Source organism: Loxodonta africana, chromosome 3 (genome assembly GCF_030014295.1).
Source record: "Loxodonta africana isolate mLoxAfr1 chromosome 3, mLoxAfr1.hap2, whole genome shotgun sequence".
NCBI classification, from domain to species: Eukaryota; Metazoa; Chordata; class Mammalia; order Proboscidea; family Elephantidae; genus Loxodonta; species Loxodonta africana.
In genome coordinates this window covers 85,422,393-85,494,481 of record NC_087344.1, presented here as the reverse complement: position 1 = coordinate 85,494,481, position 72,089 = coordinate 85,422,393, and positions in this window count along the sequence as shown.

The window sequence follows — 72,089 nt, the reverse complement described above, 5'->3', positions numbered from 1 at the left end:
GTTTTATTGACTATGCAAAGGCATTCAACTGTGTGGATCATAACAAATTATGGATAACATTGTGAAGAATGGGAATTCCAGAACACTTCATTGTTCTCATGAGGAACCTTTACATAGATCAAGAGGCAGTTGTTCAGACAGAACAAGGGGATACTGATTGGTTTAAAGTCAGGAAAGGTATGCATCAGGGTTGTATTCTTTCACCATACCTATTCAATCTGTACGCTGAGCAAATAATCTGAGAAGCTGGACTGTATGAAGAGGAACGGGGCATCAGGATTGAAGGAAGACTCATTAACAACTGGCGTTATGCAGATGACACAACCTTGCTTGCTGAAAGTGAAGAGGACTTGAAGCACTTACTAATGACGATCACAGACCACAGCCTTCAGTATGAATTGCTTCTCAACATAAAGAAAACAAAAATCCTCACAACTGGACCAATGAGCAACATCATGATAAGCGGAGAAAATATTGAAGTTGTCAAGGATTTCATTTTGCTTGAATCCACAGTCAACAGACATGGAAGCATCAGGCAGGAAATCAAAAGACACATAGCATTGAGTAAATCTGCTGCAAAGGACCTCTTTGAAGTGTTGAAGAGCAAAGATGTTACCTTGAAGACTACGGTGCGCCTGACCCAAAGCATGGTATTTTCAATCGCGCATATGCATGTGAAAGCTGGACAATGAATAAGAAGAAGAAGAATTGACACCTTTGAATTGTGGTGTTGGCGAAGAGTATTGAATATACCATGGACTGCCAAAAGAACAAACAAATCTGTCTTAGAAGAAGTACAAGCAGAATGGTCCTTAGAAGCAAGGATGGCGAGACTGTCTTACATATCTTGGACATGTTGTCAGGAGGGATCAGTCCCTGGAGAAGGACATCACGCTTGGCAGAGTACAGGGTCAGCGGAAAAGAGGAAGACCCTCAACGAGGTAGATTGACACAGTGGCTGCAACAATGAGCTCAAGCATAACAACGATTCTAAGGATGGCTCAGGACTGGGCAGTGTTTCGTTCTGTTGTGCATAGGGTCGCTATGAGTCAGAGCTGACTCAACTGCACCTAAGAACAACAACAATTAATTATCACAACTGGGAAAGGGACAGGGGAGAGGATTAAAAAGGGAAAGTGGAAAGGTAAAAATGGAGAAAAGAGAAGGAAAAAGGGAAGCAGGTTTGAATGAGGGAGAGAAGAGGACAGGAGGGCAGGTGTTGAAGGAGGGGGTGAGAAGGCCCCAGTTTGTCCCCTTCCTCCTGCAACCCCTGACTTAGTCATCTAATGCTGCTACAGAAATACGACAAGTGAATGGCTTTAACAAAGAGTTTATTCTCCCACAATTTAGGAGTCTAGAAGTCCAAATTCAGGATGCCAGCTCTACGGGAAGGCTTTTCTCTCTGGGGGAAGGTCCTTGTCATCAATCTTCCCGGGCCTAGGAGCTTCTCAGCGCGGGGACCCCAGGTCCAAAGGATATGCTATACTCCTGGCTCTTGTTCCTTGGTGGTATGAGGTCCCCCTGTCTCTCTGTTCACTTCTCTCTTTTATATCTCAAAAGAGATGGACTCAAGACATAATCCAATCTTACAGATTGAGTCCTGCCTCATTAACTGCCACTGATCACACCTCATTAACATTATAGAGATATGTTTACAAAACATGTGAAAATCACATCAGGTAACAAATGGTGGACAGCCACACAATACTGGGAATCATGGCCCAGCCGAGGTGACATATATTTTGGGGGGACACATTTCAATCCATGACTAGCCCCAAAGTCCTGCTGTTCCCCCAACACACTCTTCTCCAGCCACAGGCACAGTTTTCTCCCACTTGCATTCCCTCAGCTGTTGCTCTTCACCATGTGTGTGATGCCATTTCCCCTTTGTCCAACTCCACTTTGACCTTCAAGACTCTGTAAACTGCCCCCTCCTCCTGAGAGCCCTTGCTGACTGCCCCCAACCCCCAGTAGAATTGGCTCATCCTGTCCTGCATGCCTCTTCCCGCCCGTTCCCTCCACAGCGCTCCCCACACTGCTGCTCTATTGGCTTAGCTGTGCCCCACCAGGCTGTGAGCCCCATCTTTGTGACCCCCGGTCTCAGAACAGTGCTGGACTCCCCACAGATGCTCTGCGAATGTGCAAATGTTCAATGAATGACTGGCTGACTGTGAGAGGAGGTGTGAAGAAGCATGGGAACCTTCTTTAAGAGCCTGCCCTCAGCAAGTTTTCGTCTCCCTCTGTTCTCACTACATTTTCCCCTGAAAGTCTGCAATCCTTCCAGTCCCTCGACTGGCGAGGGAGTGAGGAGCAACAGAGCAAAGTCTGTGCTATACCCAGGATGCCTTCCCCACTCTTGTTTTCCTTCAGGGCTGTCTGCAGCCTCCCCGGCAACCCCAGGTCCCTGTAGACCTGCAGAAACTGTTTCCCCCTCCTACCCTGTACTCTCCGTACTCCCCCCCAAAACAAACATAGCTGCTGCCAGAGAGCCACAGGGGCCTGCAATGAAAAACAGGTGTCTCTGGGAGACCTGTCAGCCACAGCTGCATGGCGGCTTGGGGTCATCGCCTCTGGAGCAGGGAAGGAGGCTGGGGGCGGCAGGGCTCGCCCTGCGTGTTCAACTCCCAGGGCCCTGCCCCAGGTGCAGCAGCCACTTCTTGCCCAGTCACAGGAGACTGTGACTGACAGGAGGGCACTCCTTCCCCAGGCAGGGCCTCTGAGGGGGCTGGGACCGAGGGAGCTCTGATTGGGCCAGCCCTAGGAGGGTGTGAAGTCAAGCATGGCCCTTGTGCCTGCCCCACTGTCTCAGACTTGTTCTCTTGGGAAGAAAAGAACAGAGGTGTCAGAATCACCTAGCATTCAATTCCCACTCAGCTCTTTACAAAAATAAGCCCAATCATCTTACTTTTCCTCTTGGAGTCTGACTTTGCTCATCTGTAAAATGGGCCCAGTAGAGAGTCTCTCAACCGGTTGTAGGATGGGACTGGGTGAGGCAGCTGTAAATAACGTGTCTTGTAAGCCTCCATGCCTCTGGCTCCAGAATCCATCACTGATGAATTTGGGCAAGGTGTTTGCAACTTTCAGGGGCCTTTAAGAAGAGCCTTAGCTTCCACTCGTCTTCCCCAACTTCCCAAGGCACGGTTCTAGGGAGTTGCTTCTAGTGTCCTGAGCAGGTCGCCTCCCTCTCTTGCACGTCCCAACTTTTGCACATGATGGACTACCTTTCCCAATTGTCTCCTTCGTTTTAGGCACAACACATGCTTACTGAGCACCTACTGTGTGCCCAGCACTGCTGCAGGTACTAGAACACAAGCCCTGTCTGCCCTTCCTTCTGCCCTCAGGCGCCTCTGCTTTTTAGCCTTTATCTCACTGTACTGGTATGGGCTGTCTGTGTGTCTACCTCCTCTGTGACTGAGTTCCTGGAGGGCAGGGACCATGTCTAACTAGGTCTAGATCCAGAGCACTGACACATCACTCGCCATCAAGCCCCCAGCACCCAACTCAGAGCCAGCACAGTCAGGGCCCACCGGTACCTGTGGGATAATGAGTGAACAGCCCAGACAAGCTCAGCTCCCCTACTGCCCTTGCCGGAAGGTAACTCAATCCCCATGCTCCCACCAAGGCCAGTTTCCATTCTCCTGACTAGGGCTTCCTCAGCAGTAGCAATGGATGAGCTCTTTCTTGGGGGCGGGGGCGGGGGGCTCTAGACACCCTGTGGAAGTTTGAGGATGGAGGGGAGAGGAGAGGAGAGAGGCCCAGTGGGTGCTGGAGCAGTCTTCTATTTGTATTGGAAGCCGACTCCTTTCATACCAGCACTCACCCCTGATTTCGATTATCCAATTGCACACTGCTGCTAAAATCGCCTATGGGCAAATGAGTTGGCTCCTGTCCTCTTCCTTCATTAATTCCAACAGTCCATCACGTTGTGCCCAGCTCCCTCCCCATCCCCAAGGAGGCTCCTGTTCCCCTCCCAGGCAGGCACAACACAATCCATCCAGGTTACCAGGACCAGGCACCTGAAAGAAAAAAACTGAAGGGGAGGAAATTCCCTAAGAAAAACGTTTGTGTTCCTGAGCGGTTTCAGGTCAGGTCCCGCCCTCTTCCTGACGCTCTGGTGCCGGCCTCACGCCTGCATTCTTGTGGGGAGTGCTGGCCTTTGCAGGGCTGGGCGTTTGTGATCTTTGGCCCGCCCTGCAGGGGTCGAGGGGCTTTCAGCCTCGGTCTGCCAGATGCCAGGGTTTTTTTATTTTCCAAAGGTGGATGATTTTCTCCATTTCCAATTATCCAGACCCTGCCATATGGTGTGTTTGGGAACACTGAAAGCCTACGAGGAGTCTAGAAGCCTCAGAAGGGTCAGCAGTTTCAGCCCCTTTACTCAAGACAGGAGGCCATGCAGGGCTGGGGGAGGGGCTCAGGCAACTCTGGGTTCCAGCCTGGCTCTGCCATTTACTCAGCTGCTGAACTTGGGCAAATTAATTGGCCGTGCCTCAGTTTCCTCACCTATAAAATGGCAGCCATGATAGCCTTCCTAAGAGTTGATGTGAGGATTAAAAGAGAGAATCTTTGCTTGCCCAGGCACATAGGTTTTTTCCCCCTCTTTTCCTTAAGCTCTTTTGTTTACTTATTTATTGCTCTCTTCCTGATGCTTTCAATCAGGAGTGACCTGGCTGCTCTTCCCTTGAAGCCAGTTGATAGGGCAGCGTGGCCAGGAAGCGAAGGGAGGGAGAAGGGAAATGAGACCTCTACACTGCCCCAGACTGTGTTGATAGGAATTCACATTCCTGGGGTTCTGACCATCACATAGTTCCTGTCCTGGAGCTGTGCTGGGTTGCCAAGCTTAGAGTATCATCAAAAGGTCCCTCGTTTGTGCTCAGCTACTAACCAAAAGGTTGGCAGTTCGAATCTACTCAGTGATGCCACAAAAGAAAGGCCTAGCAATCTGCTCCCATAAAGATTGCAGCCAAGAAAACCCTATGGAGCAGTTCTACACTGTAACACATGGGGTCACCATGAGTTGGAATTGACTCAACACCAGTGGGTTTGGTTTTGGTTAGAGTATCATCCATTAAAAGGAGCCCTGGTGGTACAGTGGTTAAGCACTTGGCTGCTAATCGAAAGGTCGGTGATTCGAACCCACCAGCTGCTCTATGGGAGAAAGATGTGGCAGTCTGTTTTCGTAAAGATTACTGCCTTGGAAATCCTATGGACCAGTTCTACTCTGTCCTGTAAGGTCACTATTAGTTGGAATTGATTCAGTAGCAGTGGGTTTGGCTTTTTTTTTTTTTATCGTCTATTAAAGTCAGATAGAGAAGGATAGACAGCTGATCTAAGGACAAAAGGCAGAATAGATGCTAGGTGAGGACCAAAAGTTTCTTACTGGGTATCTGTCTGTAGGTGCAAAAAGCACACCGGCTTACTGCATTCCCCTGTGCAGTTTTGAGGAAAGAGCCCTCTCCCGTGCTCTGGGACACTCAGGAGGTTGTGGGTCTGTGTCTGGACAATGGGAGAGAAGTGGAGGCTACAAGGAATGGAAAGAGCTGGGGGCTAGCAGGGAGAAAGAAGCTTGGGGGGATGAAGTAATTCTCCCTAAATATCTGCTAGGGGAAGAGTGGCAAAGAGTATTGAATGTACCATGAACTGCCAAAAGAACAAACAACTCTGTCTTGGAAGAAGTACAACCAGAATGGTCCTTAGCAACAAGGATGGCGAGACTTTGTCTTACATACTTTGGACATGTTGTCAGGAGAGATCAGTTCTTGGAGGACATCATGGTTGGTAAAGTAGAGGGTCAACAAAAAAGAAGAAGCCCCTCAACAAGATGGATTTGACACAGTGGCTGCAACAATGGGCTCAAGCATGATAATGATTGTGAGGATGGCGCAGGACCGGGCAGTGTTTCGTTCAGTTATACACAGGGTCGCTATGAGTCGGAACCGACTTAACGGCACCTAACAACAACAGCATCTACTAGACTGTCCTGGAGCAAAGGAAAAAGACAGTTTCTGGAGGGGGTCCAGTTGGTGATTCCAACCCACCCAGAGGTGTCTTAGGAGAAAGACCTGACAATCTGCTTCCAAAAGCTCATAGCCTTGAAAACTCTATTGAGTGCAGTTCTACTCTAGAACACATGGGGTCACCATGAGTTGAAATTGACTCGTCGGCAATTGGTTTGGTTTTTTTTGGCTTGCAAGGGAGGCATCCCAGAGGACAGAGCTGTGGGGAAACAGAGTTATTCAAGCGAAGACTTTTCTTTTGCAGTGATGGGTCAGGCCCTTCAGGGAATTAGCCATAGAAGGTAAGTGTGCAGATGGTAGGCTGGCCCTTGTTGGGAAGGCACAGGGAAGGGAGGAGGATTCTGGGATTAAAAATGCTGAGTGGGAGCCCTCTGCTGCTTCCTACCTTCCTGTCTTCTCACCTGTCACATGCTAAAAAAAAAAAAAAAAAGAACCCTTGCCCTTGAGCTGATTCTGACTCACGGCAATCCTATGGGACAGAGTAGAACTACAGGGAGTGTGAAATGCTTTCTTGGCATGGTAGGCCCCGACAATAGCGAGTGCCCCCTGTAGTACATCGCTGAGCACATAGAGGGACCATCTCGGGGGCTGCCCAGCCTGAAGTGACCCGGACGAAGCCTAGTGTCCCACCTTCCCCAGCCTTTGGGAACCTACCTCTAAGCCCTCTCAGCATATGGTAAATACACTCCCAATGAGTTGGAACTCTACGGCTCCAGGAAATGTTGTTACAAATTGTTTTTCCACCAGAGCACATACTGGATTTTCCATGCCACCTCCAGCACATTTTCGGGAAATCCCAGGTGGTGATGATGGAGTCTGGGACCCTCCAGAAAGGCTAAAGCCCCGGCAAACTCAACAACGGCTGAGTTTTATTTATTCATAAGTACGTATACGCTTCAACCTTTGAATACTCGGTGGGGGGGATGCGGCGCGGGGAGGACAGCGAACACAGGAAACACACATCGCTTTGCTTTGGAGGGTAATTACTCTGAATTCAGTTAAACCAGCTTACTCTAGCTAACTAGATTAGTTTACATCTTGTGGTAGAAAAAGAAATACAAATTACTTAGATTGCAATAAACCATGTTTTTCTAACTAAATAGATTAGTTTATATCTTGTGGCAAGAAACAAGGAGAGCCGCTCAGAAGTGCCTGTTGCTTGCTCCTGCCCACTCACTTCTCTAGGAAAGTTTGTTTTCTGTGTGACCTCTAGCCTCTGACCCCCTGCCTCCCCCAGGCCCCTCCTCCAAGGGATGTAAAGAATTGGGGCTGGGAAAAGAAAAACAAAACCACATCCACCATGATGAGGCCAAAGTACTTTGGAGTTGTGTGACTGACACAGATTCCATTCACTTCAACAAATACTTGCTCCCTGAGGGCCTACTGTGTGCAGCACAGAGAATGGGGCACTGAGTGGGGGTGGGCTGGCTTCAGGGTTGTAAGACCCCTGCACTCACACAGGGCCCTTGCTTGGTTCAGTGCTCCACTCTTACCACTTTGAAGTTTCTAATAATTTATGCCACCACTTGTCTGTCAGTTTGTCATACTGTGGTGGCTTGTGTATTGCTATGATGCTGGAGGCTATGCCACTGGTATTTCAAATACCAGCATGGTCACCTATGGTGCACAGGTTTCAGCAGAGCCTCTAGGTTAAGATGGAAGAAAGGCCTGTCATCTACTTCCAGAAATTAGTCGATGAACACCCTGTGGATCACAACAGAGTATTGTCAGAGATAGTGCTGGAAGATGAGCCCCTTAAGTTGGAAGACACTACACAGTAGCCACAACAATGGAGTGACAAATGCCAATGATAATGAAGATATCACAGGACCAGGCAACGTTGTGTTCTATTATACATAAGGTTGCCATGAGTCAGAGCTGCCTCAATAGACTGAACAACAACAATAATTTAGGAACAAGGGGCTCCACATTGTCATTTTGCAGCAGGCTCACCAATTATGTAGCTCTGTTGGGGCAGCAAAGCAGAGGGGCCTGCCTTGTGGCTTCGTAGAGGCTTTGTAGAGCCCGTGTCCTCCTCCTGGGGCAGGGACATGTCTGACCCATGTCTGAATCTCCAGAGCCTCACCCATGTGTGAGTGAGGCTTATAGAGTGATTATTTGCCCATAGAGGACTGATTGTGCATTGTCCTGAGTGATTTTAGCAGCTTGGATGACTTGGGGGATTCTTTGGTCTTCGTTTTAGAAGATTTTTGAAGAAGAAAAGACTCTTGCTCCCTAATGGCTATATCTTTCTATCATAGGAATGCCCTGGGGAAAAAATTGGTAACGGGCACCAGCAGGAAACTTGCCTTGGTGGACGCGGTGTCTCTGCCAGTTCTATGCAGAGTGGGTCTCCAGTGGTCACTCCACTGGAGAAAATGAATGAACCAGAATGCCTCCCATTTGTCACACCCCCACTAAGGTGCCCCTTTACATGCATTGCCTCATTTCGTTGTCACTACCACCTCATGAAGCTGAAGCTGTTAAAAGGACTATAGATTCAACCTAAGGGTGCAGTAACCATATGTTAGACATTTGTATTTTCTTCTATATAAAAGTTGAGCTAAGTGGATGCTCTACTTCAAGCAGCTGTCAAGGGCTCAGGCTCCTTTTCCTTCTCTGCCTTCACAAGGTATTTGCCTTTGACCCGGGGTGGCTCAACATTCCTGCCATTTGCATTCTATACGTGGGCAAGGAGAAGGGCAAAAAACCTGTTGCTGTGACTTGTGGTGACCCATGTGTTACAGAGCAGAACTGTTCCATAGGGTTTTGTTGGCTGTAATCTTCTCAGAAGCAGATGCCAGGTCCTTCTTCCATAGCATCACTGGGTGGGTTCAAACTGCCAGCCTTTCAGTTAGTAGTGTAGCGCTTAACCATTTGCGCTACGCAGGGTAGTATATGGAATTAGACCTGTCCATCCTGCTCACATCTCGTTGGCCAGAAGTAAGTCACTTAGCCACACCTAACTGCAAGGGAGACTGGGAAATGTCATCTCTTCTGGAAAGCCATGTGCCTGGCTGAAAATTAGAGATTTTCTTAGTACTGAAAAGGGAGAGAATGGATAATGGAGGGAGAGAGAAGTCTATGAGACAGGTATTTTTACCTTCATTTTATGGGTGAGGAAACTGTATCAGAGAGATAAATGACTTGGCCTAGGCCATGCAGCATGCAGGTTTGCGGTTTTTTTAAGTTCCATGTTATTGCTTCAGAATTTGGGGCTACAGGAAGAATCCTGGACTCCCAGAGGGGCAGGGTGCTTTCACCCATGCCCAGTCCCACTATATGACTAAGGAACTGAGGGTTGCTAAGTCATTCTTGTACTTTTTGAGTGGAAGGATACTTACAGCTTCCCATGGCTGTTCTAGAACAGTGTTGGCTAATTACTACTATTTCAGCCCAGCAAGTGATAACCAGACAGTTCCAAACAGACAGAGCTGTGGGGACTGAGAAGAGGGGTCCCTGATCCAGGCTGGGGAGTCAGGAAAGGACACCCAAGGAGGTCACGTGTTCAGGAAGTCAATCTTGGATGGTGAATTGGAGTTATTTTCTAGCCCACTGACGTTGGGCAGGTTATGTAACCTCTCTAAACCTCAGTATCTATACCTGTAAGACAGGAGAAGTAACGGTACCTACTTCATACAGTTGAAGAAACTATAACGTGAGTCCATAACTGGTTAATAGAAGTTAATTATTATTAAGAGTAGATCAAGCAGAAGGAATAGCAGGAGCAAAGGCAAAGTGGTGATCAACAACCTTGGAAACTCCGGAGACTGGATGGGAACATGGGAAGTGGGAGGTGGCAGGATGAGACAGAGGGGTCAGAAAGTCCTTCCTTACATCCAGCCTCTGTCTGCCAGCCAAGACTTCTGCACTGCAGCCCTGTACTTATGCTAAGTCTGCCCCCTTCTGGGACACAGAAAAGGGCAACAAGGGGCTGGTGTTCCAGAATGCTGGAACTGGCTCGATAAATGGGGAGCTCAACAGGACCTACTGCTGCCTAGTGGGAGATTGATGGGACTTGTGTGTCTGGACTGAACTGGCTCCTCTGCTGCGTGAGTTGAAGAGGGCAGAGAGTTGCAGACCAGGTGGAGGAGGAGAAAGGGAATGAAAGAAAGGAAGGGGATAGAGGAGGAAGTGAGACAGAAAACAAGGAAGAGGGAGAAGCAAAGGAGGCAAAGAATAGCAACAGAACAGAGTGAGCACTCTATACACCAGGCTCACGACCACCTTGGAGGTAGGGGGTATGAGCCCCATTTTAGAGATAAGGAAACTGAGTCAGAAGGCTTAACTGATTTGCTTAAGTTCACCCAATTAGTGACTTGATTCCAATATTTCTTTCTTTTTTTCCTACTCTTTAAAAAAACTCATACTAGCGGGTAATATTATGTAGTATATAATCATTATAAAAAGCATAAACAAAAAATTATGAAATTCCACCACCTGGTGGGATAGCCCACTGTTAACTTTTTGATGTATATCTTTCCAGATGTTTCCCCATGCAAATCTATGTCTCTCTCCATGTGTGTACATACATGACTATATATTTTTTTTTTAAAAAAGGGGGTTATTACTGTGATGGTTAAGATTGTACGTCGACTTGGCTGGGCCAGAATTCTCAGTGTTTTGGCAGTTGTATAATGTGATCACTTCCTTGTTGAAATTTGATATGTGATCACTCCCATGATGGAATCTGCTGAATGGTACTGGCAGGGGCAGGGCCTGTGGTGGCTCACCACCCCCTCAGCCTTCATCTCTCTGCCCTCCGCCACCTACTTCCTTCCTGCTCGCCTTGCCAAGGGTTTTTGGCTTGCACTGGATCCTGCAGCTGCCCCTTATTCTTCTGACCTCCAGTTCTTGAGACTTGAGCTAGTAGCTTATCTGCCGGTCTTGGGATTCATCAACCTTCACAGCTTGTGAGCAAGAGCCGTGCTCTCCGACCTGCCAGTCTTGGGTTCACCAGCCCCTGCAGTTACGTGAATCAGGAGAAACCTCTATCATGATTCACGGACTTAGGACGTTCCAGCCTCTACAATCGTGTGAGCTGTTTCCTTGATACCAATCTCTCTCTATGTATATGTTTATATGCTTTACTGGTTTTGCTTCTCTAGAGAACCCAGCCTAAGACAGTTGCTATAGGTACTATTCAGAAACCTCACTCCATTGAATCAATGTCCATGGTGTCATTTCCAGTGGCCACAGAGCACATCCCCAAGTTTCCACAGTTCCGTAGGAGAGAACACTGATGGGGTTACTTTTAAATGAGAAAGGAGAAGAAATTCAGACAATCTGGCATGAGAGAAGAGGCACACACTCTGCCCAGTCCTCCCTCCTTTCTTCCCCACCCCACACAGGCCCAGGTATGTTTTACCCTGATTTACCTTACCAGGTGGTTCCTAAGACATCATGTCTATAATGAGTCCTGGAATTATTAAACCTTATTTCTAGAAGCACTAATGTTCAGTTCTTTCAATCAGTTATGACACAAAGGAAACAGATCAAATGAAACATTTGCTTTCTTTCTGGAACAAGGACTCCTTTCTCTGCTTTTCTTATGGGCTCCAGGGGCCGGGGATCCTCTTCCTGTACGGGGTTAAGGAGCAAGAACAAACACGAATGCACCACAGCACTTGCCTCTCCTTCCCTGACATGGCGTAATGCAAAAAGAACCAAGCCCGAAAGACAGTCAGGTTCAAATCCTGGCTTCCCTCCATGCTTACAGGGTGACCTCAAGCCCAGATTGACCTGTGAGCCTCTGTGTCCTCACCTTTCAAGTGATACAGGAGAAGTGAAAGGTGCGTAGTGGGTGCACAGCATATATGTGCTCAACAAATAATTTTCCAAATTATATTAGTTCCTATTCTCAGAGAGGCCCACCTGTTCTTGGTTTACTATCCTTTTTATTCAGTGGCCGGAGGGAGCTAGAAAATCAGAATCCGTTAGTAGTCTAGCCCAAGTAGTGAACAAATCTCCCATCATGAAGGAAAAGTGTTTCCAATAAGCATGAAAGTATACTTGCCAAGGGGGCCTGTAGCCCCAGTGCCCCAGCTGCTGGAGGTTATAGCATTCCCGTTCCTGCCTGAATATCTGCCATTTGGTGCCTGGAACACATTCGTTATTGGAGCCAGACTCCCCGTGCCACCTCCACCTCCTCCCCATGCTGATACTCACATGGGCTACCAGTCATGTGCAGGCAGGAGATTTCCAATCCTATTTCAGGGCACAGGCCATAAGTGCCCGTAAAGGGGCTAACACTGGGCAGGCACTGTGTTTTCCTAGGGCATATTGCGCCTGGTGCCAGAGGGGGACCAACAGCACAAGGGATTGGCGCTGGCTGGCCCCCCTCTGCTAAGCTCCTGGCTGCCCTCAAGTGCCAGGCCAAGGGACTTGTGTTTGCTTTTCCGTATTATTAAGCTGTCTTTTGCTTTTAAGGTTCCTGGACCTGTCATAATACAGGCCATCCTAGCCATGATGCTGGGCCCCTGTTCCTTTGAACTGCAGCGGCAGCTGTGGAGAAATCCCGCTTTCCCTGTGGTGTGGATGACAGCCGGCTGACAGCCCCCAGCCAGGCTGCTACCAAGCCAGGCTGCAGCATAGCCAGTCCAGACTTCGGGAATCAATCCCATCCCCGTGGGGAGGTTGGAGGGAGGCCTGCCGTGCTCAAACCCTATCAGGGGAGACTAGAACTGAGAGCAGGGGAGACAGGCAAGCTGAAGACTGGAATTAGTATTCCTGGGTTCTCAGAAAGGCATTAGCCCACCATGGCTAAGAACATGGAGCTTGGCACTAGCCGGCCTGGTGTGAATCCCAGCTCCAACATGTACTTGCTCTTGACCTTCAGCAACTATGCTAAGCCTAAGTTTGCTCTTCTGTAAAATGGGGAAAATAATAGTAGCCACCTCATAGTGTTATCAGAATTAAAGAATTTATGAGTTTTTTCCCTGTGTCATTTAATGCACTGAGGCTGTAGCTGGGACACGGTAAGTGTTACACAGATGTAGCAGCTATTAGGATTTTTCTTTCATGGGGCCTTAGTAAAAACCCTGGTGGTGTAGTGGTTAAGTGCTACAGCTGCTAACCAAGAGGTCGGCAGTTCGAATCCACCAGGTGCTCCTTGGAAACTCTATGGTGCAGTTCTACTCTGTCCTGTAGGGTCACTAGGAGTCGGAATCGACTCAGAGGCAGTGGGGGCCTTAGTGGCAGGCAGGGCATTGGTATGGAGGGAGCTCAGAGCTGGGAGTCAGGAAACCTGGCTTCAGCTCTCAGCTCTCCATGGACTGGTAGTATGACCTTGGACCAGTCTGTGCCACTCTCTGAGCCTTAATTTCAACATTTCTGGGCACAGAAAATTGAGAGACAGCAGTAGTGCTGTGAAGGCCTCTAAAGCCCAGGAGTAGCTTGGGGTGCCAGGTCAAAGTAGTAGGTGCAGGATCGGGGGCTGGGAAGATTTCAGGTAGGGTTTGGGAATCAGCAGGTTGTCCTTCTCAGAGTTAGAAGATTTCCTTACACCTCTTCCCTCTCCTTCTGCAGATGGTTCAATGTTGGAACCTGTGTAGTGAGTCCCCTCTCCCCTCCCCCCCCCCCGCCAAATATATACGCCTGTATGCTCTCAAACACACATGCCAGAGTGACAGATGGCTGGGGGAGAGGAGGGGAGAGAGAACAGGAGGAGGAGGAAGCGAGAGAGGGAGACAGAGATAGACATGTGGAGAGAGGGAAAAAGGAAGATGATTAGGTATGTAGAGCAACAAAGCCAGAGACGTGCAGGGTCAGCCCTAAAGGATGTAAAAGTGTAGGCTTCACATCTGAAGTGGAGGCACAGTCAAGGGATGCTGAAGGCAGGGGATGGCTGGGGAAGCCGTGTAAATGCAGGGCGTTAATTCGTTTCTGCTGCCTGGGGTCAGAGAAGTGGTGCCATTTCCTCCCTAGAGAACCTCCAACCAGAAACAGGCCCAAAGACGGAGGCTGGGTTGGGGGAGTCTTCGAACATCTCCCTATCCAGACATCTCACACCCCCTACCCTGTCCCCAGATGCCAACCCCCAGCTCAGGCATGCTCCTCTGGGAAGCTGATTCTCTTTGCTTTCCCTGCCGCAGCATTCCCCAAGTCTTGGATCCTTTAGAAAGTGAAAGAATGGAGTTTAAGACTTAGCAACCATTTGTTGAGAGCCTGCTGTCCTCTAGCCATGAGCGGGGCACTTAAATGTTGTCTCATTTAATTTGATCTTTTCAAGCACCCTCATGCCCCATGAATCACTGTTCTGGCAGTTTTATTTCTCCCTAGTAGCACAGTTATTTGTGCCCCTGTCCCCTCTCCTTCTCCTTGAGTCAGGCTCTGCCTCTTCTCTACCTTTGTGGCCTCCACAGTCCTGGCCTCTGGCTTCAGCATGTTGACATGTTCCTATTGAATTAAATCTCATGGATTTGAAGAGAGACTTACTGAGTTTAACTTGTGTAATTTGTAGCATTAGGGGTCAGCTATATAGGGTTGCTATGAGTCGGAATCAACTCAACGGCAGCGGGTTTTAGATTGGAAGGGAGGAAATTATATTTTAAAAGCAGAGTGTATAATATATGGCGGGCAATGCTTAACTGGAGTAGAAGAATGGTACTAACGGTGGGATTTCTGACATGGAGGTAGGTATGACAGGGAGATATTTGGGGGAATTCTGGCAGAGGGAAGGGCAGGAATGACTGTTGGAAATAATAAGTCCTCAGCTGGCTTTCTGACATGCTCCCTCCTGTCCTGAGCCAGGCTGTGCTGGAGCAGAGAGGTTGAGGAAGTGACACGGTCTCTTGGGAGCACGTGGTCATATCGTGAACAAGAGACTCTGAGGCTTTTACGGCAGCGTTTTGCAGCAGCACCTGCTGTAACTGTAAGGAACATGGTTTCCTGCAGGGCTTGGGGATTTTCTCCAATGAGAGTTTGCCAGGAGTAGGAAAGGACTCATCACGTAGGTGTCTTCACCTGTAGAATAAAATCTAAACATCTCCGCTTGATGTTCTAGGCCCCTGATATGGATCCTGCTGACCCCTCTGCCCTCATTTCCTCCTATTCCTCCCACTCCCCATGCTTCATACACTCCTTGCTGCCTCTCCACACTCCGTGCTTCCCCTTTCCCAGCCTGTGGTCACCCCGTTCTCATGTCCTTTAATGGCTTCTGTTAGGGATTGAATTGTGTCAACCCCAAGGTTATGTTAATTCCTAATCCTTGTACCTGTAAATATGATCCTGTTTGGAAATAGGGGTTTTCTTTTGTTACATTCATGAAGTCATACTCTAGTAGGGTGGATCCTAAACCTAATCACTTCTAAGAGGTGTCTTATAAAAAAAGCAGCACAGACAGAGTCGCACACAGGGGAACACGCCACAGATACATCTATAAGCCACAAAGGAACACCAAGTATTGCCGGCAGTCCCCAGAAACTAGGAGACACCCAGAGAAGGAATCAATGTGGCCGAGACCCTGATTTGGATTTTTAGCCCCCAGAACCATGAGAAAATAAATGTCTGTTCTTTAAAGCCATTCACTTGTGATGTTTTTGTTATGGCAGCACAAGGAAACTCAGACAGCCTCTGCCAGTCCTTCAAGGTCAGGCTCAGGACCCCCTTCTCCAGGAACTCTTCCCTTTCAGGGCCTCATCACAGCTACTTCTGCATGCCTCATGCTATTTGATGCTCCCGTTATGTTTTTGGAGATGGTGCCTATCTCCTTCTCTGAGTGTGAGCCCCTTGAGAGAGCTCTGAGTCACAGGTTCATCGCAAGGGGCCTGGCCCAGGGAGTGTGATCAGGGAGTATGGGTGAAGGGAGAGATGTCCTTCTGAGCAAGGAACCAGGCAGGGGCAAGAGAGAGAACCAAGGAGCAGGTGAATCTTGTAGCTTGATAAGCCTCTGGCACAGGGCTGGGAGGGGGGGTAGGGGGGGTTAATCAGGATTGCATGTGATCAATAAATATTTACTAGGTGTTACGTTTTTAGCCTAATGCAGGATTTAGCAGCCATTCTTATGGTAATGGGAGGCATGCGCGACCCTGGGGGACATGGGAAGGGAACTCCCTCCAACTGCCTTCAGACCATTTTCAGAGCCCCTCCATGCCAAGGAACCAGACTCCCTAACTGCCCTGGGCCAGGAGTCCCCCTGGAGGTGGAGCTTCAGCTTCAAACCATTTTCTGGGACTTTTGAGTCCTGACCCCATCCCATGTCTGTGTCTGGCTCTGTTCTGGGCCCTGGGGACACAGATATGAAGCAAATGCATATCCTTACTCCCAAGGACCCCCTGCCCTAAGAAGTGATTCTCAACCCTTTTCTTGCCTAGGACTTCTCAGCGGTCACCAGACCTGTGATGCTCTGCTGGGGAGAAGGAGAGGCACAGAGGAATCTCAGGGATGGGGCAGGGCATAGCGAGGGAGCAGAAGCCCCCGCTGTCCTAGAAGCTGAGGTGGACAAAGAAATCAGCAACACTACACACAATAGGTGCTGTGACTGGAAGAAACCCAGGTCAGCGGGAGGCAGGAGGAGGCTTCTCACTTAGCCTGAGGAAGCCTGCTCCAAGAGGTGAATCTTGAGCTATATTTTGAAACCAGTGAAGAAGGAAGTGATATTTTAGGTAGGGAAAACTGTATATGCGAACTACCCCCCGCCAAAACAAAAACCACACCAGTTGCTGTCAAGTTAATTCTGACCCATGGCAACCTCATGTGTTTCAGAGTAGAACTGCAATCCGTAGGGTTTTCCACGGCTGTGTCCTTTAGGAAGTAGATCTCCAGAACTTTTTTCTGAGGCACCACTGGTTGGATTTGAACTACCAACCTTTCAGTTAGTAGTCAGTGTTTAACCATTTGTATCACCCAGGGACTCCTATACCAAGGCCCAGAGACATAAACAAAATATAGTATATTTGAGAAACCTTGGTGAGTATATTGTGACTAGAGTTGTATTGCCCAATATGGTAGCCACCAGCCACAGGTGGCTGTTTAAATTTAAATTAAAATGAAGGAAAATGAAAAATTTAGTTCCTCGGTTGCGCAAGCCACATTTCAAGTGCTCTGCAGCCACATATGGCTAGTGTGCGCTGTCTTGGGCAGTGCAGATGTATTATAGAAAGCTGAATTGTCCACCACTGCCACTAGAGTATAGAGAGTGTCTGGAGATTAGCAGGGAAGAACCTGCAGAGTCATTGGAGTCAGGCTGCAAAGAGCCTTGGACAACCTGTTAAGGACCTTGTAACTCCTGCCTGTGGGAGGCCAGGTATCAGCTGTTCCCCAGATCTTCATCTGCTTAGCTGTCACCAAAGGCTGCTCATTCATTCCACAATGTTTTATGAGCTTTTACTCTGTGTTCCATAACCTTGGTTTACAAGAGAGGTATATAGATGAGAACTTGGCCACGGGAGCAGGATTGGAAACATCTATCTCGAGTATGACAGAATTTTGCAAGACCAATGACTTCTTCATTGCAAATACCCTTTTTCACCAACATAAACAGTGACTGTACACTTGGACCTTACCGGATGGAATATATAGGAATCAGATCGACTACATCTGTTGGAAGAGACAGTAGAAAAGCTCGATATCATCAGTCAGAACAAGGCCAGGGCCCGACCATGGAACTAACCATCAATTGCTCATATGCAAGATCAAGTTGAAAACTGAAGAAAATTAGAACAAGTCCAGAAGAGCCAAAGTACGGCCTTGAGTATATCCCACCTGAATTTAGAGACCATCTCAAGAATAGCTTTGGTGGATTGAACACTAATGACTGAAGACCAGACAAGTTGTGGGATGACATCAAGGACATCAAACATAAAGAAAGCAAGAAGTCATTAAAAAGAAGGAAAAGATCAAAATGGATGTCATAAAAGACTCTGAAAGTTGCTCTTGAAAGTCAAGTAGCTAAAGTGAAAGGAAGGAATGATGAAGTAAAAGAGCTGAACAGAAGATATCAAAGGGCAGCTGGAAAAGAAGTATTATAATGAAATGTGCAAAGACCTAGAGTTAGAAAACAAAAGAGAAGAACATGCTCAGCATTTCTCAAGCTGAAAGAGCTGAAGAAAAAATTCAAGACAAAGGAAGCATCAAAAGAAGATGGAAGGAATACACAGAGTCACCGTACCAGAAAGAATGGGTCCATGTTCAACCATTTCAGGAGGTAACATTTGAGCAGGAACCAATGCTACTGAAGGAAGAAGTCCAAGCTGCACTGAAGGCATTGGTGAAAAACAAGGCTCCAGGAATTGACAAAATACCCATTGAAATGTTTCAGCAAACAGATGCAGCACTGGAAGTACTCACCCACCTATGCCAAGAAATTTGTAAGGCAGCTACCAGGCCAACCGACTGGAAGAGACCTATATTTATGCCTATTCCCAAGAAAGGTGATCCCGCCAAATGTGTAAGTTATCAGGCAATATCATTAGTATCACACGCAGACAAAATTTAGCTGAAGATCATTCAAAAGCGGCTACAGCAGTATATCGACAGGGAAGCGCCAGAAATTCAAACAGGATTCAGAAGAGCACGCGGAACCAGGGATATCACTGCTGATGTCAGATGGTTCCTGGCTGAAAGCAGAGAATACCAGAAAGATGTTTACCTGTATTCTATTAACTATGCAAAGGCATTCGACTGTGTGAATCATAATAAATTATGGATAACATTGCAAAGAGTAGGAATTCCAGAACACTTAATTGTGCTCATGAGGAACCTGTACATAGATCAAGAGGCAGTTGTTCCAACAGAAAAAGGGGATACAGTGTGGTTTAAAGTCAGGAAAGGTGTGTGTCAGGGTTGTATCCTTTCACCATACCTATTCAATTTGTATGCTGAGCAAATAATCTGAGAAGCTAGACTATATGAAGAAGAGCGGGGCATTAGGATTGGAGGAAGACTCATTAACAACCTGAATTATGCAGATGACACAGCCTTGCTTGCTGAAAGTGAAGAGGACTTGAAGTGCTTACTGATGAAGATCGAAGACTATAACCTTCAGTATGGATTACACCTCAATATAAAGAAAACAAAATTCCTCACAACTGGACCAATTAAGCAACATCATGATAAACGGGGAAAAGACTGACGTTGTCAAGGATTTCATTTTACTTGGATCCACAATCAACACCCATGGAAGCAGCAGTCATGAAATCAAAGGATGCATTGCACTGGGCAAATCTGCTTCAAAAGACCTCTATAAAGTCTTGAAAAGCAAAGATGTCACCTTGAAACTAAGGTGAGCCTGACCCAAGCCATGGTGTTTTCAATCGCCTCCTGTGCATGTGAAAGCTGGACGATGAATAAAGAAGACCAAAGAAGAATTGATGTCTTTGACTTATAGTGTTGGTGAAGAATATTGAATATACCATGGACTTCTGAAAGAATGAACGAATATGTCTTGGAAGAAGTACAATCAGAATGTTCCTTGGAAGCAAAGATGGTGAGACTACGTCTGACATACTTTGGACATGTTGTCAGGAGGGATCTATCCCTGGAGAAGGACATCATGCTTGGTAAAGCACAGGGTCAGTGAAGAAGAGGAAGTCCCTCAAAGCAATGAATTGACACAGTGGCTGCAACAGTGGGCTTAAGTATAACAATGATTGTGAGGATGGCACAGGACCAGGCAGTGTTTTGTTCTGTTGTACATAGGGATGCTATGAATCAGAACCGACTTGACAGCACCTAACAACAACAATAACATCCAAGGATATGAGATTCCAGGGGTCCTATGAGCAAGCAGCAAGTGCAGCACCTACCCCCCCATAAACACCCCATAAGCTCTGGGTAAAGGCTGGTCAGGCCGACACAGGAAGCTGTGGCTTATGGGAGGTATGGTCGAAGTTGTCTGGCAGTTCATGAGCAACAAATATCAGTGCACCTGTGGGGATCTGGCCAAAGGTTGTGCTGGGGGAGTGGGGTGGAAGAGTAGGTGGAGGTGACCAGGAGGACCGAGGTTTATCATAGAAGAGTGTCTGCCAGTTTCTGGGGCACCCTATGCCTTCGTGACCCACAGGTCAGTTTCTTACTCCCTGCATACTCAGATCCAGGTCACCCTCCCCTGGGAAGCCTTCCCTGACTGGTCAAGGAACCCCAACTGCCCCTCGTCCTGAATTTTCACATTGTACTTGTCCCATGGGGTGCTGGCATTGTCGATCACCCTACCTAGACCGTGGGTTCTTTGAGATCCAGACATACCTGGTTCGTTGTACTCTTCCCTTGGTTTGAACCACTCTTCTCTTCCATGTTCACCTCCTACTCATCTTTCAGGGCTCAGTTCAGATACCTCCACTACAGAGAGGCCTTTTCCGATGGCTGTTAGTGACCCAACATGTGGATTGCGATTTTGTCTGTCTCCACCACTAGACTGTGAACTCCTTGAGTGCAAGGGCTGTGTCTTGTTCAGCTCTGTAAATACTGGAATGAGTGAGGAGTCAGGAGGATGGAGGTTGCTCTGTGGCAGCTATGCACAGAGACAAAGGACTTACAGGCAGAAAGAGCCAGGAGAGGACCTGGGAGGGGTTGCAGGAGGTAAGAGGAGCCTGTCCAGGTGATACCGTCCATCCTCCCTGCCACTGAGTAAGATCTCCACTCTGGTCCAACCTGAGCTGGATGTAGGAGAGGAGGCTTTGCTTCTCCTGGGCTCCATGTTGCCACTGCGAGATGGGCCCTTCTTCCTTCCCCTGCTGATTGACTGCCACAGAGAAGATAATGGTAGGTCCCTTTATTTCTTAGGCCTGCCTCTAGGCAAAAGGGCTCATTCAGAGTGCCACTTGGTGACTCTGGCAAATTGTTGCTGACAGCTCACAGAAGGCCAGGCCATCTGCCTTGCCCTTTTGCAGGGTAAAAGGGGCTGGGAGGAGAGATATTAGGTTTCCACTTCAGTCAATACTTTGATGTTCAAAGCTGTTTAATATTCATTAAACTAGTCCTTCAGTTGTAATTGCAGTCATTACCCTCCCTTTTATGATTGTAAATGTTATGGGACAGACGGGCACAGCTATCCTAATGATGGAGGGTTTTGATGATGGATAAAAGGTTGAATAGAACCCATCCAAATATGTCTCCTTACTCCTTGGAGTTCACTTCCACCCCTTCCTGCTTTCTTTCTCTCTTAAAAGATGGTTTTCAGTTGAGAAAGCAGGATAGCTCCAGTAAGGTCATGGTTTGTTAATTTTATAAAGATAAAAATGCTGTTCTGTTGTCTCAGACTGAACCCAAACTTTCACACATACCTGAGCCTCAGCCTCAGGTCAGGTACTGAGCCCTGACCCCAGCCACAGCCTGAGCACTGACCCTAACCACAGCTGGAGCCCTAATCCTGGTCATAGCCTGAGCCCTGTACTCGGCTTCAGCCTGAGCTTTGACCCTGGCTATACCCTGAACCTTGATCCAAGTCCCAGAATGAGCACTGACCCTGGTCACAGACTGAGCCCTGACCCTGGTCACAGACTGAGCCCTGACCCTGGTTATAACCTGAATCCTGATCCCAGTCTCAAAGTGAGCACTGACCCTGGTCATAGCCTGAGCCTTGACCCTAGTTATATTCTGAACCCTGATTCCAGTCCCTGAATGAGCACTAACCCTGGTCATACTCTGAGCCCTGACCCTGGTTATAACCTAAATCCTGATCCCAGTCTCAAAATGAGCACTGACCCTGGTCATAGCCTGAGCCTTGATACTGGTGATAGCCTGAACCCTGATCCCAGTCCCAGACTAAGCCCTGACCCTGGGCCACAGTCTGAACCCTGACCCTGGCCACAATTTGAGCTCTTAAGCCACACCAAGTGAAGCAAGCTAGCTCTTTGCTTTCTCCGTTTAGAGAACACAGAATTTTAGAACAGGTTAGAACCTTAGAGAGCACAGTGGTTTTGTCTTACAAAGGGGGTAGGGGCTACCTATTGGGAAAAGCACAGGCTTTGGGATCAGACTTGTATTCCATTCCAAGCTCTGCCACTTTCCAGCTGCTTGGTATGGGCAATTACCCAACCTCTCCAGTGTTCAGTTTCTTCGTCTATTAGGAATAGATGAAGAAAAAAAAAAAAAAAACCGTTGCTGTCAAGTCGATTCCGACTCATTGCAACCCTATAGGACAGAGTAGAACTGCCCCCATAGAATTTCCAAAGAGCACCTGGTGGATTCGAACTGCCGACCTTTTGGTTAGCAGCTGTGGCTCTTAATCACTATGCCACCAGGGTTTGCCTATTAAGAATAAGGAGTTATGGTACCTACTGGTAGACCTGTTGTAAAGATTGCATGGTTGGCAAATAGTGGTCAGCTAATACCAAATCATAGCATTTACACTCTCCCCTTGAATTCCTGTGAGAGCAGGCTGGCCCTATGCCAAAAATCCTAAACCTGACCAGGGAGAGAAAGGTGTATGGGCTGGCCAGGTCCTGTCACTTGAGGGGCAAGGTGGCCTTTGCCTGCCTTCCAGCTGTCCCTTCACCTTCTTTTGAGCCTCATCATTGTCACAGGTCGAGTTCTCTGGGAAGTGAACTCTTAGAGTGCTATTGGTATGGTGGTTATTAGGGCATACCCTTGGGGTCAACACCTGTGGCTGGGAAAGAGCGGGGGAGGAAGCAGATTGGGCCAAGGGAGAAGTCGAGCTGAGATGCAGGTCTGAGCGCCTTTCCATGGGGAAGCTTTGGGTCTGAAATAGCTGCAGTGCCTTTAGACACCTGCCTTGAGCAATCACGTGTTAGGGGTCACTCCCTGGAAGGGCACGACCTTGGGAAAGAAGGCTCTGTAGTCAAGGTAATCCTGATGGGGCTGATAGTTGAAGGCTGCCTGCTCACAGAACTTCAGTACTGAGGCAACAAGTCCTTCCTTGAAGTGAGGTCAGAGAGGTGCATCTCTGTGTCCACCGCAAGCTTACCTGCTAGTAGCTGTCAAGTTCACCTCTTGTGTGTCAGAGTAGCACTGTGCTCCATAGGGTTTTCAATGGCTGATTTTTTGGAAGTAGATTGCCAGACCTTTCATCTGAGGCACATTTCGGTGGGCTGGAACTTCTAACCTTTCAGGTAGCAGCTGAGTGTGTAAACTGTTTGCACCAGCCAGGGACCCCACCACAGGCAGGATTTATCGTTATTCCCAAGAGCTTCCCCTGGAATACCACACACACACGCACATGCAAACGCATACACACACACACACACCCCACCTCCACCACCACCACCACCACTACCACACAAACACGCCAGGCTTATCAAAATCTTTTTCTTTCTTCAAAATGTTCTATTATTACCCCCTCCAGAAAGCCTTTCCCAGTCCCCCACTCACCTTCCGATAGAATGAATTGCATTACTCATTGCTCCCAAGATTACTGGCTAGAATGCCAGGAAGGTAGATTATCTCTTAACAAATAGCAGAATTTCCCACAACTGGCATTGTGTGTAATGGGGTGAATCTCAGCAATGACCAGGTAACCTTGGCAGAGCCTCAGTTGAGGGGATAAAAGTACTGGAAGGTCAGAGCACTGGCAGGTCCTTCCTGCCCTACTAGTCTGTGGTAGATCAAGGCGCCCCTCTGGGTGACCTGCTTCTCTAGGTGACCTGCTTCTCTAGGTGATCTGCTTCCTGCCCTACTAGTCTGTGGTGGATCAAGGCCCCCCTCTGGGCGACCTGCATGAGCACCTTAGAGAGTAGGACCTAGGTCCTCTCCATGTCTGCAGTAGGTCCCTGAGGGCACTTGATTTGCTGAGACCCATGTGGTGTGTATGCCAGGCTCTTTTGGGCACAGCGGCCGAAGCTTCAGCCCTGTACACACAGGAACTTCAACCTGGAGGGGAAGTCAGATGGAAATAGAGGGCCACAGCCTAGCGGGACAAGTGCAGTGACAGGGGTCCATGCAAGATGAGCCCCTCCCGACTCAGCTCAGGGCCTCACATCCAGCAAGGCTTAGTGGTTAAAAAAAAAAAAAAGTTACTTGCTGATAAATGAGTGACTGGGGCCTTCTTCTCCAACAGCCAAAGGATGAATGCGGGTGGTGAAGGCAGTGGAGACTTGCTGAATGAATGAGTGAATAAATGAAAGGATGAAGGAATGAATGAGCATTTAAAAAGTCTGCATCACCCCCTTATCCAAAAACCCTTGAAGCCATATGTGTTTCAGAATTCATAACTTTTTGGATTGTAGAAGAGTAAAATATGGTATATATCTTTACTTCATTTAACAACCCAGTGGGGCCTGGAACAGCACCAGTAATCAAACACATTAATATTTGTGCAGCAGAACATGAATATTCTAAATAAATGGGATAAATCAAGACAGCGTGCAGCCCTGTGTAGGCAGATCAGGCCACTGACTTGTGGTTCTTTAGTGCTTTTTGGATTTCAGAATTGCCAGTAAGGAATCGAGCGTCTGTATTGTCAACAATGTTCTTCCTGGCTTCAAAAAAAAACAAAAAAGTCTTCTTGAAGATACAGAACACCCAGGTCACCCTGGCTGTGTGCCCTCTGCCTCTCTGGCTTCCTCTCCATGCCCTAGGCTGGGCCTCTGCTCCCTGGGTGTCTCCTCTGTGTTTGCCTCTGCCTCCAGGCCAAACCCCTGCCATCCCAGGTCCGAGAAGATTGGGAGCCTTAGATCAGGTCTAATCACACATCATTAGCACCATAATGGCACCTGCTAAGTGAGAGGGTAATGGCTTTTATCAGAGCGACAGAAGAGCAGCCCAGGCTCAAAGGTTGGGGGTGGTAACCTTGGGGAATGGGGAGGTGGTGCCTGTTTTTCTAGCCATCATCAGGACTCAGGACTCCACCACTTGTCTAGCCTCCTCCTCCACATTCCTCACCGGTACTACCTGTCTGAGATAAGAGGCTGCCTGCTCTTATGCAGAGATTCTTTCTTTCCTTCATTCATTCATTAATTCACCAAAAATGTTCTGAGCTTGTACCATGTGCCAACACTACCAGGTACTTTTGGAGTGATCAGCCAGTGAATTTGGGATAGTGTAGATACTGAAGAAAAACCCTTATAGAATAAAAGTAAATTTCGCTTAGTTTTTTCTTAGGTCAGCATCTAACACCTTTGTGTAGGATGCTATGGTTTGTGTGGCATTTTTGCAAGTGTTTTTTAGTCCTTACCAACCACCCTGTGCAGAAGATATGGTCAGCCCCACTTTCCAGATGAATCAAGAGAAGCTCAGAGAGACAGCTTAAGTTGGTGGCAATAGGTGGCCCAGTTAGCTGATTCTTGCCCTGCCTTGGCAGAGAGAAAGGTCAGAAGTTAATGTGTGGGTGTGAGGTGGGGAGTGGGAGTGTGGATGAAGGGCAGGGAAGAAATTTACTGAGCTGGGATGAAGGCAGGTGTATACTTGGGACGAAAAGTAATGAAATGCAGTATCTAAATGTGGTGGGCTCACCTGGCTTAAAAGAGGAAGAGCTATTTCTTCCTCAGATGCAATTCTCCTTTTACCAAAACTTACATGAAAAACCTTCCGTTTTGCCAGCCCTCCCACCGCCCACCCAGGGCGCTCTACCTGCGGAAGATCCTATTATTTGGACATTTTTTTTTCTATGCCTAGATACATGCCTCCCAGCTTCATACCTCTGAGGTGGCCTAAGAAGTAGTGGTACAATGGTCCACTGTCCCCAGCTCTTTCCTCTGACCATCTCCTACCTCTCTCCCTGGGCTTGCTCCACTCCAGCCACACTGGCCCCTTCGCTGTTTCTCAGACATGCCGAGCATGGTCTTGTCCCAGGACCTTTGCTCTGACTGCTTCTATGCCTAGAACCCTCTCCCCTCAGACAGCCACATGGCCGATTCCCTCATCTCTTTATTCACCCTCACTTTCCCAGTAACCACTGAGCAGCACTTCTGATCCCCTGTCCCTGCTCTACTTTTTCCTTTTCCCGTTGCACTTGCCACCCTCTGACATGTTATGTAATTTACCTATCCTGTCTTTCATTTGTTTTACCTCCTCACATGCAATAGACTGTAAGATCCAGGAGAGCAGGGATTTCGGTCTGTTATATGCTAAATACCTTAAGTGCCCAGAACAGTGCTTAGCACATAATAGGGGTTCAGGATGGATTTGCTAAATTAATGTATGAATATGACATTTCTCCAGAGCCTCCCAAACTTAGTGCCTTCCTCCTCTGTGTTTGTAGTGCTGTGGTATGTGTTTTAAAAATCCTGTTTTTTACCTTGCTAACTAGTCTTTTTTTTTTTTTTTTTTTAACTAGTCTGGAGCTCTGTGAGCAGAGTTAAATATCAGCATTTATTTTAAAAGCCTGACGCATGGTGGAGTGTAAAGACAGGGAACTAGCACTGAGTGTCTGCCACATGCAGCTACTTTTACTGACACTATCTTTTTTACATTTTCACAATGTGTCAACATTCTCTGTAATTGTGCGCTGGTTGTTCCATTTCCAGTACTCTAGTTTCTCTGCCCCTTGATCTTCTCATCTGTACTTTAGAGTAACTATTGACCTTTTGGTTTCGTACAGATGGTTTCTTAGTAGAGCACCGTTCTTATGGGTAAGGTTCTTTATTTTGTGTGCTGCTCTGCCAGTTTACTAAAAGGTGAACTCAGGGGATAGTTTCAGTTCAAGGTTTAAAGAGTGTCTCAGGGTGATGGTCTCAGGGGATCCTCTTGTCTCCGCTGGTCCAGTTAGTTGGGCCTTGTTTTAAGAATTTGAGTTTTGTTCTACATTTTTCTTCCGTTCTATCCAAGACCATCTGTTATGACCCTGGACTGACACTATTTTGTTTAACTTCCTTGATAAACCTTTGAAATTAGTTGCTCTGATCCCCACTTTTCAGATGAGGAGACTGAGGCTAAGGAAGATGGAGTTTCTTGGCCAAAAAGTGGCAATACCGGCATCAGAACCCAGATTGGTCTGAGTCTGGAGCTGCCTTCCCCAGGCTGAGAGGTGGGAAGTAACCCAGGAAGGTGAATTCTGCCAGTGGGCAGGATGCAGATGGGTCGACAAACCCCGGGTCCCCAAGCCTGCCTGGTTCCTGTGGGCCCAAGGACTGGGCCTCTCTGCCCACCCTTCCTATAACAGGGCCATCATCTTTGAGAAGCAGGTGCTGGATCTGAGATCTCTTCCACCCCACCTCCCCATCAAGGTCCCTGCTTGCATTCCAGGGGAGGTCTGGGCAGTGCAGACCATGGCATCAGGACCAGGCTGGACACTGCCAGGCCCAGGGGTCACCCTCAGAGGGAGCCCTGGCTGGCTCGTCAGCCCAGAGTGCTGCACTGGTCAGCTGAGGCCGGGACTTCTTTGTTAGCCTCAAGCCTGCACAACCTCAAGTCCTGCTTCCCCTTAACCCATCCTCCCGTCTCTAACCCCCGAGGCCTCGGCTCCCCATCCTCTTTTCCCTCTGGGCCTCGGGCCAAGACTCCTCTGGCTTCCCTCTGCCAGCCTGTGAATGTCCCTTTGTGAGGCGGCCTGACACGTGGTCCTAGGGAGGTGTTATTTTAATATATGAAGGGCAGTCATTTCGTTTCATAAGGATAGCTTGTTTGGAAGGACCGGCAGGGGTCCAAGAGAGATCACACTTGACAGATGCAGGGACAGCCTGCGGTTTTGGGGCAGGAGATCACAATGTGTGCCTGTGCGGCCCCAGGTCTGGGCGCTGAGCCCCTAACAGCTAGCACTGGAATGAGTCCTGTGGTCTGGGCCGAGGCTCCAGGTAGCTTTTCCCCTTCCACCACTGGGGCAGATACCCATGATGGGGAATATGGGCAGGCCTGGGAGAAGGCAGGCGCTGGTGGGAGGCAGCCATGGAAGCTTTGGGGGAAGAATGGGCTCTTCACCAGCTCCACTCCTGCCCTTCACCCGCAGCAGTGGGACCTGAGGAAATCTCTTGTCCTCTGGGTTCCCGTCAGCCAAGAGGATCACCCAAGGACTTCCTGGCACTGTCATCCCAGGAGATTGTTAATCCAGCCTCCCCCAGAGAGGAATACTGAAAATAAATGAGGAGTGAACTTCATCTCCTGCCACCTTGGGCCCTGCAGCCAAGCCAGGGTGATGGACGGGGTGACAAAATCTGAGCAGTGTTGGTTCCAAGACAGCTCTGGTTTGCTGCCGAGCAAAACACCTGGTCGGCAGGGAAGCGAGATGTGGAGGCAGCCTTACCAGCTCCTTTCCTCAACAAGGAGGCTTTCTCTCACCATGGCAGGAGGGGGCGGTGGGGTGCAGGGCCAGGCATTCCCCGGGCACCCGCTGCCAGGCATCATCAAGGTTGTTGAACTTGGAAATGTGTGTGCTTCTCTCTGCTCAACAGAGCAGCCCACAGTTCACTGCAGCACTCATGTGGAGTGACCAGATACAGGCTGTGCTCTAATGGTGACCTCCATGAGAAGTGTTTGTTGGGTGGGTCTCCAAGCTGGGTGTGGGGGTGTGCTGCATGAGACTGTTTACACTCTCTGGGCACATTGTCTGTGTCCAGGCAGGGGGTTCAGACTGTGATAAGGACTGTCCACTGAAACTCAAGTCTCCCTTCCTGAGGAATTCCCCTGGGAATTGTCAGTACATCCTTGGGGTGGGGCAAGGGCTATAGGAGCTGATTGCTATCACAAGGGCTCTTCAAGTATCTCCCAACCCCTCTGAGATGGAGTTTTAGGTGCCTCATAAGGCAAGAAGAATTTGAGCTAGAACAGGGGTTGTTTCTGTTGTGTTAATGCCGTCGAGTTGATTCTGATTCATAGAAACCCTGTGTGACAGATTAGAGCTGCCCCATATGGTTTTCAAGGCTGTGTTCTTTACGGAAGCAGGTCACCATGTCTTTCTTCCATGAAGCAGCTGGGTGGGTTTGAACCACCTACCTGGTTATCGGTGAGCACTTAACCATGTGCACCACCAGGGTTCTTTTTAGAACAGGGGTGGTGGATGAGAATGCAGGAGGCCAGGAGTCTCTTTCCTGTCCTCCACTGACTTAGCTCTTTTCCCTGAGCTCTTGCTACCTATTTTAGGCTGTGAATTCCTGAGGGCAGGGGTCTCACCTGAACCATGTCTGTGTCCTTAGCACATGTTGCGGGGCATGCACTCAGGACGTGTCCAAAATTCTCTGCGGAACGAGCGACGCGCCATGCTCACATCCACATCCACATACTTAGCTCGTACCTCGTCCCTTCTCCCACTGGAGATGTCCTCCTTCACAGCGGGCACTCACACATACCACTGCTGTGGTGTGACCTGATACAGCTGCTTTGGAAAATTGGCAGGATTTACTAAGCTGCAGCTTCTGTATATCCTACAACCCAGGATTCCACCCCTGGGTGGAGATAAACTTACGTAAATTCTCCAAAAGAATGTACAAGAATGTCCTTAGCACTACTATTTGTGATAGCTAAAATGGAAACCACCCAATACCCATCAATAGTAGAATGGATAAATAAGTTATGGTCAGTTCTCACAATGGACTGTGATACAGCGATGAGAATGAATAAACTACAATTACATGCAATAATCTGGGTGAATGACGTAAATATAATATTCAGTTAAAAAAACGGACAGAAGCATATGCACTATATGATTCCACTCATCTAACGCTTCAAAACAGAAAAAAATATCAATGGCTTTAGAAGTCAGGATAGTGGTTACCCTTGGAGAAGGGCGTCTTGCTTCTGGGGGGCTAGCACTGTTTTCTTTCTTGATCTGGGTACTAGTGTAATGGAAGTCATCGCTTTGGTGGAAATTCATCCAGCTATTTTGATTTGTGCACATTTCTGTATGTATATTATTCTTTAGTAAAATATTTTTTAAAGTGGCAGATTTAAGAAACAAACCACAATTGAATCGATTCTGACTCACGGTGACCCCGTGCATGTCAGAGTAGAACTGTACTCTGTAGGGCTTTCGGTGCCTGACTTTTCAGAAGTAGATCACCAGGCTTACTTCTGAGGTAGCTCTGGGTGAACTTGAAGTACCAACCTTTCAGTTAGCAGCAAGCATATTAACTGTTTGTACCACCCAGGGACTCCACAAATAATATAATATGATATAACATGACATAACAATAAATAAATGGAATCTGAGTGTGCCCTGAAACTAGGAGTGGTTAGTAAGGCACAGCTGATTTCAGTAGTCATTGCACAGGAATCTCCCATCACTAGCTTTGTTTCATTTTATGATATAACTTGTATAAACTGTGAGCTCGTTGAGGACAGTGTAGCAGTGGATTTCAGTGTCATACCCATTTTCTCAGCTTTACCCCTTCCGTGCATTCTGACTTGAGGTCCAGTTGCTCACACCTGCATTTCTCTGCCTGGGAGCTTTTTCTGACCTCTGGAGTCTGCCTTGCTGAGTGCTGCTGCAGGCTGGAAGTGTCCAGGAATTAATGCCCCCGGGAGCAGCCCCAATTGTTGAGGGGCACTGGTGAATGAGTACCCCAGATTCCTGGTCTCAGAGGGTGACTTAGATGCATGTTCTCCACTGGCTGTACGAGTTCGCCCACAAACTCCTGCTCCCCACAAAGGGACGCTGGTTTCATAATAGCCCTTTCTTGGCTCTTCCCACCCCTGTCACGGTCCTCTGCTTCTCTGCTGGTGCTCCTGGGATCATCCCTCAAATTAACTATTAAATACTTATCTTATGTCGCTTTGGGGGAAACTCGGAGTGAGACAGACCAGGCCTCTATCTACATACAAACCAAGATCAAACTCATTGCCTTTGAGTTGATTCTGAATTACAACAAGCCTATTGGATAGGGTAGAACTGCCACAGGGTTTCCAAGGCTGTAATCTTTACCGAAGCAGACCGCCACATCTTTCTCCTTCGGAGCAGCTGGTGGGTTCAAATTGCTGACCTTTTGGTTAGCAGCTGAGCACTTAACCACTGCACCACCAGGGCTCCTTCTGTCTACCTTGACCACAGTTATATTACACAGTTCTTGACACTTAGCCACACACACACAAAAAAAAATCCCATTGACGTGGAATCGATTGAGACTCATAGCAACCCTATAGGGCAGAGTAGAACTGCCCCATAGGGTTTCCAAGAAGCAGCTGGTGGATTTAACTGCAGACCCTTTGGTTAGCAGCTGAGCCCTTAACCACTGCACCACCAGGCCTCCTGACGCTTAGCAGGTACCAAGAAATATTTGTTGACCAACTAGAAAAAAAATTGTCCCTTTTTTGACTCTTCACATACTACCCCCCTTGCCTGCAAAACCTGCTTGTCTGCAAAGGCCGCCTGCATGCCCAGGGCTCCTTCTGCTTGCCTGGTGCTCTTGGTCTGCAGGGGCAAAGTCGGTCACTTGTCTCATGCAAAGCCAGTATGACACAGAATTTCAAATATTCCTAATGTCAGGTCCTACCCTGGAGCCTACTTCCAAATGAGGGGATTTCCCACATGCCACAGGCATCATGCTGGGTTGGGAGCCTCAGGATCCCAGCATCACATGAAAAAGTGCTGGCAGTTATTATCAGATGATACAGTTGTACTACAAAAAAGCTGCTAACATATATGAGACTCTTCCATGGCTCACAAAAAAGCACTTCCACACACATTTCTCAGTTAAGCTTTACTGAGCCCCAAAAGCCCACGTTAAACCAAAAACCCACTGCCATCAAGTTAATTTCAACTCATGGTGACCTCATGTGTTACAGAGTAGAACTGTTCCATAAGATTTTCTTGGCTGTAATCTTTATGAAAGCAGATCTCCAGGCCTTTCTTCCATGGTGCTGCTGGGTGTGTTTGAACTGCCAACTTTTAGGGAGTTGAATGCAACCTTTAGTAGTTGAGTGCAAACTTTGCGCCACCCAGAGCCTGGGTGCAGATGCTAAAACTCAGGCTCAAAGATACGATGTGACCTGCACACACAGCTAGCAGATGACAGGGCTGGCTCTAAAACTGGGGTTTTGACCCAAGTCGTCCTATGCAACAAGATGGTCTTCAGAGTTTACACAAGGCTGTCACACTTTCGGCAGACATGAACAGGTATAGTCACTTGCGTCACTATTATTGATCATCCATCCACTCCTTGAGGCAGCAGGGTCCGGGATGATCATGGTTCCCATCTTTCGGATGAGACCACTGAAGCCCAAAGAGGGAGTTGTCATGCCCAGTGGCTCACACTGAGTAAGTGGTGGACCTGGGATTCTGGGACGCTGGCGTCCTGCTCCCCAGCTGTAGTCATGACAGAGAGACCCAATTCTGCGGCTCATTGAGGAGCCACTACCCCGGCACTCCTAGCAGACACGTGATACCTGCCCCAGCCAGCCGGTTCCAGGAGCTCCTGGACTGTGAGAGTCTCTGTGTCCAGTTTGTCCCCAGAGCCATTTCCCTCCACATGAAGTTTTCAAATGCTCTTATTGCGATGGCAGTCAGGTGACATGGTCAGTGACAGGGCAGCTGGAAGGCCCTCTCCCCATTGTTTCATCCTGGTCCCAGGGGCTGGTGCAAGGGGAACTGCAAGCTCCATGCATTTCACAAAATCCCCTAATTGTGCTCGAGATTCTTTCTGCACCTGCTTCCAGGACCACCCTGGAGATCACAGAACCATGGCGGCCTCACACTGCCAGGTGCAACCCCCTCACTTGCCAGATGGGAAAATAAGGCCGAGAAGAAGCCCAAGACCAGGACTCTTGGCCCTCCACCGCTCTGCCCTGCCACGGCCTAGACAGACCTCTGCAGGCTTAGGGAGGAATGAAGGCAGTGTGGAGGCTTAGGATAGAAACCTAGGAAAGAAAAGGTGGGCTGGGCACAACAGATGCTTTCTAAATCCCACCGATATGCGCCAGTGCTTTTCAGAGTTTAAGAATGGCAACATAGAGTGAATAAAGGAAAGTCATGCACCTGGCTCTCTGCACTTGCTGTTTCCTCTGCCTGAAACACTTGTTCCCCTGATACCCACATGACTTGGTCCCACATGGTCGGATACTCATTCAATGCTTTGCTTAAATGTCACCTCCTCAGAGAAGCCTTCCTGACCACCCTCTCTAAAATAACATGCCCTTGGCATTCTATTCTCTTATTCTGCTCCATTGTTGTTTGTGGCCCTTATTGTTAAGTAGTCCCTGAATGGTGCAAATGGTTAAGTGCTCAACTACTAGCCAAAACGTTGGTGGTTTAAACCCACCCAGTGGTGCCTCAGAAGACAGGCTTGGTGATCTGCTTCCGAAAAGGCCACTGCCTTCAAAAACCCTATGGAGCAGCTCAACTCTGCACACACAGGATTGCCATGAGGCAGATTTGACTCGACAGCAACCAACAACAACGATAATTAGGTAGCTCCTTGATCATGTGCTTGTCATCTGTCTTCCCTCTGGAGAGAATGTAAACTCTGTGAAGACAGGGACTTGTCATGTTCGCTGCTCTAAGAATGGCCAGCTCTTACTGAGTATATGCTATATGTCAGGCACTGTTCAAAGCAGTTAATATGATTAACTCATTTAATCCTTCCAAGCCCAGTGAGGTAAGTACTGTTATTACCCCCATTATAATGATATGGAAACTGAGGCATAGAGAAGTAACTTGTAGTAAGAGTCAGAGCCAGGATGTGAACCCAAACAGTTTGACTCTTAACTCTGTAGCCTCCAGTATTCTTGTTATGTGTGTCCACAACTCTCCTGTCCCCACTGCATATTGCTTATTGCTCTATCCCCAGCATCCAGGACAGTGCCCAGCATATACTTAAAAAAAAAAAAACTCTGTTGCCATCCAGTTCCAAGTCATGGCAACTCCATGTGCTACAAAGTAGAACTCCTTTTCTTGGCTGTAATCTTTGTGGAAGTGGATCACCAGGCCTTTCTTCCACAGCACTACTCAATGGGTTTGAACCAGCAACTTTTAGGTTAATAGTCGAGCACAAATCATTTATGCCACCCAGGAACCTTTTGCGTATACTAAGCACTCAATAACATTAGTTAAATCATTGAAAAAAACAAGAATATGAATGAATGAATGTAGGGAGAAAATATGAGCAAGTTCAAAGAGGAGCACAGTTAACTCTAAGAGGGTGGGGCCACAGCAGATTATCTGGGAGGGTTGGGTTATGAGAGACTTTTCCTCAACCATGAAGGTAGTGACAGGCCTGGAAGACCATTATCTCCCCAAAAGCACTTTTTGGAGGCCCTGTCACCACCAAATCCAGGATCCTGGAGCAGTCAGTGAAGTTGGGCACTCCCAGAATCCCGGAATCCACGCTTCTGATAAATCCAGGCAGTTCACAACATTGCTGAGCCCCTACTCTGCCAGCTGTGGACTGGGAACTTTCTCATACTTTATCCCCCTCAGTCCCTTGAACAACCCTAGGAATGTAGTTGCCATCCACCTGTTTGACAACTATGTCATAAGCGACTTCATCCATTGTCAGATAAAACATAGGTGCCCCCCTCAGGGAGCTTACCGTCACATGTAACTGTCAATAAGCTATCAGACAATTAAAATGTGCTCAGAGCAGGGCTGTAAAGGGAACCCAAGCCAGCCTAGGATAAGGATGGGATGAGGTGGGCTTATCCTGAAAAGACGATGCCCAGGACTTGAAAGTTCAGTGATGCTGTTATTTGTTTACCAACACACCGCTAGTAAGCAATGGAGTGAGGATTTCTCCTCAGTTCTGACTTCCGTGTCTGACCACTGCCCCTGCCTACCTTCCTGCTGGAGGTTCTTGAAATCACTTGGTCCCAAGTAAAGCTCGGGGCTGGGCTGAGGAGGATGAGGATTCCTAGAAAGCAAATTGTTTTTAAGTTTTTTTTTTTTTTTTAATTGAGCATATAATCAGTTGAATTGAAACATGAAATAGAAAACAGTGAAGGAATCAGTAACTTAATCCACTCCTCGGTAACCTGGAGAGATAAAGTGTGTCCACCGGCTGAGGAGCGAGCTGGCCAGACGACATTCTGTCTGGACTCCATAGGACTGTCTACCGCTGACCTCACAGTGGCTCCTGCAGGGTGCCTGGAACCCTTGGCACTATCTGTGTAGTTCAATGGTGTAGATAAACCAATCCTCACCTGCTTACCTTTTTTCCCCCTTGTGGTGCAGTGGTTAAGCACTCAGCTACTAACAGAAAGATCAGCAGTTCAAACTTACCAGCCGCTTCAAGGGAGAAGGATGTGGCAGTCTGCTCCCGTAAAGATTTACAGCCAGGGGCAATTCTCCTCTGTCCGACAGGGTTGCTATGAGTTGGAATCCACTTGATGGCAATGAGTTTAGTTTGCTTTTCCTTTTTTTTAATTCCTCTGGCAAACACTTTGCAAGTCAGGCTGTACCTCCCAGTAACGAGGAGACTTAGTTCATACCTGCTGCTGGATCGCACAGGGCTTCCAGGAGCCACAGACAGCCGACACTCCGATTACGGCTTCCATTTCCTCCAGACCATTTGATGCCTCCTCCAGCTGTTATCACCTGCGCCTCATTAATTCAGGTGGATAAATCCAGTGGTCATCTTTCAGGCCTTATCTCACTCAACCTATCAGCACAGTCGCCTTCTCGAAACACTTTCTTCACTTGCTTTCCAGAACACCACCCTCTCCTGGCTCTCCTCCTACCTCACCAGCCTCTCCTTCTCTACCTCTTTTGCTGGTTCCTCCTCCCCTTCCTGACCTCTAAACTTTGGAGGGTCCTATGGCTCAGCCTTCAGCCCTCTTCTCTTCTTTATATGCACTTACCCATTCTTACCTATATGCCAAGGATGTCTACATTTATATCTGCAACCCAAACTGCAAACCTTCATATGAACTTTCTGGACCCACGTATCCAACTGTCTGATAGAATCTCCATTTAAATGGCAAACACATGTCTCAAACTTAACAACTCTAAAACCAAACATGATTCCCACCCTCACTGCTCCTTGGCCCTGATCCTAACCCAGGTTTCTGGGTGAGCAATGGTACCTCCACTTTGCCAGTAGTTGTGCAGACCAGAAGTCTTAGAGTCATCCTTGACTCCTCCCTTTCTTTTGTATTTTATATCCAATAAGCAGATTCCATTGGCTCTACCTTCTAAATATATTTAGGGTTCCTCAGCTTCTCACGACTGTCATCAGTTACATATAGTAAGTAGCCTGCCACCCAGTCTCCCTCTTGTTGCTCATCTTCACTGTCTAGACTCTTCCTTCGCAAGCATCCAGGGCAATTCTTCTAACCAGTTGTTCTTAGCTGCCATCAAGTCAACTCCGACCCATGGTGACCTTTTTATACAATAGAACAAAACATTGTACAGTCTCGTGTCATCCTCATAATCACTTGCATGTTCAAGTCCATTGTTCTGGCATTTGTACTAATCCATTTCACTAGGGGTCTCCCATGCCCTCATTGGCCCTCTGCTTCACTAAACATGATGCCTTCCTCCAGTGATTGATCCCTGCTGATGACATATTCAAAGCAAAGAAGTCAGACAGTGTTCTGTTGTGATCCATAGGGTTTTCATTGGCTAATTTTTGGAAGTAGACCACCAGGCCCTTCTTCCTAGTCTTAGTCTGGAAGCTCTGCTGAAACCTGTCCACCATGGGTGACTCTACTGGTATTTGAAACACCAGTGGCATAACTTCCAGTGTCATAGCAACATGCAAGCCACCACTGGTACAACAAATAGATGGGTGATAGTTCTAAACAGAAAGTCTGATCAATTCACATTTCTTTGTTCAGAACCCTCTGCTGTCTTCCAACAGGGTCACCCATGGTGGACAGGTTTCAGTGGAGCTTCCAGACTAAGACAGACTAGAAGAAAGGCCTGGCGATCTTTCTGAAAATTAACCAATGAAAACCCTGTGGATCACAACAGAATATTGTTCGATATAGTACTGGAAGATGAGCCCTCTAGGGTAGAAGGCACTCAAGATACACAGTGTCTGCAACAGTGGACTTGAGCGTACCAACAGTTGCGAAGGTGGTGCAGGACAAGGCAACATTTTGTATTTCTGTTATACACAGAGTCTCCATGAGTCAGAGCCAACTTGACAGCAACTAACAACAGGTTACCTCTAGTACCAGCACCTCTGGTACTCTAAGCTTCAGGAACCTGTGCTGATGCAGCTGGAGCACTCAGGAACCCCACACTGTGCTGGCAATTCCACAGAGTCCCTGTCCTTTATTCTGCTAGTAACTCTGTGCGGTGAGAATATTCTTTGTTTCCAGTTAACAGGTAAGGAAAACTGAAGCTTAAAGAAGGGACATGAAACAGCCGAGGAAACTCAGCTCTTGCATGGCAGAGCTGGGATCTAAACCCAGGGCTCCTCACTTCCGTTCTGCATTGTTTCCACGAGGCTAAGGAGTATGGTAGGTCTCTGAAGGATTTACCATCACCCAGTCAGTCAGCCATACTACACATGTTTACAGGGTCCTTTCTATGTGCCAGGAGCTGTGTTAGGCTCCACATCTTCGGTGGTGAAGGAGAGAGACGGTCTCTACGCTTGGGGAGGAGGATACTGTCTAGTGGGAGAGACAGACCTTACACAAGTTACTGCAGAGAATTGAATAATTTCAAGTGTGCAGAGGACAGGATAGGAGCCCAGGACAGCACACACCTCAGGGCCCAAACCTAGGGTGACATTAACTGTCATGACAACGAACATCCAAATGTGCCTTAACAGCCCCTATGTGGATTTTCCTGGTGGACAGAGGGAAGACTCAGGGACCCAGGCAGACAGAGGGTCTGCCATCTTCAATAAAATTGTCCTGGGCACAGCCACCCCATGGGTATTTGTGGGAAGGGGTGAGGATCACACAGGAGAGGTTTGTGGGAACCAGGTCTGGAAGTGGCCTCGCATCGCATTGGCCAGAATCAATCACGTGGCCTTGCCTTTCTGCTAGGAGTCTGGGAAAGGTCATTCAGCCCTGAGCCCAGGAAGAAAGGAAATGAGCAGATGGCAGTCTCTGCCACACCCATTTTGGTGGTGGTCATGCGCAATTTCCCCAAAGAAGTGACATTTCAGAGGAGACTTGAAGAAGGGACAAGAAATGGGAATGACGGACAACCAGTGCCCATTTGTTCTGGTCACCAAGGCTCAGCCCCTCTCCAGGGAGCATCCAGCCCGTGAGAACAGCCTGCGCCCTGACTCTCCTGCCAGGGCCTCACAGGGCATGGCACTGCAGATGAGAACTCCGCATCAGACCCAAAGCAGGGGCTTCCCGGGCAGAAGGCCCCTCCGCTCTCTTTTCAGCCTGCCTGAGAGAATTCTGCAGGGCCCTCTCTAGAGAGAATGCAGATGCTCCTCTCCAAGGGTTTTAGCGCTCCTTTGCTGCTGGAAGCTGCCTTTCAGGCCCGTCAGGCTAAAGATTTTAACCCAAGATTTAAAAGGAGCAGAGATCAAAAGCAGATGCTCCTGGAAGACACTTTGGCCTTCCCAGCCGTCTGGGGACACTGCTACGGAGGGAGAAGACAATTCATCACGGAACCATGCAAGCCCCCGTTCAATAATAAACAGATGTATTATGGGGGAAAAGAAAGGGATGGGTGTCAGCCACTTGATTCATTTGTCTCCCTCTCTAAATCACCGTCATCCCAGGCTCCGGAGGGCAGGCGCGGACACTTTGAAGCAGAGACATCTTGTCAGGAAAATGGAAACATTTCACGTTGTAAATCCTGGGTGTTGTCAGAGAAATCCTAATCAGAGAGGAAGCAGCCGGGGGTGGTGGGGAGCACCCAGGACTGGCTTGGGTGAGCTAGAGGGAGTTGAGGGAAGGAGCCTACAGGAGTTTCTGGGAGACGGGAACCTGGCTTCCTTGCCTTTTGTGTCCCCCCCTCCCCCCCCCCGCCGTCCTGGTTTACACCCTTTCTTCACCACTCTCCAGAGTTGATAGGAAACAGGCTGATTTCCCCAGGGTGCCCTGCTGTCTGCGGCAGTGCTGTTTGGCACTTTGTGTCCCTGGCAAGATCCTCCGGCTTCCAAAGGTTAAGGTTTTTTATTGGCTTTATAATGTAATCACCCCCCAGGGCTTTCACACCTTCCACTTAGGGTGAAGAATCTTTAAATATTTTGACAAATCATGGATTTACGTGTGGTTACCTCCCAAAACAGGATGTCACTTGTTCCGCATTCAGGGGAAACTGAGTCATGACTCCAAAGCCACAGGCAAAGCCATTAGCAGTAATAAGTACACCCAACCCCACAGGCTGAGAGGGGCAGTAGAATGTCATAGTTAAGATCTGGAGCTCTGGAATCCGTCAGTCCTGTGTTTTATCCCAATTCTACAGCCGTGTGACGGTGAGCAATCCACTTAACCTCTCTGAGCCTCATTTTCTGTGTAAAATGTGAATAGTAGTAATAGGAACTGCTTGCGGCCCACTCCTAACTGCTGGGAATTGAGTTAATATGTGTAATGTGCTTGGTTTGTTCAATAAATGGTTCCTGTTAGTACTTCCAAGGAGCCCTGGTGATGCAGTGGTTAAGCGCTTAGCTGCTAAGTAAAAGGTTAGCAGTTTGAACCTAGCTGCTCCTCAGGAAGAAGATGTGGCACTATATTTCTGTAAAGATTACAGCTTAGGAACCCTATGAGGTGGCTCTACTCTGTTCTATAGGGTTGCAATGAGTCGGAATCAACTCGACGGCACACAACAATAGCCGTATTATTTCTAGGTCTGCCTCCAAGATAGATCCACACTCAAGGTTAGTGATGTAGTGGTTAAGTGCTCACCTGCTAACTGAAAGGTTGGCCGCTCAAACTACTAGTTGCTCCTTGGGAGAAAGATGTGGCAGTCTGCTTCCGTAAAGATTACGGCCTTGGAAACCCTACGGGACAGTCCTACTCTGTTCTACAGGGTCACAGTGAGTTGAAATCGACTCGACTTGACAGCAAGGGATTATTAACCCAGTTTATATCTGAAGAAACGGAGGCTTAGAGAGGGAAAAGTTTACCCAAGCTCATAGAGGAAGCTGGAACCCAGCCTCCTAGCCCCTTGCGAATTGCCTTCTCCACCCTAACCACTCCCACTTCTCACATTCTCAAAAATGTCCATAATGTGTGACCATAATGGAGCCCTGGTGGTACAGCGGTTAAGCATTCGGCTGCTAACTGGAAGGTCAATGGTACAAACCACCCAGCCACTCCGTGGGAGGAAGGACCTGGCGATCTCCTCCCGTAAAGATTTCAGCCTAGGAAACCCTATGGGGAATTTCTACTATAACTTATAGGGTCACTATGAGTCGGAATATACTCAATGGCACACAACAATAACAACAGTGGGGTGGAGAGTGGGGAAGGCTGGAGCTGGGGACAGGTGACCCACTAGGAACCTGTCAGAGATGAAGAGCCTCAGACTCAAACAGTGACCACAGGGATGCAGGGGAGAGAAATAACTTGAACAATCATTTAGAAGGTAAAATCCCCACTAGACCACTTCCAGCTAATTCACCACTGTTTGTCCCCAGCCTCTAGTGCAGGGCTTGGCAGGGAGTAGGCAGATAATACCTTTGTTTTAGTTGTCGAAGGGATGGAAGAATGAATGAATAGTGGAAAGAAGCAGAGGGAGGACTCAGGGACGACTTCCAGGTATCTGGTTTAGTATACCTACTGAGGTGGGGAGCCCAGGGAGTAGTTTGTAATAGAATCAAATAACCTTTGGGTTGTTTTTCTTCTAAATTTTATTTGTTTTTTTGTTGTTGAACATATACACAGGAAAAATACACCAATGCAACAGTTTCTACATGTACAGTTTAGTGACACTGATTATATTCTTCAAGTTGTGCAACCATTCTCACCCTCCTTTTCTGAGCTGTTCCTCCTTCATTAACATAAACTCACTGCCCCCTAAGGTCCCTATCAAATCTCTCAAGTTGCTGTTGTCAATTTGATCCCATATAGATAGTTCTTAAAAGAGCATAATGCTAAAGGCAGACCTTTTTTTCACTAGTTAAGCTAAACTATTGTTTGGTTTTAAGAAGACTTCAGGGGATATTTTTGGCTTAAGGCTTAAAGATGATCTGCGGGAATAATTTCGTCCACTCTCCGTGGCTTCAGAACGTCTGGAGTCCATGAAAATTTGAAATTCTGTTCTGCATTTTCCCCCCTTTTATCAGAATTCTTCTATGAAATCTCTGATCAAAATGTTCATTAATGATAGCCGGGCACCATCCAGTTCTTCTGGTCTCATGGCAAAGGATGCAGTTGTTTTAACTTCCTTTGTGTGCAACATCCAGAAACTAAATTCAATTCTGCCCAGCCAGATGGACTTTCATGAACACTAGATAGGTGCCCAAAAATGATGAGGAGGTAGAGACAAACAAGAAACCAACCCTGCTCACAGCCCCAGCCCGGTGGAGTGGTCAAGACTTCCGGGGGAAAGTTCATCCATAATGCAGAGCAGTGCAGGTACCAGCGTGGTGGGCAGAGAGCAAGGGGAGCTTGAAGGAGAGGAGATGCTGGGACAGAGCTGGTCAGGGAGGGCTCCCTGGAGGAGGTGGGACTTAAATGATAAATTTGGTTAGGGTGAAGGTTGAAACACTGGAGGGCAAAGGTTTAGATCTGAGGCTGAGTCCTGGGTGTGTGAGGCATCTTTGAAGTGCAGTAGAGAGCCTGGCATAGGGCAGGCAACTGTGAACTTTGACGTTTCTTATATCTCACTTCCCATACTTTTGACCAGTAGTTACAAAAGAAAGATTCTCTTCGGTCGTATGCCTGAAGATTGAAGGCATTCCAGACCCATAAATATTATTTCCAAAATGAACTGATGCATGAAACTAGACTTTGATTAAATATTACGACCAGCATTTGGTAATGGAGCATGAGACTGTCATTTATCAGCAAGAAATGTGGACGCAATAATTCATTAAGCCCCTTTGAGCGGTTGCTCAGCTGAGCACCATGGACAGAGAGGGCCTGGTGAGGTTATGTTTTGTTTTGGCTGTTTGCAGGACTCCTTTCCAAACTGCTCCCGAAAACCATTAGCTCCACAGGAGGCCCCAGGCTGCTGCCCTCCAAGTGTCCCTGCCATCGAGCCACTTGAAAGGCCTCCATTTATCACCATGAGCTCCCTGCCTCTGCCCTTCAGGACAGAGACTGGGAGGGAGGGGTGCATATGGAAGCTGCCCCTGCTTTGTTAAACCCCCTCCCACAGTTGGAGGATCTGTGAGTAGAGGGATTGTTCATCCCATTCATTCAGTAGCCAAAAAAAAAAAAAAAGCCGTTGCCATTGAGTTGATTCTGACTCATACCAACCCTATAGGACAGAACAGAACTGTCCTATAGGGTTTCCAAGACTGTAAATCTTTACGGAAGCAGACTGCCACATCTTTTTCCCATGGAGCGGCTGGTGGGTTTGAACCACAGACCTTTAGGTTAGCAGCTGAGTGCTGTAACCACTGTGCCACCAGGGCTCCTCCTATTCATTCATACTGCTCAACAATTACCAAATATCTTCTATGTGCCAGACACTGTGATGGGCCTGGGGTTGCCATGGGGAACAAAACAGACACAGCCCTCGCTCTTGAGGAAGCCATAGCCCAAAAGGGGGACTGCAAGTAAATAGACAGTGCACTGTGTTTAAAACTGTAAGAGTGGAGGCACCAAAGAAACACCTAGGCTGATCTGGGAGTCAAGGAGGGCTTCCTGGAGGAGGGGACAGTTAAGCGGAGGCCCAAAGAATGTGTAGGAGTTGATTAAGGGAGGAGGACAAGAAAGAGTATTTTAGGTATAGGGAACAGCATGAGCAAAGTACTGGAAGTGAGAATAAGCATAGCATCTTTGAATGATTGAAATAATTTTGATCTGAATGAGGCTTAGCGTATAAAACAAGGAGTGGTAAGAGCTGAGGCTGGAGAGATGAGCTGGGACTAGTTTTATGAAATCCTTGAGCCTTATCCTGAGGGGTTTTGAGTGGCCTGGGGAGGCCACAATCATGCCTTTGATTTAAAAAGTTCACTCTGGCTGCTGTGTGGAGAACGGGCGGGTGTTGTTGTGGTTAGAAGCCATCGAGTTTGTTCTGACTCACAGTATCCCTGAGTACAACAGAACAAAACACTGCCCAGACCTGTGCCATCCTACAGCCGTTGTTAAGCTTGACCCGGTTGTTGAGGCTACTGTGTCAGTCCATCTTGTTGAGGCCTTCCTCTTTTTCGCTGACCCTCTACTAAGCATGATGTCCTTCTCCAGGGACTAGTATCTCCTGAAAACATGTCCAAAGTACTTGAGACAAAGTCTTGCCATCCTTGCGTCCAAGCAGCACTCTGCCTGTACTTCTTCCAAGACAGATTTGTTTGTTCTTCTCCCAGTGTATGGTATATTCAGTATTCTTCACAAACACGGTAACTCAAATGCATACGCTTTCCCATGCGTATGAGGTGATTGAAAATATCATGGCTCGGGTCAGGTGCACCTTAGTTCTCAAAGTGATGTGTTTGCTTTTCAATACTTTAAAGAGGTCTTTTGCAGCAGATTTGCCCAATGCAGTACTTTGCTTGATTTCCTGACTGCTGCTTCCATGGCTGTTGATTGTGGATCCAAGTAGAATGAAATCCTTGACAACTTCAATATTTTCTCCTTTTATCATGATGCTGCTTATTGGTCCAGTTGTGAGGATTTTTGTTTCTTTATGTTGAGGAGCAATCCATACTGAAGGCTGTGGTCTTTGATCTCCATCAGTAAGCGCTTCAAGTCCTTTTCACTTGCAGCAAGCAAGGTTGTGTCATCTTCAAAACGCAGGTTGTTAATGAGTCTTCCTCCAGTCCTGATGCCACGTTTGCCCTGGCTGCTGTGTGGAGAATGGGCAGTAGGGATGGAGAATGAATGCCATCAGACGGATTGGTGGAATACAACGCCTTTCACATGATGCCCCTGTTGATCACTGGCAGGCATATGAGTTGTGGGAGGATGTCAGTCAAGATAGCTAGGGCATGCCTCAGGAATGAACAACCCTAAAACTGTTCCTGCTTTCAAACAACAAGGATGCATTTCTCACCTATGCTACGTGAATCAGCTGGTGGGCAGGTTCCACGTCTTCGTCACTCAGAGACCCCGACTCTCAGAGCAGTCTCTCTCTGGAACACGGAGAAGGAAAAAGCATGGGCAGATTTCACACAGATTCTTTATTATTGTTGTTGTTGTTATAAAAATATATGTATAACACAACGTTGACGAATTCAAGATTTTTGACATGTGCAGTTAATTCAGTGACACTCACTACATCAGTCATGTTGTATAACATCCCCAACATCCATTGCCAAATTTTCCATCACCATAAACAGAAACTCAGTGCTTTCTGAACAATAATTCCTCCTCTCTCCCTCCCTCCCATGCCTGGTAACCACCATTAAACTCTTAACCTCTATACATTTGCCTGTTCTAGGTATTTTGTATAAGTCAGACCCTGCAGTATTTGTCCTTTTGTGTCTGGCTTATTTCACTCAGCCCGTTTGCAAGGTTCATCCATGTTGTAGCATGCATCAGGACTTCATTCCTCTTTACGGCGAAGTAATACTCCTTTGTATGTGTGCACCATATTTTGTTTACTCATTCATCTGTTGATGGACATTTAGATTGTTTCCACTTTTGGTTATTGTGAATAATGCTACAGTGAACATGGGTGTACATGTCACACTTGCTCTTAAAGCTTTCGCTTAGAAATGACATGAACCATTCATATCCCACTTCTATTTTCAAAGAGCCTAGAAAGTGCCATCCTCCAGAGCTTGGGAAAGACTGGAGAAGCAGACTATTTGTGAGTAGCCCTAATGACCGCCACAGTAAGGCTGGCAGCTCTGCAGCTATCGCATTATACACCCATCACAGGTGTTGACTCAGTGCTTTCGTAATGTATTTTCATGTAGCTGATCACATGTCATCCTCCCATCAGCCCTGGGAGGCAGGCACAGTCCTCACTCCCAAACTACCAGGCTCAGCTTCCTGAAACCTCCAGGGAGAGAGAATTAATGGTTCAAAAACTTCAGAGCTTCTGGGACAGTTGGAATGGGCGTGAATCTCCCAAATGCTTTGTGCGTATTTTTTACGTTCACTAAAATGAACAATTAAAGCAACTTGCTAAATAAAGAGAAAGCCGATGGCATTTCCACATCTAAGTGAGACATCATGGTAACTGAACAGTGGGTTTGCCATCCATCCCTCTGTCAGAAACACTGAAGCACCCTCCTCCATGTAGTTGGAACAAGATGACAGTAAATGCATCTGCTTTGGTGCAGACGCTGCGTATGCCCTGGGGCATTTTACTTACTCTGGGTCTTGTTAACCATCCAGATGTCCTCATTTTGTGACACAGCCAAGGACTTCAAGCTCCTGGTCCCTTTAGGATCTCAAAGCAGCAGCCCAAGACATAGCCACTGCACCCACTTAGACCTCCAGATCCAGAACCACACTCGCTTCCAAGCAGTCATCACTGAGTCTCCTCCGGCTCCACTGAAGCCTGTCCTCCCTGGGTGACCCGGCTGGTATTTGAAATATTGGTGGCATAGCTTCTAGCATGACAGCAGCATGCAAGTCACCATAGTACAACAAACTGACAGATGGGTGGTATGAGTTTAAATGGAATCTAAATTCTCAAGATGACTGAACATGAACGTGAACATCAAGCCTAGGACACCAGAGGTCTGAGCTGGAGGACTGAGGCAATATTGTGCAGAGTTAAGGGAAAGGGCTCTGGAAGAAGCTAGACTCGGGATTAAATCCTGACTCTGATGCATAACCTGGGTGTGGGCTTGGACAAGATAACCTGTCATCTCTGAACCTCCATTTCCTTGTCTACAACCTGTGGGGATGAAGGTAGAGAGCTGATGGGGATGTTGTGAAGGGTGAGTGAGGTAAGACTTATAAAGCACTTGGCACTAGCCTTTAGAACGGGGAGATACTATGGTAATAATTATGATCATAATATGAGGGGAAAGATCACTGTGTTATTAAGTGACTTGCCTGAGGTCATACCATTAGCATGTGGTGGAGAGGGACCTGCTGATGTTCGGGGAATGGGCAGCTGTGTGCTTCTTCTCTTAATCCCTGCCTCTCTGATTCCTTCTAGGGATCTCCTACCTGCCTCCTTCCTAATAGGCAGCCTCTGCTTTGCCCCCCACCCCAGTGCCTCTTTCCTTACTCCTACCTTCCTCACTCCTTAAAAGAAAATTTTCTCCCATAAGCTGCCACTTAGTACTATTTCCCCATGCCCTGATTTGGAGGTCTGTGCGACCCCTTTGTAATTGCGTAGTATTTTAGCATTCACGGAGCTAGTCAACAGTGAAGCCAGCACTTGAACCCAGGACCCTGGGGACTGTGGTGGGGGGTCTGTTGACTTACATTCATATAGGGGCTCTCTGCATCATACACAAGGTGTGTATCACACACACGAACACCCCACATGCATATCAAAGTCCACAGACTGTCAATCAAAAATGGGCATAACCAAATATTGGTGGACCTGGTTTTAGAAGCTTCATCTTGGTTCCTGTGAGGAGAGTGGGCCACCAGAGGGAGCTGGGGTCAGAGACCGCCCAGAGACTTCTGCAGTGGTCTGGGCTAGGGCTAGTGAGGCCAGAGCCAGGGATGACACCACAAGGTGGAAGGAGGGGATGAGGAGACAATCTCAGGAAGCAGCTCCTGGGGGACACAGGTGGCAGAATGGCAGTGATCATCTCAGTGGCAGCGGCAGGGGGTGTGTGGCAGGACATGCTTCTGCTTTGGAACCCTGTGTTTGCTGGTGTTTACATGGGGAGTGGAATTAATTAAATGCCACGGGGCCTCCTTGGTTGCTGAAAATACCTAGCCAGGCCCCCAGCAGTGCTGCCCACCTGCCTGCCTATCTGCAGAGCGGGGTGTCTCTTAGATTTCTCTAGGCTTCAAGGGGCAGGAGGCATACATGGCTCACATGACAGGCATTAGCGAGACCGTCACTCTTCCCATAGGCAGCATGTCAGACAGGGGGCCAGATGTGGCTCGGAGCCCTCCCCAGCTCCCCACGGGAGTGCCTACACACACAGGCACATGCAGACAGCCGGAGTCACAGACAGAAGCACACAGACATGTCAATTCACACAAATGACCATGGGCTCACCTGGTGCACACAGTTGTTCATACACGTCCAAATGGACGGACACATGAAGATACAAGGCTGTGAGCACGTAGCAAAGCAAGGACGGCCATGGTCACGTACATTTAGAAAAAGCCTGGCACACGTGCCGTTCAGGACCCCTGAGAACACAGTCACTCGGGCACGTGAACACACACCCGCAGACTCTCAAGGACCTGAGCTTCAGCGTCAAAAGCCTCAGCTGGACTCTGGATCTACCTTTGGTTAGAAGTCTGCCATTGAGTTTGTTTCTTAACCTCTTTGTACCTCAGTTTCTTCAACTGTGAAGTGGGGTAACAATCCCAATCTCCTGGCATTGTTATGAGGATAAAATTGAGAAAATGAACATAAAGTTCTTAGCAGAGCTCCTGGTGTTAAGCACTCAATGAATATTAGCTGATGAGATTCTCTTCTTAAAACTCTGACTGGTCGTGGGCTCCCATGGAAACACGGAACACTCAAATATCTTCAGACATTCAGAGACACATATGGACCACATGACGCATGGGAATGTAGACACAAAAGAGCCATACAAACAGGGCTCACAAACAAACCTGTACAGACGGGCATACATGTAGACCTGTGCTCTCACACACATTCCCTGCCACCAGCCCAAGCTCTCTGCGGGCATGGGACCAAGCCCTGCAGAGCTGAGGAAAACCAAAAACATTCTTGGCCAAGGCAGCACGTGCCGTGTGGCATGGTATCTAGCCACTAAAACACACAGACTCTTCTGTGGCTCCCCATGGCGTATAGGCCAAGATCCAATCTACCAAGCCGGAAATTCAAGGACTTCCATGCCTTGCCTTCTACCTCCTTCCAGTCCCACTCGTCCTCCATCCCACCCTCATACTGCTCCAAGGGGGCCCCCAGTAGACTGTGACTCTCTAATTCTAAACATTTGAGAAATGGAAGGAAATGATGGCAAATGAGGGACCAGATACCATCCTTACTATTGAGAAGGTTCAGGTTAGAGCTCATAGCTTATTGTAAGAGGCAAAGAGGCAAAGAAGACTTAACCACCCAGGCCCAGGCAGTGCTGAATGGGGGCAGGGGAACAGGCCTCCCCACGTGGAGGGGTCCTGACGAAGTAAAACTTAGGATGTGGAGGAGCAGAGAACTTAAACACGTGTTGTTCCTGCACATCGTCCCCCATGGCACCTCCACCTTGAAGCCGTCCCGGAGCTCCACAAAGCTATTCTGACCTAGTATTAGTGTTCTCTGCTGTGTAACAGTATTACCACAAACTTAGTGGCTTAAAACAACATTGATTATCCCACAGTCTCTACGTAATTATTGTTTCCCAATTACAAACAATAACAATAGAAAACCTTCACCCAAAAGGAAATTACTGATTGATTGATTGGTTGATCCTTCATTTCTCTGTTTACATCTTTCAGGAGCCTCCTCTTCTCTAGGTGCTGAGGGTGGGGAAAGTAACAATTGTTACCCTGCACAAGGCATTGACACCAACGACTGAAATGGGAGGTAAAATGCACAGGAGAGGAGCTCAGTGCATAGGGGAGTACCTCCCCACCTCAGTGCACATTCAGCCACGTCAGTAACAGGACTGGGGAACACTCACCCCCACGTCTGACCCTTCTTGACCTCCTTGAGAACAAGTTATAGATGGCATTTGAGTTCACCATCTCTCCTCAAACAACTTTTTTGTTCCTGTTGTAAAATATGAATTTACTGCAGAAAGAGAAAAAAAAACAAATAATATAAAAATCATTCTGAAGATATTCATTATAACGACGGTGATGTATTGGCTTCCCTAGCACTTTCACTGGGTATATATTTATATGTACTGTGTGTATTTTTAAAAAAAATAAAATTGAAATCAGGTCACAAACTTTTTTTTTTTAATCAGAATGTTTGCTACACGCCACAGTGCCATCACTGGTCTGTGCATGACTTTGTTTTTGTTTTTGTTGTTCTTTGTCAATAATTTAATAAATGACTATGAACCTCCTGCTCAACCCAAGACTAAAACATTACCAGTGACTCACATTCACCTCTGTTCTCCCCTTTTCCTGACTGCTACCTACCCAGAAATAACTACAGGTCTAAATTTCATACTTCTCATTCCTTTGATTTTTAAAAATGTAGTTGTATTACATATATACTGTATGTTTCTAATGGACTGTAGCTTTCATTTTGCCTTCGTTGTTGTTGTTAGCTTCATTAAGGAAACGATGCTGTGTGTAGACTTCTAGGATGTGTTTTTCACTCACTATTTTGTTACCCAGAATCACCCCTGGTGTGAGTGTCATTGGCAGCTTGTCTAGGTCAATGCTGGAGGACGCTGCCTTGTGTGAATTTACCCAATTTAATCTCTCTTGTCTCTGCACATTTGTTTCATTTGTTCCACGTAAAACATTTTATAAACATGTTCTTAAAATCTACATGATACTTAATTTGCGGAAGGGTATTTTCTACCCTACCCTATTATTGACTTTGAGATTATTTATAATTTTGTGACATCCTTTCAGATAATTTTTACGTGCATTCAAAGTATTTTCTTAGGGTGGGTTCTGAGCTGCAGAGCGTTAAGGTTTTTGGATGCTGTTGTTGTAAACTGCTGTTGAATCAGCCCTCAACTCACGGAGACGCCATGCACAACAGAATGAAACACTGCTGGGTCCCGTGCCGTGCCCATGATTAGTTGTGGCTTGGACCGTTGTGATCCGTAGGGTTTTCACTGGCTGATTGTCAGGAGTCCCAGACCTTCCTTCCTAGTCCATCTTGGTCTGGAAGCTTTGCTGACACCTGTTGACCGTGATAAAACCAGCTGCCATAGAGTCGGCTCCGACTCACGGCAACCCCACGTGTGTCAGAGTAGAACTGGGCTCCATAGGGTTTGCAGTGGCTGATTTTTCAGAAGTAAATCGCCAGGCCTTTTTTCAAGGCATCTCCAACCTTTTGGTTAGCAGTTGAGCATGTTAACCGTTGGACCATCCAGGAGTTCAGCATGGCAGGAATGGCAAAATATCCTCCAGAAAGTGTCCACTTAACCCTGTGTTTACAAACCCTGCCAACGGGGATTTCATTATTTATTTTTACAAAAAGGAGTGAGGGAGGAAGAAAGGAAAGGATGAAGGGAAGGAGGAAGGAAAGGACTTTGTCAGTTTGATGGGCCACAATGTATCTGACTCTTTGGAAGGGGTGAAGTCTTCCTTTTTTGAAGGTGGATATACTGTCATAGCGGATGGAGCATTGACCCAGAGACACCAACCCCTCCTTGGCCACTCTCCCCCTTCTCTCTCTGTTTTACCCGCACTGGCCCTCGTGAGCTCTTTTTAAACACACCAAGCTCTTTCTTCCAAGTGCCGTTCACATGCCATTTCCTCAGCTTGAAACACTCTCATGTCCCCTCTCCCACCCTATTGATACGATATACATGTAGCTGACTTCTGGTCACTGTCTCAAAGTGTCCTTTTCAGACGTCCTTGGCTAATTCAGTGCCTTTTGCCTGTCCCCAACATTATTATCTATCCTCAATTTGATCCTTTCATTATACTCATCGCAATTTGCAATCACACATTTATTTGTCTCTTCCCCACCTGACTATAAGCTTAGTGCAAACAGAGGCCATGTACGACATATTCACTACTACAGCAGTGCCTAGCATTACCTGGCACACAGTAGGAACTTAACAAATACTTGCTATTGAAGGAATGATAAATGAATGAATGAGTGAGTAAATGAATGAACAAACAAATGAGCGGATTATCTAGCATGTAGCACAGTGCCTGGCACACAGTTGGTGCTTAAAACCAAACCAAACCCACTGCCGTCGAGTCGATTTCGACTCATAGGGACCCTAGACCCTAGAGAACAGAGTAGAACTGCCCCATAGAGTTTCCCAGGAGCGCCTGGCAGATTCAAACTGCCAACCTTTTGGTTAGCAGCCGTACCACTTAACCACTACGCCACCAGGGTTTCCAGTTGGTGCTGAGTATATGCATATTTAGTAAATAAGCAGAGAAATGAATGCGTGCCACCACCAGTGCACTGTAGGTGAGAGGCAGCCGTCAGAGGCCTCCAGTCCTCTCAGTCCTGCTGGATGCCGTGTGCCAGTGCTGGACCAAGGGTGTTTCTGGCATGTTTGCAGATGGACTTCTGGGAAATTGGGGTGTGTCTTCCTTCTGCATGAATCTGTGACTCCTTCTCCAGAGAGGTCTGGATCCTGGAGATCCAGGGATTTTCCACCCTCACCCCTCCAGACCCACACGCTGCTTCCATGCACTTAGTCCATCTCTCAGACACAGACCTCTTAACCTTTTGATTTAGTGATTAAGTGGTCCTGAGATGGGACTGGCTGGCCTAGACCGGAGTCTGTGCCTCGGGCCAGGAGTCGGGAGAGTTATGGTTCCGAGGCTGCCTAGGCTCAGCCTCCAGCTCACTGGATCTCTGCTTTGTTCTTTCATAATCACGGCAATAATAATGTCCACAGCGTTCTGTGTTAGGGTTTACATGGCTCTTTGCCGTGAGTCGTTTTATTGAATTTTCCGAGCAACCCTGTGATCTCAGGCTTATTCTCCCCACCCAAGATGACAGAACTGGGCTTAGAGAGGGTGACTTGCTTGTTCAAGGTTACGCAGCTGCAAAATGACAGTCATAATTTGAACCCAGGCTTGTCTGACTCTAGATACTTCTTTTCATGGGTCTTACCCTTAAATTGGGTAACTTAGTTCCTGCTCACCTTCTGGGAGGCAGGGACCCCGTGGGGCTGGGTGGAACACCATTTCCGTTTAGTTTTTCCATAAATCTTGGTTTTCTGTTGTGAAAAAGACTATCCATCTGTCTTATATTTGTTTGGTGGCATTATTCTTTCCCATGTTCATTCTATAAATATATATAAGGTGCCTGTGAAGTAGAAAATACCACGGACGGTTCAGTGGGAAACACCTACATGTATAGACGAGACTGCATACAGAAGCTAAGACTGTGGCCAGAGTCAGCACTCAGTCTGTGACTGGGTTTAGGTCTCAGCTGGGGTCAGGAATAGAACTCCAAGAGGGCTTGGGAAATCGAGGCAGTATAGTGACCTCCACAGGAACAGAAGTGTCACTTTGTCCTCTTTTTTTTTTCTTTTCCAGTTGTCGTCAAGTCAGTCCTGACTCGTGGCAACCCCTGTGTGTCAGAGTAGAACTGTGCTCCACAGGGTTTTCAATGGCTGATTTTTAAAAGTCGGTCATCAGGCCTTTCTTCTGAGGCACCTCTGGGTGGACTCAAACTTGCTGTCTTTCCGTTAACAGCCAAGCAGTTTGATTGTTTGTACCACTCAAAGAGTCCTCTGTCCTTCGTAGCTGAAAAGAAAGTTTACTGGCGTCTAAGACCTTTTAGCTTAGTGGACAACATATTCAAAGCTGTGTAAGCGTGAGAGAGACAGAGAGGGAGATTATATGAAAGAGCACCCCTGCCCCCATCTTAGGAGGAAAATTTCAGGCTTTCATTGGATTTGGGAAGAAGTCTCAATGGTGTTAACATGCTTTTAAAAACTTGGAACAGAAAAATGTTCCTTATCGGGGAGGGCCTGGTCTTCTTCTAACACCTACAGCTCAGCCTGCCCTGGAGACATGGGCAAACCCTGTAAGTCTGAACCTGCGAGCCCTACAGCACTGATCTTCTCTCATTGTACTGAGCCCTGGGTGACAGCACTGAACCTGTCACCAGCCCCCACCCTCCCCCACCCCAGGACCTGAAAGTCACTGTGAGCAAATGTGTGAGGAGCTACTGGGCTGCGGTCCTCCTGGGTTCAGAAGCAGTGAGTGAGGACAAGAATACTCACTTCTCACTTCCGGGCCTCAGTCTTCTCATCTCTGAAGTGGAAGGGGGAGGAGGTAGATTGGACTATTTTACCTCTAAGGCCCTTCCTAGGTCTGTTCTTCCATTACTCCATGTCTCACTGAGCTTAGAATAGCCGGGGAGTATAAGCGTTACAGTTATCCTCCATTATTCCTTGATGTCTGTGTCTAATCTCTTATTTGTTCGGCAGTATATCCTATGAGCTTTGTTTACCATGTGGAGGGGAGAAAGGGGTAAGGAGCAGACTTACTATTCCCATTTGTAATTGGGGAAACTGAGGTTCTTTAAACAGCAGCTGGGGTTGGTGCCAGACCCCCTGACTATTGCTGCCCTTTACACTCCATCAGGGGACATGGGTACCAATGTGAAGCATCCAAATGGCAGGCACTCGCTGAGAGAATTTGTGGTTTTGTCTCAATCCAGGCAAGCATTAAGCCTGTGAGGGTCCTCATTCAAAATGCACTGATTTGCATATGTCCGTGAGGCACAGCCTTCTGCCGGGGCCACATTCCCACAGAATAAACGTCAAACGCCTTAGATTGTCTCCAGCCTCCCTCCTCTCTGCATTGAGCATCCTGTCTACCTTCACACTGTATCTGTCATCAAAAGGTCCAGCACAGTGGCTCCTGCACACCTTTGGTTCTGCTCTTCCCTCAGCTTGGGACCCCTTCCACCTCCTCATCTGTCCAGTAAACTCCTATTGTGTTTGAAAGTCCAGTTCAAGGATCTCCTTCCTCTAACCTCCTATGGCAAATGACTTGCCCAGTTGCTCACTCATTAGCCCATGATGCCCAATGGGAATTCATCCCCCTGGCCCCACACTACAAGGCCTCTCTTTGCCAGTGTTCAGTTTGACAGGTCGTGCACTCTGCCTTGAGCTTTGGTAGGAGGCAGTCTTCCGGCTCTAAGGCAAGGTCAGACCTGGCCGTGGTTGCTCTAAAGCATGTGACAGCAGGTTCTGCAATCACACCTATTTTTCCCTAGCTTCAGCACCCTCTCATGTCCTGTGTTCTTATGTAGACACCCAATGTTTTAGCTTAAAAAGAAAAAAAAAAAGAACAACTTTACTTAGTGTCAAAATAGCTTCTGAAAGCAGCCACACAAACACGCATATACCAGTGTGCATTATCGCAGCACTGTTCACAATAGCCGAAAGGTGGAAATAGCCTAAATGTCCATCAGTAGATAAATGGATTAAAAATGTGTGGTGTGGTGCATACCTACAATGGAATATTACTCATTCATAAAGAGAAATGAAATTCTGATACATGGTATAACATGGATGAAGCTTGAAAACATCATACGAAGTGATCACAAAAGGACAAATATTGTATGATCCCACTTACATGAAATATCTAGAATAGGAAAGGGTATAGAGACCAAAGTTTATCAGGGTTCCCAGGGATGGGAGGGAGGAGGGAGGGGAGTCACTGTTCAGGGAGCAGTGAGTTTGTGTTTATGGTGATGGAAAACTTGGCAGTGGACGCTGGTGATGATTGCACAATGTGTTTAACATAATTAGTGTCAGTGAATTGTACATACAAATTATGCTGAATTGGCAAATGCTGTGAGATGTATAAATACATGTGTGTTGTAAAATGTGCATGTATTTTACAACAATAAAAAAAATAGCTTCCAAGCGCATTGCTGGTATTGGGCCACTTGGCATTAATTTGTACAGGTTGCGAAGTTGTAAAATAATGCACCAGGCAATGTTCTAGTCCCAATGTGCGGCACGCAGTAGATGCTTGATATGGCATTCTCTCAGTCTCCGTTGGCCACAGAGGCCAGGCGTTGTGAACTATATCTGGGCCTTTTCCACTGGGAGTGAGAACTCAGTCACGTGGGCTAGATGGGGAAGTCAGGTTGTGCAGGCACGTCTGGAAGGTGATGCGTGTGTTGAAGCACAGCTGAGACCCTGCTTCCATTGTTGCTCTGGTCCTGAGGGCTTGCTCTGTGTAGCACAGTCCCCTCTCCTTGGCCACGTGCTCCCCGCCACCGCTGCTCCCTTAGGTTATGAGTAATATGCGTTTGGAGGGCTATAGACATCGATCTGGAGTCCCTCAGTGGCGCAAACAGTTAACACAGTCGGCTGCTCACTGAAAGGTTGGAGGTTGCCGTCCACTCCGAGGTGCCTCAGAAGCAAAATCTGGAGATCTACTGCTGAAAAATCAGCGTGGGAAACTCTGTGGAGCGCAGTTTCTACTCTGAAACCCACGGAGTTGCCATGAGTTGGAATCAGCTCGACAGCTGGTAAACAGTGAGCCAGAAATGGATGACTCCACCCAGTAAGCCTGGTAAAGAGTAAGCCAATAAAGACAGTGAGTCTAGCATCATCCTTGCAGACACACTGGGGAAGCTCTTTCTTTGTACTTTGTACTTGGGTGAGCCACACATGCCCCATCCCTGTCCTGGCCCCTGATTCCATGTGTGGGTGGCACCACGGTTAGGCAGCGCAGCACAGGGGCCCCCATTGGCAGCAGCCACTCCCAGGTCTGGTGCCTCACACCCCGCAACCCTCCACACCCCTCTCTTGACCTTCCTCAGTCACTTTTTAGGTGTCTCAAGGGTCATATATCCCCCAAAGGGGCAAGATTCTCCCTAAGCCTCATCTGTTCCTTTAAGAAAAGATAAATAACCTGTAAGAATCAGTTTATCCGGGGCCTTTTTTTGTGAAGGCTTCCTGGATCCCCCTAAGACACCTTCACCCTCTGTGGAGCCTTTACAGCTCTGTTGCCCCTTGATCTATTTGTCTTAGCTTTCAGAGCCTCAGTTTCTTCTTGCATAAAATGTAAGGTAATACCATTATGTCCTGCCCACCTCCTGGAGTTGTTGTGAGGAGCAAACAGAGTGAAGAGTGCCTGGGCCTGCAGTATTGCAGGGTGGGTACTGGCACCCTGGGGTCAGCACAGCCAGTCAGTCGCAGACACTTTCCCGGCTCAGGGTAATGTACGCTAGGGACAGTACACAAAGTGAGCATGGTCCTCCTGGAAAGCAACCAGTAGGGAAGGCACCTCAGAAAGGCAGGGCTGGGGCGGGTGGGACCTGCTCAGCAGGTAAGAAATAGCTGCCGTGGGCTGAAGCCTTCTCTATTCACCGTAACTGATGACTCTCAGAAGTATACCATTTTATGCTCAGCTTTTTGTAATTAATAACCAGAGCTAACTCTTATATGGCCAGGCTCCATCTTGAAATGTATTAACACATTTGACTTCATAAAAAACTGGTAACCAAAAAACCAAACCTGTTGCCATTGAGTAGATGCTGACTCGTGGTGACCCTAAGTGTTGAAGAGTGGAACTATGGTCCATAGGGTTTTCAGTGGCTAATTTTTTGGAAGTAGATTGCCAGGCCTTTCTTCTGAGGCATCTCTGTGTAGATTCAAACTGCCAACCTTTTGGTTAGTAGCTGAGCACTTAACCATTTGCACCACCCAGGGACTCAAAAAACAAAACAGAAAAACCCATCAGGTAGGCAGTAATATTATACCCAATTTATAAATGAAGAAACTGAGGCACAGAAAGATCAGGTAACTTGCTGATCACTCAGCTAATAAGTGAATTAAGCTAATAAGCAGGCTGGTTGCTAAATTGGATATTAAGAACTAGTCTGTATGGCTTACAGACACCTCAGTCCTGTGACCCTCTCCCTTTGCTTACTTCTTAGCCCTACCCCTCCCTCGCCCCATCCTCTGTCATCACTCCAACCATCACTGTGTTCCCACTCCCCTCTGCTCTGCTGCCTCCTGGAGTGCACACAGGGAGTTGAAGCAAGAGAGGTGACTACGTGCAGTACCCTGGTGTCTTAGTCACCTAGTGCTGCTGTAACAGAAATACCACAAGTGGATGGCTTCAACAGAGAAATTTATTCTCTCACAGCCTAGGAGGCTAGAAGCTGAATTCAGGGCACGAACTCCAGGGGAAGGCTTTCTCTCTCTGTCAGCTCTGGAGGAAGGTTCTTGTCATCAGTCTTCCCCCAGTCTAGGAGCTTCTCGGTGAAGGGACCCCGGGTCCAAAGGATGCACTGTTTCTGGCACTTCTTTCTTGGTGGTAATGAAGTTTCCCATCTCTCTGCACAATTTTCTTTTTTATATCTCAAAAGAGATTGACTTAAAATACAACCTAATCTTGTAGATTGAGTCCTGCTTCATTAACATAACTGCCTCTAATCCTGCCTCTTTAACATCATAGAGGTAGAATTTACAACACATAGGAAAACCACATCAGGTGACAATACTGGGAATCATGGCCTAACCGAGTTGACACATATTTTGCGGGGATACAATTCAATCCATGATACCTGGGCTGGGAGTCCAGACCCTTGGTTCCAGTTCTGTTGCTAGCCCTATTCCTAGTGGGGTGTTGGGCCTGTTATATAACTCTTCATTCATCCATTTGTTCTTTGCAGGTCTCCCTGGGTGCAGGGAGGGTGGCAACCAGTGGTCTTTATGAGACTGAGGGATGCAGTGCCCTGGTCAAGGTCATCTGGACCAAAACCGCCTGAACAATAGCTTCAGCTGGTTCCCAGAAAGGAGTGGAAAGTCATACAGGGAGGCTAGACACAGGTCCAGAGACCAGGACTAGTTAGACAGTAGTTAGACAGGAGCCGACGGAGACTGACTCCCTGGAAGAGGATGGGAATAAGCAGGGAGGAAAAAAGCAGGGAGTGTTCGGCAGCATTGCAGACTGCCCCCCTCCAGATGGTGGGTACAGTATCCAAGTACATAGTACTGACTTCACACCTGGCCCACCCTTGACACAGAGGTGCCCTGCCTCCCAGGAGCCTACCATCCCAGGGCTCATGAATACAACAGACAGTTGTATATATGTTGTGGCAGAGCCAGCCCAGGGGCCGTGGGAACACAGAGCCTGAATGTGGAGCCCACCCTTCCTCTCCCTAAGCCTCCGTTTCCCCAGAAGTAAAACTTGATGAGCTCCAGGAGCCCTTCCAGTCCTAGAAAGTCCCTCAGTTTTCTTGTGAATACATACACTCAATATGGAATCAAATATGTGCCCATGCCTGCATGTAGCTTTGTAACCACCTCTATCTGAATAATGGACACCGTGCAGCGTGGAATGACTCAGATATCCTGGATATCCCTGGGAGCACAGCACCTGCTGGCCCTCATGGCCCTTTCCCCTCCCCAGAGAAGCACTGCAGAGACTATTTTGCCTCTGTTTATGCTGAGGTCCTCCGGGCACTGGACTTGCTGGTACCTAGTGCTAACGGCTTCCAGGAGAGATGTTGCAGCCCTACTGGAGCCTGAGGGGGCAGGAAGAAATGAATCAATGAGGTAGAAGAAAGAATATTGGGGTGGAGGTCTGAGAGCTGGGATCCTGCCACTAACCTGTTCAGGGTCCAGGAAGAGCCACTGCCTTCTTTCGGCCTTGTTTCCCCAGCTGTCAAGTGAGGAGGCAGTGCCAACCCCCTCTAACACATCTTCCCACCTGCCCTGACCATCTCCTGCTCTGAGGGCCAGAGCAGCCTGGCCTGCATGAACCTAGAAAGAACCAGCCCAGCAGGTGACAGGGCTGCAACCCCTTGGGGGTGCCAGGGAGTTCACTCAGGGCTCCAAGTCATTCTGTTTAGCAGGCTTCAAGGTGTGGGTTTTTATATTTGTTTGTTAGCTAGTTAGTTTTGTTTTTTGAAACAACGATGTCATCTTCTTGGAAATAACTGTATTTTCTTGCTGGCCTCAAGCCATCTTGCCTCTTATCAGATTTCCAAACCTGACCCAGGTCTGGTCTTGGTTAGTGCAGAAACAGAGGGCCTGCAGGGGCTGGAAGGTGCTGCTCCGACCGCAGGGGAGCAGGGGCTTCCCTGGTCTTTGATTCCCACTCCACCCCACCCCCATGCTTCTGTTCACCTCTCTAGCCTCAGTCCTAATAACACTCAGCCCCTCACTACTTCTGTGTCCTTACACAAGCGGCTCTGTGCCTCAGTTTCCTCATCTATAAAATGAGAATAATAGTCCCTACCTCATAGACTTGTGAGGATTAAGAGTTTTAACACATATAAAGCATGTGGAATACTGCCTGACTCATAGCCTGCCCTATAGTGGGCAATATATAACACAGAAAAGTGTAGCTATCATTATCACTAGGATTAGGATGATGCTGTATATTGTATTATGTTTCAAAACATCTCCCTGCTGCCCTGATGCTTGCTCAACTTCAGCTCCTCCACATCTTTCATACGCTGTTCACTCTGCCTCAACGCCCTTCCTTGTCTGATTCGCCTGGAAAATTCCTACTCAACCCTCAAGACTCAGTTCAAGCTGATCCATCCTCCCTGACACACTAAACGCTAAGTGGACAAGTTGATCATGCCCCAGTTGTACTTCCTGCTGCCCTTTGTTCACAGCATATCTCATGCTGTCTGGGGAGTCCCTGGGTGGCACAAACAGATAAATACTCAGCTACTAACTGAAAGGTTGGCAGTACAAATCCATCCAGAGGTCTGGAGACCTACATCCACGGTCACAGCCATTGAAAATCGATGTGCAGTTCTACTCTGATACACACAGGGTCGCCATGAATCTGAGTCAATTCAACAGCAACTAGTTGGTAGTTGGTATGCTGTTTTGTAATTTATCTCCTTGCATGTCTGTCTCCTGCACTAGATTCTGAGCTGCTTGAAGGCAGGGACCGTGACTGATTCATCTTTGTGTCTCCAACATAAGCACAAAGCCTGGGTTGGGACATGTGGGCAATGCGTGTTTCTTTCCTTAAGTGTGTGCTGGAGAAGGGAAGGGGGGCATGCACCCATGTAACGCCAATCATGGTAACAAATACCGTAGTGAAGGGACAGGCAGAGGTGGGTACCCAGGAAAGGGATTCATTCTGACTCAGGTGGGGTGGCCCAAGAAAACGAGGTGAGGTTGTGAACTTTCGCTCTTTATGAGAGTGTGGTAAATGTGTAAATCGTGCAGATACCAGTACAGGATTCCCATAGGTTTTCTCTTTGCAACTCAAGGGCATCTGCATGCTGTGGAGGGCAGTGCTTGCAGGGCCTCCTGGCAGCTTGTTAACCGTCAACACTGGGCTCAGATCTGCGTCTATAACAGAGAGAGGCTCCAGCCACTCATCCCCAAGCTCCGTTCCCTACCCCATCCCCACCGCCACACTGAGATGAAGGCCTGCTTCTCCCTTGCAGTTGCAGGTGGGATGGGAGTACGAGAGACACCAGCTAGCATATTGGTTGGTGAAATGCTCAATGTCCACCTGGCCTGGTTCCCTGCTCAGGTGGGCAAAAAGTAACGGAGCCCTTCAGTCCAGCTCTAGGTGTGCCAGTTATCACCTACTCGAATTACTGTGTAGTTTCTGTCTCCTAACGGGACCCTGACTGATAACTAGGGTCCCCAGTTTCTTGTCAGTCTAATGGGTGAGGTCTGCAGGGGATCCCCCCCTCCACACACACACACTCTGCACTCCTCCCGTAGCGCAGCTGCTGGGACCCGCTCTCTCTGCCTCTGTGGCTTCCATGTGCTCTTTAGTCTTGATTCGCCTTGATTTTCAAACCATGTGCGGCTGGGAGGGAAGGTGCGCCATGTGTTTCTGATTCCACTCTCCTGTGCTTGAAGGCAATGTGATTTTGAGCGATATCTGATGGCCTTTGAGCCTCGGAAATATGTTCTTCAAGCCTCCTTTCCCTGCCCTCTTTCTGCCCTCTCTCTTGAGAAAGAGGAAGTAGCCCTGGCCAAGAATTGGTAAACTGCAGAGCCCCAGGACTTGGCAGACCAGCTCTTGTCTCCCCTTGATAGATTTCTGAGCCTAGGAGGCTGGGGACATCCAGGATGGAGACTAGGTCCTCTTTGGTGGAGCTGCTCATCATCACACCATCACCTTCTCTTGGGAGCCACAGTGGCACACATCTGCTCAAGCAGATGCATATGCCTGTCTTGGCTGACCATTTTGATGGCTGCTGGGAGTTCACTTTCCAACACGTGGGTGGACTTGTTGCTCAAAACCAGAATTTTTTTTCTCTTTTTCTTTATTTATTGTGTTGAAATATATATAACAAAGAAGTTGCCATTTTAGCCATTTTTACATGTACAATTCAGTGACATTTATTATATTCACCATGTTATTCAGCCATCACTACTATCCATCTCTGAGTCTCCCGTCACCCCAAAGAGAAACCACCCCTCAAGCATCGTCTTCCCATTTTCTTCTCTCTCCCCAGTCCCTACAAACCACCAGTAAACTCTTGTGTCTCTGCATTTACCTATTCTAGATATTTCGTATAATTGGGGTCATACGATACTTGTCCTTTTGTGTCTGACTTACTTCACGCAGCATGTTTTCAAGTTTCATCCATGTAGTAGCATGTATCAGAACTTCGTTTCTTTTTATGACTCAATAATATTCCATTGTATGCTTATAAAACCTGTTGCTGTCGATTCCAACTCATAGTGACCCTGTAGGACAGAGTAGAACTGCCCCATAGGGTTTCCAAGGAGCAGCTGGTGGATTCAAACTGCTGACCTTTTGGTTCGCACCCAAACTCTTGACCACCATGCCACCAGGGCTTCTGTTGATGGATACTTGGGTTGTTTCCACCTTTTGACTACTGTGAGTAATACACTGATGCACAAGTATTTGAACCCCTGCTTTCAAGTCTTTTGGGTATATACCTAGGAGTAGAATTACTGAATCATGTGGTAATTCTATGTTTAACTTTTTTAGGAATCACCAAAATGTTTTCTACAGCAGCTGTACCATTTTACAATCCTACCAACAGTGGATGAGGGTTCTAGTTTCTCCACATCCTCACCATCACTTACTAGTTTCTATTTTTCTTATAGTAGCCGTCCTAGTGCGTGTGAAGTGGTATCTCTTTCTGGTTTTGATTTTCATTTCCCAATGACTAATGACATTGAACATCTTTTCATGTGCTTATTAGCCACTTGTATGTCTTTTTTGGAGAAATGCCCATCCAAATCCTTTTGCCTATTTTTTAAATGGCTTTTTTGGGCTTTTTATTGTTGAGTCAGAAAATATTTTTATGTGCTTTATTTTCAATAAGTCTTGTAAGTTTTGCTCTTCTTTCTCCTGGTTATCATATAGCAATATCTTTCCATTCATTTATTAAACTCTTTTTGTGAACGAACTATGCAATGGAGATGGGAATATGTATAAGACAGTTCCTACCACCCAGGTGCTTTCAGTTTAGTGGCAGAAATGGGTACTTCAAGAGACAATTCTATGTTGTGGATTTCTTACGGGGGAAGCACAGATAGAGGATGAGCCTAACTCATGTAGGGGAAAGAAGAAGGGAGGAAAAAAAGACAGAGCAGAGCTGCTGCATAGGGTTTCCTAGGCCGTAATCTTTATAGAAGTAGCTCACCAGTATAAAGGCAGAGTCTCAAGCAATGCCCCAGGAAGAGGGGATGGCTGGGAGTAAGTTTCTCCAGTCTACCAGCATATGAGGATGGACATCTCAATTTTTACAAAACCTCATTGACTGAAGACACCTGCTGAGGTGGGGAATATGAGGCCTCACAGCTCAGAATCGTCACCATGTTGAGGCTTAGTGCATCTGAGTAGAGCAATGTCCCCGATCTGTCCCATGCTTTAGAGTTTACAAAGCAGAGTACACCCACAAGCTTAGTCAGTTTTCCTCCCATCTGTCCTTCCTTCCTTCACACAACGAATGTTTACTGAGCACCAGCCATATGTCAGACACTGTGCAGTGGTATAGTGGTTAAGAGTTCAGCTCCTAACCCAAAGCTCGGCAGTTTGAATCCACCAGGCGCTCCTTGGAAACTCTATGGAGCAGTTCTACTCTGTCCTATACGGTCGCGATGAGTCGGAATCGACTCAGTGGCAACAGGTTTTGGTTTTGGTGTTAGGCTGTGGGGACAGAGTGATGTGCAGGTCAGCACAGTCCTTGACTTCATAAAGTGCTTAGTCCTGGCACCCATGGGATTTCAAACTAAAGAATGACACTGCCCCTCTGGATGCCAGCAGCACTTGGGGGCTGCTGAGTTGCTCCACACTGTTTTCTGTAAAATATTTTTCTTTTCCCCATCTCACATTAGGAAGGAATTCGAAAGAAAGGAGCAAGAAGATGCTGTTTTCTTGGTAAGCCAGTTCACCCCCCACCCATTCCAACAAAAGCATCTCCTTCTTCTACTCTTGAGGCACCGAAAGAAGCCTACACTCCATGTAAGGCCTCCAGAATCAGAGCCTTCAAAACAGTTTGCCCTCATAAAGCATCCTTTTCAATCGTTCCGTCTCCAAAAGAGTTTTTATTGAGTCCAGCTACATTTTGCAACACTCTGTGGGTTGCTCATATTGAAAACCAGCACGTTCTGTGTTTGCTTTTTTGAGCCCATTTCTTATTGTTTCCCGCATATTTCCAGTGAATGAAGAGATTAGTGAGTGCATCGTTTTTGTTTTTGGTTTGGCTTCCCCCCGCCCCCCCGCCCCAAAGGATGAAAGTTAAACATCCTGTTCTGACTGCAGAGAAATTTTAAGGTTTCTGGAATCCATTAAACCCAAAATGTCACCGGAAAGTTATTCTGGAGCCTGCAGAAACATAATTTTACACTTCTGATGTCCACTGGGCATGTTTGCCTGTCCTTGGAAGGGATCACCATTTTCTTTCTTCACTCCCTCTGTCCTTCCCTCTTCCCTTCCAGAAAAATGGAAGAAAGCCAATATGTGTTACACTGTGTACTTTACAAACATTATCTTATTTAATCCTCCCAGCAGCCCCTTCTGAAGCTCAGACAAGCTGACGAACTTGATCTAGGTCACCTGGCTAAGAGGTGGCTGGTGCCATCTTCGTCTTGTGCATCTGTGTCACTTTGCTCCTCCTTTCCACCACCAGTGACTCCTAGTATCACATCCTGATGCCATGCCGTTTTTCCCCCTCCTTTGTAGAAAAAGAGGTAGATACGGAAGCCCAGATGTCAGTACGAGCAGGAAAAGGGCTGACATTCTCGCTTTCCCTCTCGACTAACGCCGTGTTTTCTCATTTGTAAGCGGATGTGCCACTACAAACACTGTAGCCAAGAATGATTTCAGAGCATCTGGGTCCATGATCCAGGGCAGCTCTGCAAATGCAGTTGTCATGACACATTTTACTTCTTTGCAGGAGACGGGCAGGTGGCTCTGAAGTCTGACTGTATAGCTGAGTGTTGAGAAAGCTCCTCTGACCAGCTGGAGAGGAGCGGATTGGCTGTGACGGGCCCCGGGAATGAGGGTCTAGCTGGCTACAGCTCTGCAGTCAAGTCTGGGCCTTTGAAATCCACTAATAGCCCATTCCTGGACATAGCAGCCCCTGGGGCCTTTCAGCCTGCCTTCATTTGGGCACTTGTTAGAAAGTCAGGGAATAAGAGGCTTGGACAGGAAGGGTGGGGTGGAGAGAGGTCCAAGGGGGAGCTGAACCATTGAATTGCATCACAGGCCCAGCCAAGTTCTAAAACATAGGAGGAACACAGCCAAGGGGCCTCCTCTGGCTTATCCTTCATCCTCATCCCAGCTCGTGCCTTGGGAATTTTCCAGGCCTCTTCTGGGCTAGGAAGGGCTTGGGAGGTCTGTGCTGGTGATAGTGAGCTTGGCAAACAGGGAACTCTGTCCTTGCTGGGCCACTCACTGGTTTGGAAGTACCACGGAAACTGAGCCGACAGCCTTCCTTCTAAAGCACGAGCCCTGCCCTTTGGGAAGAAGGCAGAATGGGGCACCTTCTTGGCCACACAGTGCCCCTGAAGGCCAATTGCTTCTGAATCTGTGCTGATTCATGGGGACCCCATGTGTGTCAGAGTAGAACTGTACTTCATAGGGCTTCTAATGGCTGATTTTGGAAGTAGATTGCCAGGCTTTTCTTCCTAGATGCCTCTGGATGCACTCAAACCTCCAACCCTTCAGTTCGTAGCCAAGCATGTTAAACATTTGCACCACCAGTCAAGACCCCCCAAAGTCAAATAATGTCTCTGGAGCCTTCTCTGATCTCCTAGGAATTAAAGATTCTCTTCTCACGAGATTCTCTTTGTCCTTGCCAATCTTAGCCAACCCTGAGTTGAGGTGACTGGCTGGTGTCTGCCTCCCTTGAACTAAACGTCTAAGGGACAGAGCACCTCAGACACTGATATTACAACTTGGCTCCACACAGTGCTGCTTGTTCCCTGATTTTATATGTCCAGGGCTGATCTTCTGCCAGACTGGGAGCTCCCAAGCACGTAGACAGTGCTCCCCTTTCTGCCTGAGCACAGGGCAGAGCACAGTATTGATGCAAATGACTTCTTTGTCCTGCGATGATTGTTGACAATCTTCATAGTCATAATATTCATTGCTATACTAGGCTCTTTATGTGCAGACCCTCATCTAACTTTTAATCCTTACAGCAATCCTAAACAAAAAACAAAACCTGTTGCCATCAAGTTGATTCTGACTCATGGAGACCCTGTGTGTGTCAGAGCAGAACTACCTCACAGGGTTTTCTTGGCTGAAATCCTTACGGTAGTAGATTGTCATGCCTTTCTTCTGTGGCGCTGCTGGGTGAGCTCAAACCTCCAACGTTAGAAGTTGAGCACAAACCACCTGTGCGACTCAGAGACCTCAGAGTATCTCCTTTTACAGATAACGGGACTGAAGCACAGAGGAATGAAGAAACTGCCTTATAAGTGGAAAGGTCACGATTCGAACCCAGGCCCAACGGATTCCAAATCCACTGTGTGCACAGTGATGTCCCACCACCTCCCAGAAGTGTCGCCTCTCTTACTGGTCTACATTTTCAACTCAGAGCGTTGGTGTGGCCTGAGTTATCACCACCATTCAAAGGAAGTAACAGGTACCTGATGCAATGCTGGAAGGTCATTAGAATCACCTGGTCCAAATTGCCCTTAAGAATGAGATAAATGAGGTTCAAAGAGGAGATGGGACCCTGAGCTGGACAGAGAACCCAGTCTCTTGACTCTTGGTTCTCTATTTCCACAACCATATTTCCTGGACTCTGTGCGACACTGTCCATGTCATGGTATTTTCTTCTTTTCCATAAAACACAAGCCATCAAATATCTAACAAAATTCCATTTAATTTTTAAATCTTTAGTGAAATTTGTCCTAGGTGTGCATGTGCATTAGCTGGCCAAGCAGAGTCCACCACCGGGCCCTGTGTCCCAGTGTGGGGTGGGTATACAGTCCCTGTGTATCTGTACTTCAAGGGGGGAGGTCTTTTATCAGTTCGTAGAGAAAGAAGTATCGAGCAAAGCCAGGGTTGGCCGAGGTGGGAGGACCACCAGTGAGGAGGAACTCTGGCCTCATTTCCCACTCCTGGCCTCCTGGTCCTAGCTGCAGACCAAGGGGATGACTGCTGAGAGAGGAGGCCTAGGCCGGGGTGTGATGCTGAGGTGGACTGGGAGCAGAAACAGGTGATGACCTCACACAAGGAATATTGCTCAACAGAGAGCTTCCTGAGCAGAGTACAGATTGTTAGGCCCTGTGCCTGGCTCTGGGGAAAGACCCCCTTCACAGCCTCCCCTCTCACCCTGTTTCACCCATCTGCCTCCCTGCAAGATCAGCCCCAGCTTACCAGTCTGTTAAAAGGCCCATGTTCTGAGAGCAGCAGAGACCAAGGTCAAGCATCTAGCTTGAGGTGGTGTGCCTCGGACACTGAGGGCACTGGATGCCAGGAAAGTTCAGGAGTGACTATTGAACAGGAAAGGTGAGACCTGGGCACCTTTAGAGAGCCTTTAGGGTAACTGAGTCGCCCTCATTCTTTCAACCCTAGAAGCGGGCAGGGGAAAGGGGAGGGGTTCCAGGCAGAGGCATCTATGTTCCTCCCACACAACATGCCTCACTCAGGCAAAGTTCACCTTGGGAAAATCCGTGACATTCTCTGCCCTGGAGTGGGAGACCAGCCACTCTGGAGGCAAAGTAACAGGAAGGAAAGGGCAGCTTTCCTCAAACCCCAGCTCCACATGCTATATGCCATTCCTGGGCATACCTCTTAGCCTCTCTGAGCCTCAGTTTCTTTATTTGTAAAATGGAAATAATAACCTTCCCAGATCATTATTCGAATCAAGGAGATAATGCAGATGCCTGGCTCATAAGAAGTAGGCAGGCAGCCATCAGCTATACTGTTATAACCTAGGTGATACCAGCCCTTATTACCCACCTAGGCCTCCTTGGTGGCTTTGTTTGAGTGATTTTTTTTTTTTTTTCAGTTTTGCACATCTCTCCAAAGATACCACTGAATATTTGCAACTACTGTTTGATTATCTTACTTCTAAAAATGTGGTTTGCTCTAAGTTACTAATCTGATAGAGAAAAATACCACATGGTCGGTTTTTGATTTTATCTTCTTCTCATGTATTTCACTTTGTCTTTGCAATGCTTGTTTTTATTCATTGCAAATGCAAAAATTACTGTCAAGGCCCCTCAAACTTCACACTCTTAGCAGGAAACCTCAGCCAGGTTTTCTCTTTCATTATACATCCTGTTTTCTTTTCTAACTCTTCATTTCCCCTCCCCCTTGCCCCTGGTAACCACGAATCTTCTTTCGTCTCAATGGATTTGCCCACTCTAGAGATTTCATAAAAGTGGGATCATGCGATATTTGTCCTTTTGTGACTGACATATTTCACTCAGCATGTTTTTAAGGTTCGACCATGTGATGGCATATATCAGAACTTCATTTCTCTTTATGACTGAATAATATTTCATTGTACATCTAGACCACATTTTGTTTGTCCCTTCATCTGTTGATGGACATTTGGGTTGTTTCCACCTTTTGGCTATCGTGCATAATGCTGCATTGAACATTGGTATCCATGTATCTGTTTGAGTCCTTGCTTTCAGTACTTTTGGGTATATATTTAGGCATGGTATTGGTTGTTCATATGGCAATCCTCTGTTCAAAGTGTTTTTCACAGCTGAACTGTTGTCCATGGCGGCTGCACCCTCTGACATTCCCACCAGCAATATACAAGGGTTCCAGTTTCTCCAGAGTTAGAACATTTTTTTGATATGAAAAGCATTATTACTTCCAATCACTGGGAGTGGCTCCTAGTTCTCCACACTGGTATCCTTTCTCTAACAAACACCTCCTTAGAGAAAACTGTTTTGCTAAGCGTTGAAGCCTGTAGCTCATCGGCTTATGTCTCTACCCTTGCCTGTAATTAGTATTTATCCAGGCCTGCTCTGTGCCACATCCTGGATAGGTTACTGGACACACCTAAGACACAGCCCCTGCCCTGGAGAAGCTCACAGTCTAGGGATGGGGGTCGGGGAGGGCAGTGAAAAAGCCCCATCAGGGCACAGTGTGGTTAGTGAGACAATATGTCTCCCATGGCCTGGGAAGGACAGTCAGGGGAGGCCTGACAGCAACCTTGACACCAGAACCAGGTATTCTAAGACAAGAAGGAGTCTGACTTGAGGAAGGGGGCAGGCATTCCACGCATTCAAATTGCTGGTTGTTGTGGTTGTGTGAGGTGCCATCCAACCAATTTCAACTCAAAGTGACCCCATGTGACAGAGTAGAACTGCCCCATAGGGTTTTCTAGTCTGTAATCTTTACAGGAGCAGATGGCCAGGTCTTTCTCCCATGAAGCCACTGGGTGGGTAGGAACTGCCAACCTTCAGTTAGCAGCCGAGCACTTAACCAAGCCTCTTTCAAATTGCCTGCAAAGTCCCAGCATTTGGGGGGAATTGCCGGGAAACCCAGCTTGGCTGCATTCACATACATCTCAGCACACAGGTGATGAGACCAGAATGAGAGGAGCCGAGCCTCAAATGCCCAGCAGAGCCCTTGGACTTTATCCTGCAAGCACTAAAGGACCAGCCAGCTAAGGCTCATGAGCAGGGTGGGAGCTCCATTCAGGAAAGGTGAATCTGGCTTCAGAGTGTGGCCTGTAGGAGTGGGAGGGAGGCCTGCAAATCAGGAGGGAGAGAGAGGCTGGGAACTCATAGCCAGGGGCAGAGTGACACAGGCCAGGGCAGGACAGTGGGATAGGAGAAGAGAGACCACCCGAGAGCCTTTCTGAAAAAATCCACAGAACTGGATGATAAACTGGCTGGAGGGTAGGTGGGGGGTGTGGGGGTGTGGGGGAGAGGGACACATCCAAGTCTCTGTGCCATTTGTAACAAGGATTAAGCAGCTGTGACCATTTCTCAAACAGACAGGAACCCTGGTTGATCTGGAAGGCATGCTTTCTTGGTGTCTGCCCTGTGCTGTGAGCCACTAGTTAGGAGACAAGGGGAAGGGGGAGACAGAACTGTGCAAGTAGATTCAACTTTTATCGGTCCCAATACGGGCTGGGCGCAAGCAGGGTGAGCTTGCACCAGCTGTAGTACCTTGGAGGGGGGTAAGTCCCTGGTATCAGCTCAGTGGAAAAGATCTTTTGGAGAAAGGAGGCTTAAGCTGAGCCTTTGGAAATCTGAAGAGTTTTAAGAGAGGAAGACACAGTAAAAACAAAAGAGAGGAGGTGGTGATTTGAGCCAGGCCCAACTGACCAGCGCATAGCTCTTCCTGAGAAGGAAAGTCTCAGGACCTCAATGAGCAGTACCTGTCTTGCTCGCTGTAATAGTCCTGGAGCCCAGCACCATGCCTGTCACGATGGGGCAGGCACTTGAGGTGACACAGCCTGACCAAGCGAATCCACATCTTGATACCTTGGGTCCTCAGTTGGGTGTCCTCGGGCCAGACACTCCAGCTCCCTGAGCTTCATTTCCACGTCTGTCAACAGGACTAACAGGGTTGTGGTAAGGATTTAGTGAGGTCATGAGCATCGGAGGCTGTGGTTACCATGGCGTTACCCCATGTGAGGAATGATCATTATCGTACCCAGTGGGATGAGATCAGCCCATGAGAGAGGTGCCAAGCTGGATGGTCCTGGAGACTACAGAGGGTTCACAATCCAAATGGCAGCTGGGCTGGGCTTTGTCAGGTGGCTCAGATTTGGTAGAGATTTGGTGGAGGGGAAAGGAGGGCTCTCTGGGCCAGGTGGAGTGATCACTGCCCCTCCCACTGAGGTGGGCATCGGCTCAGCTCCCACCTGGGCTCTGCTTGGGTACCTGCCAGAACACGCAGAAGCCTCCCCAGATCCCAGTGCCAGGCCACAGCGGGGCCGCTGCAGAAAAGACTTGTGAATTCTTTGGCCAGAACTTTGCAAGTCAGGACCAAGGCAGGTAATGCCCAGGGGGTGCATGAGTTGATTTGTAGACACAGTTGTTGGAAGAGGTATAAATGAGGGGGCAGGCAGGGCTGTGCAGCCGGCTCTGAATACAGGGGCTGGGGCCTGACTGGAGCCCACGGTGAGCCACATCCATTTCCCAGCCATGTTTGGCTGGCTCTGGGTAACCACTGGGACCACAACATTTGCAGTGGAAGGGCATCCAGAGGTGGAAGGGGCAGGCCAGGCAGGGAAAAGAGGGATAGGAGGAGAAAAAAGAAAGAAGGGAGGGGTAAACAAAAGGGTCAGGCCTGCAAAGCTGGGATCTGTGGGAATGACAATGTAGTCTAGCCTCATGAGGGACGGCTTTGTGTGATGAACTCCTAGGAGGAGCCTCCCTGCTCCTTACCAGCTGAGCAAAGATCAGAGCTTGTGTGGCTACAAAGACCTCCTCCCAGTGGGCTCAAGAACTACTGTGTGAGTGCATGGGGTGGGTGGTAGCGGGGGGAGAGAAGAGGACAGGGTGTATTGTGGCTACATTTGGTTTAGGGAGCAGACAGAGCCCTGGCCAAGACACCATGGTCCCCATGCCCAGGCAGGAGCTCCCTGTGGTGCCCAGACAGTCCCCAACAGTCCCTCACTAGGCCACTAGCCTGAGTCTCTTCTCTGGGGCTGTCTGCAGGTCAGCCACCCTGGCAGGACAAAGGCAAGCGCTTCCTGATGGCCAGGCTTCTGAAGAGGTTACAGAACTCGCTATCCATCACTGCCCAGGATGAGCAGAGTGAAAACCTTATGGCTTCAGGGTCAAGGCAATCATGTATGAATCCTAACCCTGCACTTGATAGCTGTGTGAACTTCAGAAGTCGCTTCCCTTTGCTGAGGCTGCCTCTCACTCAGCGGCATCACTAGGGAGGTGCAATGGGTGTGAACCGCACCGGGTGACACTGTTAGAGGGGGTGACACCAATATGATTATAAAAAATCCCTGTAGTTAGTTATAACAACAAAAATATTTTTTGTAAGTACAGCTCACATGTATCAATATACCTACGAAGCTAAAACTCCGTGCTAATCTTTTTGAATCTTCTAATGCGCTTCAGTCAGAGCTGTCGTTATTACCAATTGTAATGATGCTTCAGATCACATGGTTTTGTCCGATGCCACCACAAGCATGCGCTGCTGTTTTCATTGCTGTTGGTGCTTCTGTAGTTGCAGATTTTGTCAAATTTCCTGATGTTTTAACTACAATATTGTGGTAATTAGTATTTCTGAACCTATGTCAATCTTTTGAGAATGAAGTAGTAATTAAAGGAAAAGAAGGAGCGATATATGGCAATTATAATTTCCAAGTAACATTAATACAGAAAACCATTACTAAGGATTTTGTATGGTCTGGTACAGGAGAAGGTCCATGAGGAGTGACACCATGAGTTACTGTACTGGTGACACCAACCCTAGTGATGCTACTGCCTTCATTATTCAGCAATGGACGTATTAAACCTTACTTTGCAGGACTACTAAGACTATTAAAGGAGATATAAAGTGCTTGGTGCAGTGCAAGGAGCCCTGGTGGTGCAGTGGTTAAAGTGCTCGGCTGTTAACTGTAAGGTCAGCGGTTCAAACCCACCATCTGCCCCACAGATGAGAGATGTGGCAGTCTGCTTCCGTAAAGATTTATAGCCCTGGAAACCCTATGGGGCAGTTCTACTCTGTCCTATAGGGTCGCTGTGAGTCGGAGTCAACTCACTGTGAGTCGGATGGCAGTGGGTGGTGGTGGTGGAGGTGGTGTGAAGTGGGTAAAAAAAAAAAAGTGAAGTGGGTAGCGCACAGAAATTATTAACAGCAGTTACCACTTATCGAGTGCTTTCTGTGTGCCAAAAGTGATGCTAAGAGAAGTAAAGGACTCACCATGTCCAGGGAACTGACCACCTGGAGACAGGAAGAGGACCTGAGGGAGAGTTCACTCACTGGCTCCTTCATTCCTTCTTGGTGGCCTCAGCTATGCAAGCCTTGTGCTGGGCCCTGGACACTGATATGAGTCAGAGCTGATGCCTCAGGAGGTCTCCTGAAGAAAAGACAGGTTAACAGTCAGGCCTCAGGCAGAGTGGTCAGGAGGAATTTGGTGGGATACCAGAGGTAGGTTCTGAGGAGGGACCTTTAACCCCATCTAAAATATGGATCAGGGAAGGTGTCCCCGAGGAGGGGTCTGTGGAGCTGTATCTGGGTGAATGAGTAGGCAGTGGCCAGTGATCACAGCAGGAC